The sequence below is a fragment of the Strix uralensis genome, chromosome 2 (assembly GCF_047716275.1).
Source record: "Strix uralensis isolate ZFMK-TIS-50842 chromosome 2, bStrUra1, whole genome shotgun sequence".
Taxonomy (NCBI): Eukaryota; Metazoa; Chordata; class Aves; order Strigiformes; family Strigidae; genus Strix; species Strix uralensis.
Genome location: NC_133973.1, coordinates 106,575,462 through 106,646,030, shown reverse-complemented (window position 1 = coordinate 106,646,030; position 70,569 = coordinate 106,575,462). Strand labels below are relative to the sequence as shown.

General features: G+C 41.1%; 3 protein-coding genes and 1 long non-coding RNA gene across 4 annotated transcripts in view; 2 read left to right on the top strand and 2 right to left on the bottom strand.

Moving 5' to 3' along the window:
- The first annotated feature begins 731 nt into the window (after positions 1-731).
- On the top strand, positions 732-11,303 carry MED4 (mediator complex subunit 4). The gene is made up of 7 exons (XM_074859661.1): positions 732-898; positions 3,219-3,285; positions 3,634-3,804; positions 4,173-4,230; positions 5,965-6,051; positions 7,605-7,736; positions 10,553-11,303. The coding sequence occupies exons 1-7, from the start codon at positions 807-809 to the stop codon at positions 10,723-10,725; spliced, it is 780 nt and encodes a 259-aa protein (XP_074715762.1). The 5' UTR covers positions 732-806; the 3' UTR covers positions 10,726-11,303.
- A 1,857-nt stretch (positions 11,304-13,160) lies between these two features.
- NUDT15 (nudix hydrolase 15) lies at positions 13,161-16,099 on the bottom strand. Its single transcript, XM_074859660.1, has 3 exons — positions 15,808-16,099; positions 15,487-15,677; positions 13,161-15,096 (listed from the first exon to the last, which is right to left on the bottom strand). The coding sequence occupies exons 1-3, from the start codon at positions 15,957-15,959 to the stop codon at positions 14,951-14,953; spliced, it is 489 nt and encodes a 162-aa protein (XP_074715761.1). The 5' UTR covers positions 15,960-16,099; the 3' UTR covers positions 13,161-14,950.
- Positions 16,100-29,140: 13,041 nt separating this feature from the next.
- SUCLA2 (succinate-CoA ligase ADP-forming subunit beta) lies at positions 29,141-53,372 on the top strand. The gene is made up of 11 exons (XM_074859659.1): positions 29,141-29,292; positions 31,275-31,458; positions 42,111-42,210; positions 42,406-42,568; positions 45,336-45,464; positions 45,919-46,057; positions 47,413-47,574; positions 47,656-47,798; positions 50,346-50,466; positions 50,777-50,865; positions 52,569-53,372. Exons 1-11 carry the CDS (start codon positions 29,206-29,208, stop codon positions 52,641-52,643), a joined length of 1,392 nt encoding a protein of 463 aa, XP_074715760.1. The 5' UTR covers positions 29,141-29,205; the 3' UTR covers positions 52,644-53,372.
- Positions 53,373-70,405: 17,033 nt separating this feature from the next.
- LOC141940232 (uncharacterized) overlaps positions 70,406-70,569 on the bottom strand; it is a 7,495-nt gene continuing 7,331 nt past the window's right edge. The window contains exon 2 of the long non-coding RNA XR_012627928.1: positions 70,406-70,569. This exon is cut by the window's right edge and continues 173 nt beyond it. This is a non-coding gene — a long non-coding RNA (uncharacterized LOC141940232).

Sequence of the window (70,569 nt, the reverse complement as noted above, 5' to 3'; positions counted from 1 at the left end):
GATTTGCATGTTACCTGCCCTGATCACCGTGTGCAGACCTCTGTAATGGATGCAGAGCTGCCTTTAGCCTCCACGGATAGATAGATAGGTCTGCACATGCATGTCAGGCAGGTCACTGCTAGCTCCTGTCACTTATGGGACATCCAGCCCAGGTAAAAGCTCTTGGCTCTGATTTAAAGCCCGAGTTTTACATTTGCAGTAGCAGACACTTAAACTTTCTTGAGCCATTAGTAAAGCACCATTTCATCCTCCACCTGATTAAAAGCACCCAAGGGATTTTTGGACGTCAGGACTCTCAAAAATTGAGTTAAAAAGACGTAGTTCAGTCGCAAGCCCTTTCTCTGCAGTTTTTCTGTGTCTTTAGTGTACATCTGAATTCCATTTAGAGGCTCTTCTGTGGAAATCCGGGGAGTGGAAACGCATTCAAAACAGCTCCAAGGGCAGATCCCTGTGTAACGACCCAGCTCCAGGGGAGGGCCTTTACAAACACGCATCTGGCCCCGGCGAGGCACATGTGCCCTCCTCGCCCCTCACCCCACAGCTCCCCGCGACGAGCGCCGCCCACCTCCCGCGCCCCCCCCCGCGCCTCACCGCACCCGCCCCCCCTCAGCCCCTTCCCGCCCCCTCGCGCGCCCTGCACGGGGGAGGGGCGGGGCCGGCCGGGCCTCCCTGCGCATGCGCCCTTCGCCGGGCGGCTGCAGCTGGCGCCTCCGCCGCCGGGGGCGCTGCCGCCCCCCCTTACCCCGCGCGCGCCTGGCGCCGCCGCCGGGAGGTGCGTCTCGCGCGGGTCCGCGCTCGGGATCGTGATGGCGGCGGCGGCGGCCGGGGGAGGTGGGGAGCGGAGCAGCACCCGGGACCGGCTCCTGGCGGCGCTGGAGGATCTCGAGCTCTTGGCCAGGTACCGCGCTCTGCGTCCGGTGACCGGATGGGAGGGCCCCAGGCGGCGGCGGGGCGCCGGGGGTGGGGTGAGGGTGCTCGGCGCTATGCGGGCGAGGAGCCTCCGACGGAGGCGGCGGGAGGAGCGGGTGTCCCGGGGGTTGGGCTGGGAGGGGATCGGCCTGACCCGGCCCGACCCGGCCCCTCGCTGGGCTGCGGGGCGGCAGGAGGGCCCGGCCCGGGGACACGCGTTTGTCGGCTCTCCTGCCGTCCCCGGGCCGGCTCCTGCGGGAGAGGGGTTGGTGCTCCGCCGGGGGGCTTGGTCCGGTTCTGCGCTCAGCCCCACGGCTCTCACCGGCGTCGGAAAGCATCGGCGACGCCTTATTTCCCATTTTCAGAGCAGAAGGCTTCCTTATTCCTCCAGTTGCCTGCCTTTCTTGGTTGACACCTTCATTTCCTGTGAAGTGCACGCACACCCCGGTTTTAGGCTCTTTATCATTCCCTAGAAATCATGTTCAAGTCACAAATTTGTAGATGGTATTGCATGACTTAAGTTGTTCTGGTCATTGCCTGTATTAGTGTTAAACTCGCTCAAAGTAGGCTCCAGAGCTCCTCTTTGGGGTGATATAAACGCTCACTTAGCCCATGCTCTTGAGGCTGGACTGATAGCCCTCGTCTGAGTTGTCCACCATGTTGTGGAGGCACAGCTGGCAGCGCAGTTAAACTGTTTCCTAATTATTTTTCTCCTTTTGAGCGGAACAGAAGCTTAGGGAAACTTTTTCAGGGGGAATAACCCATGCTGTCTGTGTGGCTGGCTCACACTGTATGATTACCACTGATAGGACAAGGAAAATATATTGGTCAGTTACTCTTTGTTTTTGGTTAGGTTTTATTTTCAGTTTTAGATTTTATTGTGACATACAGGTTGCTGGAGAACATGTGTTTTGGAAAAAAAGAAAAGACTTTAGATAAACTTCGTTTCTTTTTTTTTTTTTTTTTTTTAAATCTTGGAACTAATATTCTACCATAATGAATCCAGAGCAACCCTCAGCAGCATTTAGTGAATCTTCCTGTTGATCAGCAAAGTGTTGCAGCACCGTGGAGCTAGGCCTTTCACAGGCATGATACTGTTTGGTGGCAGGGACAAAATTAAGCAACACATCTAATCTGTAGCCTTTGTGTAGTTTTGAATCTGCCGTTTGTGCATTATCCCGCTAAGGCAGGACAGAATTACAACCTTCCATGACATCAGCCTTGATGGCGGTAGTTGACCTACTTACAACAGGTTTTGTTTGCTACTGCTCAGTGTTGGTCAGGTAGCATAAAGCTTTAGTGATAATGTCAAGTTTTTTTATTCTCTAATTGTTTTAAATCGTGTTCAGGAGTGACCAAGAGACATAGACCAAGATGCTATTTAGAGCTTTACTGGTGAGGGACTTCTTCAGACATTTTTGAAAAGTACCTGTTTTCATTTTAAGGTTCTGGCCCCACTGCTCTATTAGTCATACACCCCACTGAGCTGCCTGCACTGGACCAAGCAATGAATCGGTACTGTTCCAAGGGCAGTGCCTTCAGATAGACAATTACTCATGCATAGTGTTGAACTGCCATCCATAGTATTAGAAGCCAAACAAGTTTGCTGAATTGACAGAAAATGCTTTTCTGCATCGTGGTCTTGTTGCTTAGCGAGTCCCCTCTGAGGTTCTTTTCAGAATGGTGGCAAAGTAAATGGGTACCTGGAAGCGTGATCAAGATGTTTGTTTGAGAAGCACTTCTAACACCAGAATATTACTAGTTTTTTGGTATTTTTTGTGTTTGATATACAACTAATACACCATTGTGGAAGTACCTGTTGTAAAAGTAGTTTCACAACAAACTCTTCAGGTGTTTGAAAGCTTAGACTTAATTGCTCTAAACCCAAGTGTGAAACTTGCTCGATTGGGAAAAAATGGAGGAAAAGTAGAGAAGACAACTTTCATGCCCCCTTGCAGCAAACAAAGGCAGTAGAAGTAGGGTGTGAATGCCTTTCATTGTGCTGTTTTTTCTCTCAGCTTCTACTTCTGTCATGAGTAGTTTTGACAGGAACTGAGCATGTTTCAGGAGTACAAATACACATGAGCACTTCATGAGCTCAAAGAACAAAGAAGAAAATGTGCTCCAATCATGAGACTATTCACAGAATTACTCTTAGCTGAGAAATCCCTGCCAACACGGTACTATAAAACTAAAATACTCAAGTCCATGAATACTTTTGTAATGATATCGCTGACAGTTTTGGGATGACTTGATGTGATTTACAAATAATGCCCTAGAAAATCGTGCAAACACAGTTTTCCTTTCAGGGAACTGATTGAAATTTTGGCAATTTCGAGAAACCAGAAGCTCCCACAACCAGGAGAGGAGAGCCAGGTAAGCTGACCTTCTAAACTGTATTTCTTTGGGTAAGCACAATGCTTTACTTCTATTTTTTTTATTTCCTTTCATTTTTCTCCCTTTGTCCTTGCCTATACTCAAGCTAATGGTGATGATGAGGTTTTGGCCCCACTACAAAGGCATTCTTCGTCCTCATGTTTGTTTGTTTGCTCGCTCATTTGTTGTATGCTTCATAGGCTATTTTTGCAAACAGGAAGGAATTTTGTTTCATTTTTCATGCAAACAGAAATACTGCTGTGGATGTCGGTTGCTCTTTGCAGCACGATTGAGGGTGTGTCGTTACTCTAGCTAAACTAAAAGTTCTACAAAACTCTTGTTCAATAGATCCTGGAACTGCTGATCCAGAGAGATGCAGAATTTCAAGAGCTAATGAAGTTGGCAGTTGATCAGGGGAAAATCCATCATGAAATGCAGCTTTTAGAAAAGGTAGTAGAAAAGAGGGATAATGATATTCAGCAGCTGCAGAAACAACTAAAAGAAGCAGAGCACATACTGGTAAGTTCATAATGATGTGTTTGCTTTTGAGCATCTACTTGGGAAAAAGGTGGTTCTGGAGAAAGTTGTGTTAGTTTGAGAAGATTTAAATATTTAAAACTTTGTAAGAGCTTAGCAGTTTGGGTTCTTTTTTTTTTCAGTAGTCAAATACTATTTAGTTATCATGGTATTCAGTTTTGGCTTATAATGCTAATTTTCTTGCAGACCTACTTTATTTCTGTGTATTTTGAAAGTGTTCGCTGAATACTTTCTCTCTTTAAAATGCAATTAAATGCAAGGGTTTATTCACAGAGCAGACTTTATGTAGAAGCTTACAAATTAAAGATGCATTGAAGATTTGGTTTAGTCTGTTGTTTTTTTACAACTAGGCAACAGCTGTTTATCAAGCAAAGGAAAAGCTGAAGTCAATTGAAAAGGCAAGAAAAGGTGAGTATCCATGATTGTACACACTACGTACATGCAGTTGTAAAGGAAGTTGCTAGTGAGCTCAAGTTAAGGTGTTGTGTTTTTGTTTTTAATTCTACCATCACAGATTTTGGATGCTTTATGTGTAAACAAACTTCCATTTCATTATGAACCTACAGCCATTTCCTCAGAACGAAGGCAGGAATGAATTATTTTTTGTGGCAAACATCTTGATATTAAACTTAAATTCAAGTGTCTCAACACTCTTCTTGGACTGATAATAGTCTATCTCAGGCGTTGTCAACCTTTCCTTCACCACGGACCCCCTTTAAATACCTTTTGTGGCCGCAGACCACTAAGACTTAATTCAAGATTTAAAGCACTAGATGGCATCAAATATTTATTTCAGTGTTCTCATGAAGGGTCTTCAAATTTGGAGAGACGGGGAAATAAGTTAATCTGTTAATGCACACACTCCTATTATAATATCTTTATTGCAATGATTCCATATGAATTTAAAATAATAGCATCCACACTCTTCTTGCTCAAATGGCCCATTTTATGGTATTTGAATGTGCAAATTGCGAATTTGATGCCAATTTTTACATTAAAATTCGATGAAAAGTTTTTACAGTTCTTCTCACCCCTTCCTTGTTTGTCTGTGTTCAGTCACCATATATTTTTGTTTACGGGTCCAGGGCCACCACTTGGAGGAACAGCCTTCTAGCCCCGTTGTGGCCCTAAAGAGGTCCGTTGGGTTAAGAAAATGTCTTTAAGAGAAAAATTGCCTACTTAAAGTGGGTCTCACCAACCGTACTAGCACCTAATATACTAGCGTGTCAGGGCTGGTGGGGGGCGGGGCTTGAGTGTGAGAGGAGTATTGAGGGGAGGGGCTGTGGGAAAAGGAGGTGCAGTCCTTGCTGCGGGCCAGACCAAATGTTTCCGGGCTGGACGTTCCTCACCCCTGCTTTAAGCCTTCGCGGACCCCCTGTGATGACATCGTGGCCCCCCAGGGGTCCGTGGACCACAGGTTGAGAACCACTGGTCTATACAATTACCAAAGTGTCTCACCAAATTGCCTCAGTAGGTCTGCTGAGGAAAGAATGTTCCTGTACATGTGCATTGTGTTGGAAAAACTGACTAGCTGGTGATACTGGTTTGTGTTTGTAGCAATTCCTGCCACTCTGTGGCACTTACCATGCTAAACTGACTTTTTTGTGGGAGGCACTTTCTTGGTTTTTTTTTTTTTACAGTGTCTTTTATCATTTTGTTATACCTCTTTCATCTAAAAAATCAAGGATTTTCATAAATACATAAAATTAATAAATTCAGAAATACATAAAATATGTAAGAGGCACATATTTAGAAGGGCTTTTACATGTATGCAATTACTAAACAAACAAAAAAAATTCTTTACTGCTGAAAATTCCATAATAAAGCAAGTGCTGAAATTTTCTTACAAATTGTGCTTGTCAAGTACACTGCTTAAGAGATTGGTTTGTGTTTTTCACAAGGTTGAAGAACTGTTGACATTGAAGGTGTACTGAACTCATGGCTGTAAAATCAGTTCACTGTGAAGCTCATCCTTACATAATCTAAGAATCCTCTAAGTAGTCATTGCATTTGAAGCATGCTCTTAATGTTTGACAAAATTACATTCCCAATCTTTTAGATATTAGTGTCTATTTTTTTGAAATAATTGAATGAATGATGCAATCTCTTGAGAAGATAGTAGCTTCGTTTTCATTCTTCCAGGTGCCATTTCCTCTGAAGAAATAATTAAATATGCCCATAGGATCAGTGCTAGCAATGCTGTTTGTGCCCCTCTGACGTGGGTACCAGGTAACTATTATGTTTATGACAGTAGATTGTTTTTTAATAAAGCGTGGTCAGTATCTGGTCTTATAATGCTTTTATACAGTGAAAACCACTGAGGCTTATTAGAATAACATGTTTTCCACTGTTATAGCTAATGTTTTCAACAAAAATGGATATCCAAAGTCCTGTAGACTTTACGTATGTCTTCAAAAAGCTATGAAACTGCATGCTTCCATTAACTGACTGGCCTCCTCTGCTCTCCTTTGTTTGCTTCTTTTCCCTGAATGTTGGCCCCAATTATAAGTTAGAACTAAGTATGTTAAAGGCTTTTCAATGTGCTTGGTTGTGTTCTCTCTTGCCCCTTATAATATTCTTTTCAGAGCTTGTTAGTAAACAGTAGAGTCAGAAGCAGGGCTTTCGTTATGTCATGTCTCAGTTTTGGGAACTATTTTCCTTGTCCAAAAGGAGAATGTGTTTTTTCCAATTCTGCTTTTGCTGCTTAGCTGTGAAGTAGCATGGAGAGCAAAGATACCTTCTAAACGTGTTTTTTTTTGTTTTGTTGGGTTTTTAAATGTGCTTTTCTGCCAGGTTTGAATGAACAAAGTCTTAAGTGAAAGACACAGGGTTAGATTTTAACCAAAGAGGTGTGATGTTCATTGCTGATCCAAGCAAACAGAGTATGGGTGTTTTTTCTCAGGAAAGGCGCACGCTTGCAGGGCTATGGTTTTACTGGCATTAGGACACATGATGAGATGACTCCTGTGATGGGAGTGCTGGAATGGAAGAATACAGGCTCTTTAGAAAGGACAGGCAGGGGAGATGAGGAGGGGGTGTTACCCTCTATGTCAGTGACCAGCTGGAGTGCATGGAGCTCTGCCTGGGGATGGATGAGGAGCCATCCGAAATCTTATGGGTCAGGATTAAAGGGAGAGCAGGGACTGGTGACGTTATAGTGGGGGTCTGTTACAGGCCACCCAACCAGGAAGACCAAGCAGATGAGTCCCCCTCTATACAGATAGGAGCAGCCTCAAGTTCACAAGCCCTGGTCCTCATGGGGGACTTCAACCCCCCTAATATCTGTTGGAGGGACAACACAGCAGGGCATAAGCAATCCAGGAGGTTCCTGGAATGCACTGATGATAACTGCTTCTCCAAGTGATAGAGGAGCCAACAAGGAGAGGTGCTGGGCTGGACCTTGTTTTCAACAACAAGGAGGGGCTGGTGGAGAGTGTGAAGCTTAAGGGCAGCCTTGGCTGCAGTGACCAGGAAATGGTGGAGTTCAATACCCTTAGGGCAGTGAGGAGGATGCACAGCAAGCTCGCTACCCTGGACTTCAGGAGAGCAGGCTTCAGGGATCTGCTTGGCAGAGTAGCATGGGATAAAGTCCCAGAGGGAAGAGGTGTCCAAGAAAGCTGGTTAATATTCAAGGATCCATGGTAGGGGGTTGGAACTGGATGATCTTTAAGGTCCCTTCCAACCCAACCCATTCTATGAAACTAGGCACTGAAGAAAAAGTTAGTGTCTGCAAGACAATTGTTAAATATTTAAAAACATTCCTTTGCTTTTTTTCTTAAAAGGGGACCCACGTAGGCCATATCCTACAGATCTGGAAATGAGGAGCGGTCTCTTGGGTCAGATGAACAACCCATCCACCAATGGAGTTAATGGACACTTACCAGGGGATGCACTTGCAGCAGGCAGACTGCCAGGTAAGAGAAACTCATTTTTGATTTGCTTTTCTTTATTCCTTGTACAGTCATAGGAATTACACATTTCCCTTCGCAAAGGCAAGTCAGAGTTAAAATATTGAAAGTTATGGCTAATGTTGTTCCCTAACAGTGAAGATCTAGTAAATAGAGTTAACAATTAGAAATTGCATAATTTTATTTCATGCTAAATCATACTGCAGACACTACAACTAAGTCAATATAAACAAAACTCCTAGTTATCGGTAACTTCAATTCACTTACTTTAAATTGCTGTAAATTAAGTGATACCAAATCATATTAGAGGCATTTTCAGAGCAACCTTCTCTTAGCTGTGATGGCAAAGTATGGAATTATGAAAGCTGTACTTGGAAGAAAAGAGGTTTATTGTCATCCCCTACTTTAAGTCTACACTCTATATGGCAAGACTGTTTGCTTAGACATTCTGGATTGAAAAGGCATTGTGAAGGACAACTGATGAGGTCGTACCTTGAGTGTAGGAATTGACCTTAATGGCTTAGTGAAATGGCCACTTCCATGCTAAAATAGAATTTAGCACTGAATCAAGAATTCAGTGGTTCTGTACCTGTGCAGCATTAATCTACTACGGTTAGACTAAAATGGAAGAAATTCTTAGTTTGGATTCATAGATCTGTAACAGTTCTTACCTGTTAAGCCACTTGCAGGTGTTATGGAAAGCTTGTTTTCAAAAATTATACTGAATATATTAAAAAGCCCTGTATCACGACTCCATAGGAGAAATGGTAAGCTTGGATTTTGTGTCATCTGTCTAATCCTATTGTCACCTCTTAGGAAGTGACTTGAAGTTCTGCATCATCTTGCTTTCTAAACCTCTGGCCTTGGATAAAATGTGTCAGTGAGCTGAATAGGAGTGGGACCCTGACGTCTGCCCACAGCAACCCACCAGGGAAATGCTGAGGATGGGCCCATGTATCTTTTCTGTTTTTGAAATACGGTCAGGGGAGATACTAAGGTTGGGTCTTCCTCATGGAGTCTGAGCATTTATTTGCGTAAGTTTTGGTGGAGCCTGTTCTGGCTGGCTCCTCTGCCTTAGGGATGCAGACTTGCTGCTTTTACTTTTGAGTGCTGTCTCTGCAAGAAGTGAAAGCCCACTCTTCAGGACTTTTCCTTGAGAAGCTGGAAAATTTGGGATTTAAACTCCTTAAGTAAAGTTGTTAATTGAATCTGGGTCTCCTATGTCAGGGGAAATCCTCTAATTACTAGACTGTCAAGTAAGAAGGAAACATGAAAACTTCATTTAAAAGGAAGTAGAGGCTGCCCTGGCATTTTGTGTAGGGATCCCGAATCTTAGGTGTTTGGAGGCATGTCCTGAGAATGCTAATTATGGGATGTAGTCCTTTTAGAGACTTGTGCAGAGAATGGTCCAGTTGCTGAGCCCTTACGGAGTCTGCAGGCCCAGCCACTGGGCTGCTTCATAGCCTTAAAACTTTGGGGCTGCTTAGCACACACATTCCACCTGGTTTGATGGTGGACTGGTTCCACCAATGAATCATGGCCACAGGATGTAAAACACTGGCTTACATTCTCAGCTGGTTCAAATAAAGTTGGTTAACTTCACCACAGATGGGATGAGACCACCTGGTACTGTTGTTGGTCTTCCTAAAGCGAGCATAGAACTGACTGCATCTGCTGGTGGGTTGGATTTGTGCAGCTAGGTAATGCATCTGGTGTTAGGGGACTCTTGCAGTAGTTCCTAAGTGTAATCTCAGGTGTTTGCAGACTTAAAGATCAGAAGCTACTATGCGTGTGGAGTCTGCGTGCTTCTGAGGCAGTGCCTGAGTGAGAGTAAGTCTACCATATATGACTCCCTGCTTAGACAGTGCCCTCTCTTTCTGCACTCAGAGTCCCACATGGGTGGACTTTTGTTCACTCCTGACTCTGCCTAATTATTTTTAATTCTTGCTTTAAGTGAGAGATAGCTGGTTTCTTCTATAGGATCGACTTAGCTACAGCACCTGGTAATAAGTGGAGAACTGAAGCACAGCAGTAGAGGTGTAAATTAAAAGGAAGGGAGCAGAAATGGCATATAGATGTGTAGTGCAGCTTTGAAATGGGAGCCATTTTGAGGACAAGGAAGGGAGAGGCTAGGAAATATTGTGAGGGGAGGGTAGGTTGGTAGGGAGTACAGTATGGGATGCTTTGGAAGTAGCAGGAGAAGAAACTGAGAGCTGGGAGAAGTCAGAGGCAACTGAAGCTGGCCTGGCTGGGGCACAGTGGGGCATTCTCACCTCTTGAGTATCTCTGTCTGTGGCCCTGGTTTTGTAGTAGGATGCTCTTCTCCTTTGCACTTGATGCACTGTATTTGCTGTTGGAAATATGATAACCAAGGTGTTTCAGCCAAATTTGGGTAAAACCATTTACTCTGAATTTCTATGGTCTACCTTAAATACTTTTTTTGATCTAATTTTTTCATCTATTTTTGCGTACTGACAGAGGGTGACCATTTTCATTATTGCCAGTAGTTGTGAATGTTAAGTCAGTTCAAACTGTGCTTTAAAGGTGAAAAGCTCTGAATGAATATATACTGTTTTAAAGTGGACTGATGAGAGATCAAGAGCCACCTACATAAATGGGTCTCTTTGGTAGAGTAGGCTTTTACAGTGATAGAATGGCTCCATCATGAAATGTTTCCCAGCTGTTACTAAAGGGTTTCATCTGTCCAAAATTCAGGAAGATTTAAGATATGTTTTAATTTTAAATTGGAGTTCCAGTTGAGCTGTCTCGTTGAATTTCTCGATATACAAAGCTGATAGTTTGATTATGCCCCTTTTTTCCAGATGTGCTTGCTCCTCAGTATCCTTGGCAGTCAAGTGATATGTCAATGAACATGCTACCTCCTAATCATAGTAATGACTTCATGTTGGAGCCTCCAGGACACAATAAAGAGAATGAAGATGATGTAGAAGTTATGTCAACAGACTCCTCAAGCAGCAGCAGCGACTCAGACTAGGTACAGGAGGGACAGTATCCCTAGTAGACCTTTCCTGTGGTGAAGGTAGGTTGGATGCTGTTCATCACAAAATGCAATACCCTCTTGTTATGCTGGCAGCCCTGTGTAGGGAGAAGATAATAGCTGGCTCAGAAATAGGGTGACATTTAAAACCATGGACTTCAGAATTCTTTTTTTCATTAGATGTTCAAGTAAAATGACTGGGAGCTTGTTGCTGGAGGTGTCAGATTTCCAGTGATTATGTAAATGTGTGAATGTGTATGTTTGCAAGACATGCGCTCCTGTATATCTATATTTACTATACATTAGATGACAGAAGTTCCTGGGAAAAAAGGTGTAAGGGGAATCCCCTTGTATTGTTAGTAACTTTACTCTTTTGATGATAGCCTTTTCTATGGCACAGAAATGAGACATGAAATTTGTAATTTTAATATTTTTTTTGTTACTGCCTAAATCCATGTTCTTGATCATCTTTGTGTGTGCAGAGAACAAAAATATGGCAATAAGGTGTAAAAAGGTTGTAATTATTGTAATATATAATGAATGATTTGTCATAAATAAACTCAGCTTTGATGTAACTTTGTTTCGTTTTGCAAACTGAAATCCTAGGTGAGTTGTTCTGTATCTTCAATACTCAGCATGTTTTATCTCAGTATGTGGTAGAATTCTGATTGAGTTTCAGAAGTTTGTACTCCTTTTTCCCCTTTGCAAAATGCCAAGACAGTATTAGAAGCAGCTGAGGAGTCAGGAACTGAAAGTCTGTCCTTTTCAGCTGAGCTTTATCAGGTACACACATAACTGGGCAGACCCTGAGGCAGTGATGTAGAGTGCCCATTCACAAGATTTCACCAGTACTTTGGTTAAGCATGCTGGGATGCTGGAGACAACGTGCTTTGGGGCACGCTGCAGGTTCAGCTCCTTTCAGTTCAAAGTGCTCACAGATTCTTTATTCTTGTCACCTATAATTTTTTCATTTCTTCGAACCTGCTAATTTGCTTACTTCAGCAGTTGCATTTCCTGTCTCAGCTACCATGTTCTTTCATCTTCCCAAGGCACTTCCCTTGGCTTTCCTTTCCTTGTTCTGTTTTGCTTAAGGAGTCATTTTATGACAGTTACTTTTCTCTTTAGTTTTCTGATTTGATCAGAGGGTTACTTATGTGAACTGTTGCTCATGGCAGTTACAGGTTTCTGCACTGCAACAAGGCTTCCTGAGCACAGATCACAATTCTCTCCAGTTTTCCATTTTGTAGATTCCTCGCGAGAAGTTTCTGATAAATCAGGTCCTTCCTCATTTGGTCAGATAATCTTTCAAATATTGCTGTCAGTAACACTGCCACATATGACCAACATAAGTCCCATAAGGATGTAGAAATGAAAAGGACACATAATATAGGGCAGTGGTTTTTGTTGTAAAAGAGAAATGAGGAATTTGGTTTTGTCTCAGCTGTTGCTTTTGGAAGTATTTTCAGTTATTAAAATCTCACTTCTGTTTGGCAGTCTAAAGTTAACTCATATACATATATATTTTAACCTTTTACTCAGTATCAGCTTTTCCTCTTTGGTGTTTACCCCTCATGTCTTTACAAAGAACTGTATTTCCTCTTTAATTCATGGTAATCCCAATACACCTGGCCTCTCTCAGTTATCCTAGTTAACCTTGCCTATGCCTCTTCTAGTTCACACTTTTTTTTCTTAAACATGTCTGATTAGAATCATACACAGTATTGCAAAGTGCAGTTTCTTAATACTTTGTACCATGGAATTAGTATTTTCTTCCCTAAATGCCCCTCCCTTAATGCATTTTATGATATAGCCACAGGTCACTAGTCTCTTTTGTTTTCTCATTTATAAGGACATCGCTTTCTTGGAATGAAATACAGAGGTAATTTATAGTCATGGGAAGTGTAATGTACAGTCTACCCAAAACAGTCTACATGGCTATATCATGTGATTAACAAATATTGTGGAGGTAGGTGATTGTTTCCAGACATAAATAAGAGTGAACAGAGGCAATGACCACTTCTTTTTCTGGGTTGTGTGCTAGTGTTTTAAAGGATTAAATGCGACCAACGTGTACATGTAAAAGGTAAGAAGACAGCTCTGCCCACTGTTCACTTATGTAATAGATTTTCCTAATTAGCAAAAGTACCAAAAATCAAAGTATATATAACATTTAGTTGAAAGGACTGAGTCTTAGCAGCTTAAAAACTACTGAGAATCAAATTGGGGGGGGGGGGGGGGGGGGAAGGTATGAATGCATGATACACACAAAACAAGTTATTTAAATTAGGGATTGCTGATAGCAGCAATGCACTGCAGTCATCTAATCAGTGCACTTAGAAGGGATACAGAAACCCTGACATACGGAGGTACTGTTTGTCTCCTCATTTCAGTAACTACTTGTATATTTACAACAGATAGAATGAATATAACCATTAATGGTAACAAAATATTTATTGCACGACAAACCATTTTACAGTGACCTTGTTTTTCCTATCAGGAGCTAGATGCCTTTTAAAATTTAAAATTGAGCTAAATAATTTTTTTTTCTTTTTTCATTATTCTTTGGGACAGATGGGCAGGACATCTGTCAAATCTTCCTACAGCCTCTTTGTTGACAGCTGAATGGAATAATATTCAGTGTACATAAAGTTGCTTTCAGGAAGAAAATCTCTGCTTTTGAATAGAAAAAATACGCTTTCTACAAAGATACAGTAGTAGAGGCATTTTCAGTGATATTTTTCATTTCAAAACTGCTTTATAACATTACCTTCTTTCTTCACTTCAGAGAAGAATATCTGTCCTAAGGGAAGTTGCACATAGTTAATACTTCCAGTTCTCTAAGCAGGAGGCTTGCAGTCATCAGTAGCATCCTTACAGCTCGTATCACTCCGATTCTCTAGCAATAAGAGCCATCTCCATTTAAGAAAACATATATGCAAAGGAAGAGCTTTAAACCCTTCAAGCTTGTTTCTTTTAAGAACTGACAAGTCAATTCATAATTTCAGACAATTTTAATCTTTCAGTATTGTGCTTCTGTTTTACTTAAAAGAAATCAAAGGTATCTCAGAACATTTTGTACAAGGGGTATATCTAAAGGAAACAGACAAAAACTGTGTTTTTAAAGAACCCTGAAGTGGAAAAAACAAAAGAGTGAGTTATTTTTTAAGTCATGTCCTAAAATTAATTGCTGATGTCCTAATGACTACAGCTGGAAAAGATTCAGATCTGGTTACAGATTCTAGAAAAACGAAAAATATAAACTGACAGTTTTTGTGTATGTCTTTGTGTATTGTGATTTCATTCAGTCACATCAAACTGAAAACTAACAATTCTATCCAATCCCAGTAGCCATACAGAATGACACCCATCTGTGCTGTTTAATACTGACAACCAAAATTAATACTGACTAGCCAAAATGTATGACTGTCTGCTGTGAACTACACCTATGAGATTAGTTTGTACAATGTTATTTGTGTCAGCCTAGTAGAAGACCTCTCCATCAAACTATTAAGAATTTAGTAACATGATCAGGAATTAAGATCAACTGCAGATAAACACTTCTGCAGATAAATTCTAATGTAACTGAGGCTACAAACAGAACTCTAATGAAAGGGGGTGGCAAGAAGGGTCAGGGAATATTCATTCCCTACAACAAGCCACTGCAACCCTTTCATGTTTATAATACCCGGATTTTCAAGTATATACTACCGTCTGCAGGGGAACGAGGCACTGTCTGTAAAATGTCTTTTGTTCACGACAGTGTCTTAACTGAAGGTATAAGACAAAGCTAAGTTTAAAAATTGGTCCAACATTTATAATTACAGGAAAGCAGCATAATATATGAAGTAGTTTTACATAGAAACTAGGACAGTGGTTTAAACAAAACAGTTTCTCTTGGGCCTGATGCTACAACTGTTCCCAAGTGAGTAAGCTTATCTGACTAGTTGTGACCTCCAAAGGGCTATTCATCTATATAAAGACTAACCAGATCAAACACTGTGAGTCTTCTAGAAAATAAAACATTGTTAACCTCTAGAGCTAGAAATAGCTCTGGAATGAGAGACAACTGTTGTGTGAAATATGGTAAAAGCACTGAGACATTTGGCATCTTTTTGGCTTTGGGAAGGGTAATATTTTCATGTGAGCATGATAAATCCTTTTCTCTTTTACACCAAAAAAGCAGGTCTGTCCTTTAGTTTGTTATCTAATGTACAACTGGTTTTTACACTAGTTGGTGGCTTCCCGTGTACCCCTTTAGGTGATCGAGCTCTTCCGTAAAGGGATTGTAACCTTGCTCTCTTAAACAGCGTAAGGCCCAGAACAGTTGATCTGCTGGAGGAAATTCATCCCATTTAACCCATTCCCAACCTGTAGGAAAAAGAAAAAAATAAAGTCAGAGTGTAAAATGAATCGTGTAGCAATTCTGCCTCTTCAAATCCGGATGGACTACGCAGAAATTACCCCCACAAATTCAAGTTCTCTGCTGCATGCAGTTAAAGTTACACCTTTCCTCTCGTGAAGTTCTGCCCCTCCCGGGAACGCGTGTTCTCTCACAGCTGCAGAACTCGCGGGCCTGCAGCCGCGCCCCGACCTCATTATGTCAGAGCGTGTGGCGATAAAGGGAAGTACAAAACGCATTAAGCCCAAACGTACTCAAACGCGTATTTTGACACCAGGAGTAAGAGAACGGCCCGACCCGGGGCCTGCGGCTCCCGCCCGCCCCTGGCGCGCCCCCCGCGGCGCGCGCCCCTCTCTCACCCTCGTTCTTGTCGGGTTCGCGGTTGCACGGCTCCGCGCCCGGCTCCGCCTCGCCTTTCATGAGCACGGTGACGTAGTGGTAGCGCGCGGCGGCGCACACCGAGTTGACGGCGGAGGCGAAGCGCACGTTGCGCAGCCGCAGCGCCGCCTCCTCCAGCGTCTCCCGCGCGGCGCACTCCGCCAGGCTCTCCCTGCGGCGGGGGAAGGCACGGCCGCCTCAGGAGAGGGCAGGCCCGGCCCGGGGTGGGCAGGCGGCGTGAGCGGCCCCGGGGCGGGTCGTGTTGGGACAGGGGGGGGGGGGGGGGGGTTCGGGCCTCCTACCCGAACTCCAGGTGGCCTCCGGGGAGCTGGTAGGTGCCGGCCCCCAGCGGGCCTTTCCTCTTGCCCAGGAGGACGCAGCTGGGGTGCGCGGGGCTGGTGACCACCACCCCCACGCCGATGCCGGGCCGCGGCGGCCGCGCCGTCTCGCCCATGACAGCCGTGGGCGCTCGGGGAGGCTGCGCTCCGCCTCCGGTCCGGGGCGCTGCAGCGGGCGGGGGCGGCTCCTCCTGTCGGGCGGCGGCCGAATCCTGGGAGGCCGTTGCCCGGGGCAGGGAGGGTGTTGGGGTGCCCAAGATGCGCATGCGCGCCGCGGATGGTGGTGACGTCGCTTCGGGGTGGGGCCTGTGGCTGAGGGCCGAGGGCGGCTGGGACGGGGCGCAGCGGCCTGTTCTTTTGCCCGCCTCTCCCTACGCGAGCGGAACCACCGGGTAGACAACCACCGGCGGAGCGTTGAGCGCCGGACCCGGTGTTTGGCGAGTGCTCGGCGTGGCTGTCGGCGGTACGAGTGCAGCAGCTGCCACTTGTGAGGGAACAGAGAGCTTCCCGGGCAGGCTCGGCACGGGGAGAGACCGCCTGCGTGGCAAAATGACCTTCTGTTCTGTACTGCTGTTTGAGGGGCTCTTGGCTGCTGAATATGAAGGGACTTGTGGGGTCACTGGGAATTGAAAAACCATTTCACAGAATCACAGAATCATCTAGGTTGGAAAGGACCTTGAAGATCATCTAGTCCAACCATTAACCTAACACTGACAGTTCCCAACTACACCATATCCCTCAGCACTATGTCAGCCTGACTCTTAAACACCTCCAGGGATGGGGACTCCACCACCTCCCTGGGCAGCCCATTCCAACACCTAACAACCTGTTCTGTAAAGAAATACTTCCTAATATCCAGTCTAAACACTCCCTGGCACTATGTGAGGCCATTCCCTCTCGTCCTATCACTTATTACTTGGTTAAAGAGACTCATCCCCAGCTCTCTGCAACCTCCTTTCAGGTAGCTGTAGAGGGCGATGAGGTCTCCCCTCAGCCTCCTCCAGACTAAACAACCCCAGTTCCCTCAGCTGCTCCTCGTACGACATGTGCTCCAGACCCTTCACCAGCTTTGTTGCCCTTCTCTGGACACGCTCGAGTAATTCAATGTCCTTGTTGTAGTGAGGGGCCCAAAACTGAACACAGTAATCGAGGTGCGGCCTCACCAGTGCTGAGTACAGGGGTAAGATCACTTCCCTGTCCCTGCTGGCCACGCTATTTCTGATACAAGCCAGGATGCTATTGGCCGCCTTGGTCACCTGGGCACACTGTTGGCTCATGTTCAGCTGGCTGTCAATCAACACTCCCAGGTCCCTCTCTGACTGGCAGCTCTCCAGCCACTCCTCCCCAAGCCTGTAGCGCTGCTGGGGGTTGTTGTGGCCCAAGTGCAGCACCCGGCATTTGGCCTTATTGAAACTCCTACAGTTGGCCTTAGCCCATCGCTCCAGCCTGTCCAGGTCTCTCTGCAGAGCCTCCCTACCCTCGAGCAGATCAACACTCCCACCCAACTTGGTGTTGTCTGCAAACTTACTGAGGGTGCACTCGATCCCCTCGTCTAGATCATCAATAAAGATGTTAAACAGGAGAGGCCCCAAAACCGAGCCCTGGGGGACACCACTGGTGACCGGCCGCCAACCGGATTTAACTCCGTTCACCACAACTCTTTGGGCCCGGCCGTCCAGCCAGTTTTTTACCCAGCAAAGCATGTGCCCATCCAAGCCTCGAGCAGCCAGTTTTGCCAGGAGAATGCTGTGGGAAACGGTGTCAAAGGCCTTACTAAAGTCAAGGTAAACAACACCCACAGCCTTTCCCTTATCCAATAAGCAGGTCGCCCTGTCGTAGAAGGAGATCAGGTTTGTCAAGCAGGACCTGCCTTTCATAAACCCATGCTGACTGGGCCTGATCATGTGGTTGTCCCTCACGTGTTGTATGATGGTACTCAGGATGAGCTGCTCCATCAGCTTCCCGGGCACCAAAGTCAAGCTGACAGGCCTGTAATTTCCCGGATCATCCTTCCGACCCTTCTTATAGATGGGCGTCACATTGGCCAGTTTCCAATCTGTCGGGACCTCTCCGGTCAGCCAGGACTGCTGGTAAATGATGGAAAGCAGCTTGGCGAGCACCCCAGCCAGCTCCTTCAGCACCCTCGGGTGTATCCTGTCTGGTCCCATAGACTTGTGTGTGTCTATGTGATGCAGTAGGTCACTGACTGTCTCCTCCTGGAATGCGGGGGGGTCGTTCTCCCAGTCTCTGTCCTCTGGCTGAGGAGGCTGGATTCCCTCAATACAACTAGTCTTGTTATTAAAGACTGAGGCAAAGAAGGCATTAACCACCTCAGCCTTCTCCTCATCACTTGTTACCATGTTTCCTCCTGCGTCTAGCAGGGGATTCAGACTCTCCTTGGTCTTTCTTTTGCTACTGACATACTTACAGAAACGTTTCTTGTTGTCCTTGATTGCTGAAGCCAGATTAATTTCCATCTGGGCTTTAGACCACCTGATTTCCACCCTGCATAGCCTCACAGCATCTTTGTAATCACTGTGAGTGGCTAGCCCCTTCCCTTTCTGCAAGGGAGGGGCACCTAAAAACAAAGATACAACTTCAGTTTCTTGGAGGTCAGGGTGCCAGTTGGTTTCTGACTGCAGATTTGTTCAGAACTTAAAAAGTGGCCCTTTTTAGGTTAGTCCACAGTTTCTGCTGGGTGAAGAGTCTGACTGGAGAGTCACTTTGAAATTATTAAAAAAGAAACTACACACTTAGCTAAGCAGAGCTCCAGAGGCAGAATAACAGTTCCTGACTAATAAATAAAAATTTCTGCTAGCGTTTACCTTCATTTTCACATTTTTAAAATTACAGACAATAAGATGCAAACTTTCATATTCCCTACAAACAACTGTAAAGTTTTTCAGATTTTTCCTTTTCCTGGCCTATTTCTCACAAGACAGACACGAAGTATTGCTCCTTCACAGGACTTTCAAATTGCTTTTTGTAAGGTTTTAAAATACTTGTGTACAGATGTTTATATTTAGTTATGAAGGTTACAGGGCCAAACTTGCTGAAGATTAATCATTACTTTTTGATTAGTTTTCTGAAGTTTAATTGCCTGAACTGTCTCAGTCCAGTGTTTGCATGAAGGAAATGTCAGGAGCATTCAGCTGGGTGTGCCAGAAGCAAGGCTGCCCTTTGACAGTAGTTGGCTGTGCTGTTTAGCTGTAATGTCAGTCCACACCTTGAATTACTGTCATTAGTAAATAAAAAAATAATAATCTTGGGCAAATTACCAAACTAACTGACTTTATGTAAACCAAGCTCATTCATTTGTATCTGTCCTCCAGTACAGCTGAAGTATCCTAATCTCCAGATTAAACATCACTCAGTATGTCACTGCTGTATTTACATTTTAAGATGACAGTGATCTTACAAAAGTCTTTACAAAGATGACTCCTCACCAACTAAGCTCGTTCTGGTCCAACGTATTAAAACACCACAAGGCTGTGTGTCTGAACAATGAAAGCGTTCTACTTTCTGTGTAGGCCATTTTCCTGTACCGTATACCAAACAGCAGTTGCAGACAAGTCTGAGGGTGGCCCACTGTCATTATACTTGTATCTTTTTAAATACAAACAATATTCATACAGTCATTATGCTTGTTAGAATGGTAGCAAGATACAATTTCTTAGAAAAATTATATAGAGTATCAAAACATTCATATTCCTTACGAACAACTGTAGTATTTGTCAGTAGGCTAAGCATTTCGCTCTCCCATGCTGTTGATCACAACAAGGATGTGAAGTATAATTCTTTTAAAGGAGTTCAAAATAGCTATTTTTGGGGTAAGGTTTTGAAATCTGCTTTTATACAGATATTTGTATTTAATTGTTTCCATTTTTTCATCTTATGTTTGTGGTCATTAAAGAATACTGCATGAAAACAAACACATTTTGTTGACTGACCCTGTTCTAAGGGGTTTTGCTTTAGGATTTATTTAGGACATGGGCATGCACTCAGGTTTTGCATAGATTATGAGGTAAATACAGACCAGTATTTCTGAGTTTGATTGTGAACAGACATACACTGAAGAAAAGATGAGAATAAGCCAAGAATGAGAAAGTAAAAATGCATCTGCTGCTATAGTAGTATATTGAAAAGCTTGCAAGGTTATGATTTATATGCTCTTGTAAACTTGTTTATTAATATTTCATCTGACAAAGTACTTCTGTGAGATAGAACAGTGTATTTAAACCAGCATGCATCCAGGCTGCTATTAAAGGAGAGGCACCTACTTTTCGGGCCCAAGCAGTTGTTCTTCATGCTCGTGCTGTTATTGAAAGGGCTGTGCAGTGAGCTGGATGATGACCAGTGAACTGATCTGACTCCAAAAAAAAAATTTTCTTTCATGAATTTGTTTTCTAGCATGCTGTGGACAGTACAGGGAGGGGATGGGAAGAGTTAGATCAGACTGAACGTAGCACGATGCCAAACCTAACTCAGCAAACTGGGAAAAACTGCTTTTTTCAGCAGGATGGCTTCTCTAATATCACTCAGGTACATGAGAGTGAATTGGCACAAGGGAGACAGCGAGTGTGAGCAGCTGGGAACAAGAATGATGGGATTGACCGTATTCGTGATGGACCAGATTTATGTCAGATTAAAATGACTACATAGCCGTTCCTTAAGAAGAACACACAGAAAAAACAGGTCAGAAATGCGCACAGTGTACAAAAGCTGCTTGAAAAGCAGCTACACAACCAGAAAACACCATCTTTCTGAGAATCTCATGCACATGGTTCCCTGGCTGTGGAATTTACGACATACTCACGTTCGCTTAGCAGAAGCATGAACTGGAAGATGGAAGGATTATGTTTAAATACCTTGCATTGCAAAGCTGGCATTCAGAAGCTGGGTGGAATGTGACAGCAGTGCATGGCATCTAAATCCTGCCAGCAGGCTGAAACGTCAGCTTGGAAGATGTATGGATTTTCCCTCACTTGCATTCAAGCAGCTGGTTGTTATCCTGAACCCTAATACTGAAAATTTAACATTGTTAACTCTTTCCTCACTTGTGTTTTAGCAGAAATATTTCTGTGACACCTCATGCTTCCATTAAATCGCCACGTCTCTTACTATAAATCACCCCTTGCTGTAATGTTACTGCTTCATAGAAATTAGTACCAGAAATTAGGCCATGTATGATATGTTGTTTTTATGTTGAAATGTAAACAAGCTCTGATCATATGTACATAATAAAATCCTGCAATACTTTTTTTTTTTTAAGTGAATCAATAATATTCTATTGCAATTTTAGTTGGATGGAAAGCACATTTCTACCATTATGTATTACTGTGCAGAGAGCTGAGCTTCACCTAAACAAGCAGTGTCAGAACTCCTCTGGTCTGGGAGCTGAAGTGTGTCTCCTGGAGACGGGCTGTGCTCCGCTAGAGCAGAGTGTTAAGGTGAGAGTGACAGAGCACTAGAGGAGGTTGCTTGGAGAGGCTGTGGAACTTCCATGCTTGGAGAGACTGAAAATCTGGCTGGACAAAGCCCAGACTGACCTGCTGGAAGCTGGCCCTGCTCTGAGCAAGGGCTGGCATGAGGGGTTGGAGCAGATGGCCTTCAGAGATCCCTTCTAACCTAAACTGTTCTATGATTCTGTTCTGGCAGTGGGAAGATTTCTGCTTACAAACTCATGTACTCAGTATGTGCAAAAATACAGATACTTGTGTAGGAGTCTGGGCTGCGCTGGGAGAAAGTTAGTGCAGACAGAAGAATGCAAGGACGAAGACAAGGCCAGCAAAATAAGGCTGGCAAAAACACACAAGATAGCAGATAAGTGAGAAACACCTGTGGTCAGCAAAAGCACACAAGTCTGAGCAAAACAGGGTATGAGATAAGGGAGTTTTGGCAAGTTTTGGGCTTTACGTGCTAATTGCAATTAACCAATGCAAATGCTTGTAGAGGCGCGTGAACAGCGCGTGTAGATGACCTGTAGCCTATTAGAAGATAGATGAGTGCATGTACGGAACTTAGTAGGATATAAATGTAACCAGGATTGGAATAAAAAAACATGGACGACCTGATCATCACATTGGTGTTGCGTCGTTTCTGTTCCCGCACGGAGAAATAAGGACCCCGGCTAATGGTGACCCCAATATACTTGTTAAAAGGTCTGCACCTTTTGATTTAAATAATGATTTTACTTTTTCATTTCATAGAAGCAAGTAGCTCCTAACTCTGACATGAGCAGCTACACTAATTTGAAGACCATCTCCTTAAAGCCATGAAGGGATGACAAAGCTTATATGATCAGAGAGGCCTGGATCTCTTAAGTCCTTTGGGATCTCCTGGGACGTACAGTGCTACAGAAATATGAACATGTGTGGATGATTTTTATTCCTCGTGGAGATCCCAGGTATAGTTGAAGTTGCTTAGCAGTTTCTAATTCCTTGGGTTTAGTTTTTGCAACTTTACTAACCTAAACCATAAATATTAATCCCATAAATTTCTAGCATGTCATTTTTGTGTATCAACGTTTGAAGGTAATTTCTGCAAAGCCAATTCAGTTATTTCTAGGAGATAAATTGGGGAAATGTAATTTGGGTTTGAGAGCAAAAAAGCCTTTCAGGAGGAAAAAGATGCTTAGTGGTCAAAGGATGAAAATCTATTAAAGTTAGTGTGAGTAAATCCACATGCAATTTGTGCACAGAGCTTTTCAAAGGCTTGCTGTTACTACCTGAGTATTCAATCTCACATGGCATATTCCAGTGCCTTCATCTTAAATTTACCCAGTTACTTTTCCTTGAGATGCTGTCGGTTAGAACTGGGAGGTGGTTTTGCCTCACAGCTGAGAAATAAGGACTATCTGCCCTTGTCATGTTCAGTATCAGCAAGTGAGTTAAGTCACCAGAAGTGAGTTTTCAGGCAAAAACTGCTCACATCGTTAATAAAGCCGAGACATGATCTAATGAGCTGTCATCTGCTGCCCCTCAGATGCAGTGGTGGCAAGAGAGTATCTAGTCTCCATGTTTCTGGGTGAAAATCCTGGCATTTTTGCCAGAGTCGGATGCTGCACGCTCTTCTTTAAGACAGGAGCTCTTGTCCCCTTTCACTGCCGGGCTGTTTTATTGATACTCAGCTTTAGTTTAGTCATATACCAGAGTCTTTCCCAAGGATGGCCGGTCTGCTTTATGCAGCTGTGGTTCTGCGTTGATCAGGTAAATATAGCTAGAGCACCACTCTAATTATGTCACTTTTAACACTAGGAAAGGTGGTAATTAGAAGAGATTGATCTACAGCTTCCTCCTATGGGATAGTATAATTCCATGATTGATATTTTTCCTTTTTTTCTCCTCAAGCTTGCTATCTTAAAAACATATAAAATTGCACTAAGGAGACACATTATATTAATAAGGGCACAAAGCTTTACACTTGAAAGTGACAATGCAAATTTTACCTACACTTTTAATTTGTTGGGTTTTTTTTTACATGGCAGTCCAAATGTAAAGAGTAGCTGCCTTAGACAAAACAAGGAGAGAAGACAAATGGGCTTTATTTGGGTTAACTTTTCCATTTAGATTCAGTCACTAAATTGTCCTTATTCAACAGGAATAAATGCTGCCATGCTTATAAGTAGTCTTACATGAAGTTGGGAACCTGTATCTTTTACTAGGATATTGTGCAATAAGTGCTTTGGAGATTTTAGATAAAACAGGATTGTCTAGTAGCATCTGGTTCTACAACAGTAAAACAGACTTTGCTCTTTGCTCTCTCTTAACTTAAGAGAACTCAGATCCTTGCAAGATACGTCTGAATATTGTATATATTTCTATCATTACTTGCGTAAAACATCACAGAGTAACTGACAGGAGTTATTTCCTATTCAATAGCTTGTCATGCAATTTGTTAAGTCGAGATGCACTACCCTGTGTAAAAATGTGTTGTCTTTTGATCCCTAAATCGATGCTTTTTTTCCTCTCTTCTACACGTGGCAAACAGCTCTTGTGATCTTTAGATTTTTGACAATACATCTATTCTGGTTTAGTTTGCCTTCTTATAACTTGAGATTTTTTCACTTAAATTTCCTTGATATTAGTTCTTTCCAATTGCAAATATGCTTTCATACTGATAATATTAATTGCTTGTCAAATAATTTTTCTTTTCAGTTTATAACAGATTTGAAATTTTGTATGTCTCCATCTAGAATTTCCTGAAGTCCACAAAATGCATTTTAATAGTAATAAAGAAAAATGAAAGAAGATGGGTGAGAAAACAGTTTTTGCTCCAACTCTTTAAAAAAAAAACCAAAACACTAAGAAGTAATACCTTCCATTTTTAGTACTTGTGCACGTCCCCCGTGATAATGTCTTGCACCGATTCTTACTTGCAAATAGACAGTTTACTTTAGCATGAACAATAAGCTGTTGAACACATAACGTGTTGAATGTTGACTCTGACATATGTACCTCTGATCTGATTTCCTAAGCTTAGCTAGGATTCAGAACTAAAGATGTAGTCAGTGCATTACGATGATAAAGACAAGCTTCATGGTTCAGTGCTGCAATATTTATCCAAATTTCACTGCAGGAGAAGAAATGAACTCAATCTGCCTGCCTGAACTTATTTGGAAGTGCAGGAAAAAGACGGGTTGACATGGCAGGGTCAGTGGTTAGGTCCCATGTGGCTTGACTTCCTTTCCAGGCTTTGCCACGGCTGTCCAATAGTATACTGCTAGAGAACTTTGTTAGGAAATCTGTGGATAAAAAGCAGGCAAGAGTTCATAGTATTCCCCAGTGTGCCACTGGCCTCTCTGTCAGGGTAATTAGTGATTTGATGGAGTGACCAACAATGAAGCTATGGAGAATACTGAGTAAAGAAAAGAAATAAAGATTGCTCACCTGCAGATGAAATACTGGAATTTCCACAAGTGATCCTTCTACTTAAGAGCTTCCAAATAACAGAAGGGAAATTTTGAAGAAGTTAGCCTCCTTTACCTTTGCGAATGCCCTGACCCTACCTTTTTTATAAAATTATGGTCTGCATCATTCTCCGCAATCCTGGCTTCACATCAAACTCCAAACAATGTTTTTTCATTACATTTTTGTATCAGAATTTATGCAAACTATGAGATTTTCTACATGACACAGTTCCTTATCATAGAACAGAAAATCCTTGCTTTTAATATTGTACTTCAGAAAGGGCCTAGCTGAGCAAAAAAAGAAGTTTGATTCCTATAACCTTCACTGGCTGTCATGAACTCCTGTACTTTTTCAATACCAAAATATTCTTTTTTATATCAATGACGGAATTATCATTCATATCTGGCTCAATGAAGAGTACTGTTTGTCATCAAGATGTGCTGTCAGCCCAAAAGTGGTCAGTGTCTTCACAACAATTCATAGACAATAATGGTGTGCATATGCAAGAGCAATAGGACAAATTAGAGCCGCACTGTGGTGAGAAATTTCTACTGTCTTCATTGCCTGTTAATTATTTCTTTGCTCTGCTGTGTACAGACAAGACTGAGTCATCAGAATGAGTGTAGGCGGCGAGACAATTATGTTTTATTTGTAGCTCTGCCATTAACGTTTTAAATGACCTTGGGCAACTCATAGGCTGTCAAAGTGGATTGTGCTCCAGCTTCTATGAAACTTCTGGCCGTATTCAATCCCAGGGCAGACTGAGACAGAAGAATATGAAAGTGTCCATTAGCTCAGGACAAAAATCCATCTAGGACAGTATCTGGTGGTCTAGAGTGGATGTCTGGAATATAGTAGGCAAGAAAGCATGACAGAGCTTTTGACTACTCTTCTACAGCCATCTGTGGCTCAGTGACTTCTCAAGGCAGAGGTGGCTTCTGTGTATTTACTAACCCTCTTCTTGTTTCTCTTCTTTAAACCTACCAAGACTCCACCTGAGCCCATGTAAACTTCTGTCATTTGCAGCATCCATGCCAAGGTTCTCCACAGCTTAGCTATGGGAAAAATCACTTTTGCAAACAAAATCTTTTGCTTACATTGAACCTTTCACCTACCAGCCTTCCCTAGTGTTTCCCAGTTCTTGTATTGGGAGAGACAGTGAGCTGGTGCTTAATGTTCTTACTGTACCCTGTAGAAAACTGCCCCCATCCAGACCTGAGACTGTGTACATTAAATGCTTGTTCCAAGGACAAGTGAAGATGTCAGAATCCTTGCAGGAGAGACACTGGAGCACCTTCAGGGAAGGACTCTGGATTGCCTTTTCTGCATGACAGTCATTGGAATTACCTGCTCATATTGCAAATGGGTGCAGTGAATAGTTCCATGTTATTAGATGCTCCTGAAAGTCCCCTTAGCAACCTGCAGTTTATCCAGAGTCAGCCATGATGGTGCTCCTGCAGACAAGCAATGCAGAAAGAATTCATTGGCTGCAAGACGTGCTATGTAAAGCAATGTAGACACCACTGAAGTATTATTCTCACTTTGTTTCAAGTTAGATTTTTTTGCTCTGACCTTGGCTAGTCCAGCAGCGAAACCAGTTTACTCACCTACCATACTGAAAAAGTGGGCTCCTCCCTCCTGTCCTCAACTAAAATTGTTCTGGAAAGCTCAGTGAGGTTTTCTCCACAGGTACTGGGATGCTTTTTAAGCCCATGCTAAATCTCTTCTTTTGTTCTTGAAAATTTTCTACCCTCTAAACTCATGGCCTTAGCAGAGGCTTTGGCTTTCTCATTCAGATATCCTTGGCAAGATTCTCTGTCCTAATGTTTTTCAACTTAAATAGCAACCAATGGAGCTTATAAGGTCTGGGAAACAAATCAGATTGTACCATTGTCACTAGGTAGATGTGGTAAATCCATAATAAAGCACATTCATATCTATTTCATAATGCCAGAGCCTTCTGGGATGCTTTATTTGGCCTCAAAGAGCTGTCTGTCTGTTAAAACATCTTTGCTCCTTCTACCTCCTTTGCAATGTACCTTTTCCCTCCTTCTCTATAGCTTTAAATACAGCTTCAGAGAAGGTCTCAATCCTGTGTTAAAAAGCTTATTTTGAATTTAGCAAGAAATCTCACCATTTTAAACTTCGAATAGGAAGGAACCTATATATAGAATTTTCTGGAGATTTAGGAAAACATCTGTATATCTATCAGAATCCTACAGTGCATTCCCCTTTCCTTGCAAAATGTCTGCGAGTGTAGGTCAGGTATTGAACTAGGCTGAGCCTATGCAAAAACGAGTTAGTCTAACTGGACTCACTAGGAATTTGCCTGGCTATAGCCAAGACTGTTATCTTTTCCTGTTTCTCTAAGAAAGTGAAGAAAAGGTGAATGTGTAATTTCCAAGAACTGATGTTTTTTAAGGTCTGAATTGCGGTAACTCCCGACCACCTTGTACTGACAGTCTGAGCCGGATGGTGGCACTGGCGATCAGGCAGAAAGCAGACAGAAATTGATGAGTTTTTACAGTGCATTCCAGTTAGACCCATTCTCACATCTGACAATCAGACAATGCAACATCCAAATAATTAAAGCTCTCCATACAGCTCTGTATCAGACTACAGACAATGGCAGCAGCTGCCACAATCTTTCTAGAAGTCCTTCAATATTGCAAGACCATGCAACATTTCTTCTTTCGATGTATAAGGTAAAAACCTTCTTCATCTTAAAACTGGAAGAAGTCACCTGTACTGAGAAGACGATACAATAGTAGTTGTACTCTGAACATCTTACATGTCTTTGCTAAGGCCCAGAGAGATTTGTCCAACTTTCTTGCAGTAGCAAGAAACTAAGTCAGGATTTAAGTCTGCTTTCCTGACCTGCAGCCAGTACTCGTCTCTGAACAGTAGCTTTGGGCTTTCAAGATTAAGGTTTTGCCAAGCTTCATTACATTGTCTTTGTAAACTTTGTTGCATACCCTTTCTTCCCCTTTCCAGGGGTGAGGTCATTTCGGAGAGTCTCCCGGTGTTATGAGAGTTCCTGAACTCTGCATGTGGAAATGACATACCCGTGATGGAGCCACAGGCAGGCAGGCCTGGTGATTAGCGAAGAGCCACTGTGTGCACAGAGGAGAGAAAGAGCACAAAGTTTAAGTGCCTTTTTCCCCATCCCCTTTTGGCAGAAGCAAGTCTTTTATCAGCTCTGGTGGAAAATTTTGGATGGTCTACCAAAATTTTGCAGCTGCTTACAGGTTCAGTGACATGTACTCCTACCTTGCATGTCTGAACATAAGAGGTGCAGAGCTAAGCGCTTTGCTGAGCTTACTGCAGTGCTAACAAGTGACAGGAACACTAGGACAGCAGAAGACCAGAACCAAAACATCTGAACCATGGTTTCTCTGTCTTTTGCAATACTCATCCAAGGAGAAGCTATGACAGTGCACTTTCAGTTTCAGAAAAAAAACATGCAACTTGCCTGGTTATTGGATAATTGCAGTTACAAAACTCAGGAGAATCACAGCTCTGGCATGGCTTTCCTTCAAATCAGATCTAGCTTTGACATTCATGATGTATGGAAATAACTGCATTTTTCCTTATTATTGGTAGAGGACATTTCTCATTCTGGTTTCCCAAGCCACTACTCTTTTCCTAATTACTTTTTCTTTTAAAGGAAAAAGCTGCAACTTCTTGGGAGTCACAAGGTCTGTTAACTGGTTTCTGCAGAGATGTCTGTCCCCCGCTTAGATTTGCTAGTGATGTGACTCAAGGCCACCATGGTAAATGTACACATACTAAATTGCAAAGGCAGAGATGCAGCTTTGAGCTGTGCGAGGCAGAAACGGTTTTTGTCATGGGCAGAGAGGCCTGGTATGGGGGGAGTGAAGATGGGCTGCAAAGCAAGTACCTAGAAATATTGGGTCTTCAGTTCAGTTCAGTTCAGTTCAGTTCAGTTCAGTTCAATAATGGATGTGTTTGAGTTGTTGCATGAAGACACCCTGAAATACGAAAAAAAAAAATTCCTCAGAGTAAAAATATTGACAAATTTTCCATTTTGAAGTGGACCCAGGGCAGGAATGGCAGAATGGTGTTGGGGCCCTCCTCCTCTCTGACACATACGGCGCCAGCCGTGGCCGACGTGGGTGGAACGGTTGTGGGTGGATTACAGCCCTTTTTAGAATCCCTGTTGGAAAATAACCTTTTTTCAAAACAAAACCGTTGGAAAATGAGAGGCTGGGAAGGCGGTTGGGGCCTGCCCCCCTCAGTCCGTCCCGGCAGGGGGCAGCAGGGCCGCCCGGGCATGGGCGGGGCCCTGAGAGACCATCGAGTCGCCGCGGGGTGTTGTCATTGCGGGAGGGAGTGGCGTGAGCGCTTCCTGCCCCACCCCGTTCCCTCTGCCCCGGCGCGGTGGTAGCGCATGCGCGCTGGGAGGGGCACCTGAGGGCGAAGGGGCTCAGCCATGGCGGCCTCCATGATCTGCAGCCGGGTGTCGGCCGGGCTGAGGGGCAACGGCCTCCGCGCCGCACTGGGCACCGCCACGGCGAAGGTAGCGGCCGCTCGGGAGCGGGGGTGGGGCGGAGTGGGCAGGGCCGGGCCAGGCCCGGGCCTGCGGGGGTCGGGGTCGCTCCCTGCGAAGCGACGGCGGGAGGAGCGGCCGTCTCATCCCACTCCCGCCACCGTCCTGCCCTGCGCTGCCCTGTCGCGGCGGCGGGGCTGGCAGCCGTGTGCTCGCCTTTGGCGTACGTCCCCCCGCAGCTGCTCTTCTTGCTTGTGGCGGGTCTTCCCGGCGCGGTTCCCTTTTCCTTTCTTTCTAAACCACTTTCCCTTAACTTGCTTGGAAATCCCAATGTTTACATCTCCGCCGTCACCTTACTCATACGAGGGGTCGGGCCGTGCCAGTAAACTCGTCTTCCAGCTCGCATCTCCCCAGTCTCTGCTCTTGTTTCCTGGGAATGTCTTTTCGGGGTACGGTCTTGTTTTTGGCTGCAGAGCCCCTGGAAAGCAGTGCAAACAAAAGAGCTAGGGAGTCTGAAGTGTGTAACCCTCCTTGCGCCTGTCTTCTTCCCCATAAGGAGGAAGGTCGCTTTGAGTTCCCCTCTCGTGTTACGCACGGCCTCCCAGGGCCCGGCTGGGCAGTCAGTGCCAGAAAGGGCAGCAGCGGCAGTCAGCACCTCTCACTTGGTTTTCATGCCAAGGAAAGGGCCTGCTGTTTGCAGAAGGAATCCTGTGGAGGTTAAATAGGCCCTGTCGATTCACTGGCTTGAAATGCTGTAGCAAAGCTCCTGTGTTGTCTGCATGCTTACTTTATTTTGAAACCTTAAAAATCCAGTCTATTAAAACTTCCTAATACAGACTGATTTTTGTGGTACTTGTGCCAATAGTACATACAAAAAAAAAAAAAAAAAGCAAAATTTTGCGTGTATCTAAGTTTGTTTTGTAGTCTTTTTAGCTTGAATCTTTCGGAGCTAATCTGTTCATGGATCAGCTGAGCTCAGTAGGTTTGTTGTTTTGTGTGTATATAAAATTAAGGTCCTCTTCCTATATGGTGAAATATGAGAAATGCAGCAAACATTTTTTTACTTTTGTTGTTGATAATTTTCTTGTTACGAGATACAGTTACTTTGCAAGGTACACTTTGGAGATCCATGTGGTCTTAAAGTCCATGAGTTCTTTTTAAAAAGGCATTGCTTATATGTACCACTTTGGATGTGTTATGATCAAAATCAGTTTCTCCCTGAATTACTTTATACAAAATATCTCTCGGAAATTTGTGGAGTTCTGTACATCACTTTTGCAAATGAAATTATGACTCATTCCATAATGGAACTTCCTGGATTGAATATTAGGCATATTAAATTTTACTTGGCATTTGAAATGTTAAAGTTATTTCGCACCTTTGGCAACCCTCTGATTCAGTGTAGATGTTTGAAATGGGTCATAGCTAGTTTTTTTCTGTTTCACGATAGTCATATGAAGGCTGAATAGTCTGTTCTGTAGCAAATTAAATTCACTACATACAACCACTGAAGGTGGTGTAAGTTAGTTTCTGCTGCCCCTTCTTTCCAGGGCTTAGTTCTTCATTTGGCAGACAGAAGCAATCTGTCAAAACTTGAACAAACCTATTCTGTGTGCTTTTTTCAGTTCTCTTATGCTTCCAAAATTCCTCAAGGTTCTTTTCCCTACAAATATATTCCTTAAAGTACTTAAATGCTAACTAAATACCGTAGGGTGTTTTAACCCTGCCAGTCCTTGTCAGTGCTAGCAGCTTCACCATCTCTTTCCCACTGCCCCACTAAAACCTCACAAAACCCAATACCAGACCTGACATGAATGACTAATGTGGAAGGGTAATGTACAGTAAGTATAGAACTAAGTGTTTGAGTGTTTGCATTGGTACACTAAACAGTTTTCTTGTTCAATAGGTAGACTTTTTTAAACCTAAGCAAAGAGGGCAGTTTTTCACAACACAGTCATGTTCTTGGTTCTTTTTGTTTTCTTTTACTTTTTTTTTTTCTTCTTTTCCTTCAGGTACTTGGTGGAAGTCCAGGAATACTCAGTAATCATGGATTTCAGGTGCAACAACAGCAACAGAGGTGGCTGTCGCTACATGAATACATGAGCATGGGACTGTTGCAGGAGGCTGGCATTTCTGTTCCACACGGACTAGTTGCCAAGACACCAGATGAAGCTTACAAAATAGCAAAAGAAATAGGTATAATATTAAAGAGAACATAAACAATATAGGCATGGGATTGATACAAGTGTAACTACTTTTTCTGTCTTTCCTGGTAAGACATTTCTTAGAGTTCTGAATATACCTTCTCTTTAAGAGAGCGTTTCCTGTGAAGCAACTTTCTTACAGATCTGAGTATTTACTTTGAAGCTGACATTTTCTTAATCTGAAGTTTTCTAATGCTTAAGATTGCTCAGTGCACAAGCACACAGTGAAATCAGTTGAGTGACCTAGTTTTAAAGACACTCTCGGTTGTGTTTTGAGACTTGTTTATGAAGCTGAAATGTGTCCCTGAAATTCCACTGGGGAGGGACTTGATCCTACTTCCCTTAAGGGCTGTGAACATGTATTTTGAGCACCATCACTCCTATATCCCAAATGCTGCTGATGCTTTTCCTGTAACTTGTGAGTCTTGTTTAGAAAGAATGGGGCAGGTATAAATTGTATTAGCCTAGACTAATAGAACTACCTAAACTTCTTTGAGATGAGTAATAGACTCTATTTTGTGCAAATCCTGGATTTCTTTTTGCTCTCAAGCAAGGTTAGAGGAAATCTTGTGTGAAGAGCTTCAGTGGTGGTGGCAGGTAAGGCTTCTGTAGTCCAAGATCTCATATAGTACAGAAGATGCAAAGCATACATACCTTTAGGCTGCAGAAGAGTAAAATCCTATTCCTTTGTGAATGTGCTGTTCTGGCAGAATGCAGCTACTTCATGCAAGAGGGGACAACTTTGATGGCTTGTAGTTTTATGCTAAATTCCTGGCTTATTGATGAAAAAGCTTCCCATCTCCTTTGCCTGGTGCTTAAATACTTTAGAGTTGAGCTTTAATTTTGGACTTGACTCTGCCTATTAAATTGTCACTTTACCTGCTATGTGTCTTAGTAAAATTCTTTGTTTTAATTTGGATGTAATATAGAAGTCAGCTTCTATTGTTTGAGGCATTAATACTGTTGTGGGTTTTGTTTTTTAGTTTAAAGCTTCTTCCCCCCTGGAAAAAATGTAATAGGCTTGTCACACAGTTTTAGTGAAGGACATTGCTTGTTGTATTCCACTTTCATATGCAAATGCCTAAATCTCTTTTCACCTCCAAGTGGATAACATTTGTAGTGATTCTTTGGGTTACAGGTTTTGTTAGATTCAGTTTCAGGTGTAGATTTACTGCAAGAAATGAGATCTGAAAAAGAAGGTAATCTTTTTTCTAGAGCAAGTTATGCTGCTTTGTAACATAGAAAGGAATTGGAAAGCTGCTTTTCCTTCATATCTGACGCCCCAGAAATTCAGGTGTTATCTGCTTGCCTTCTTTGTCTTGCTCTCATCAGAGTAAATGATGCAAAATTATAACTTCATTACTATGAAAGAGAGATGTTAAAATACTTCTGGTCTGAGAATGGTTTAAAATTCAGACCCTAGCCTTCTGTTAAGAGTGAGCTTGTAGCATGATCTAAACGTCACAAATTGGGCATACCCCTTTGCTTACGTTAATGTCTGCACAGACCTCCTGCTAGTGGCAAATGAGACAACCTTTGCCTGTGACTCTTTAATGGATGGCAGGGAAACTCACTGATCAGGATTCCTTTGGTTTGTTCCTTGTTCAGAGAGGAGGACTATAGCCAAGTAGGTATGTCTGACTGCTGTATAGCTCTGTCTCGTCTGTGTGATGCCATAGGTCTGCCCTTTTATCTGGAGTATGTGACCCTGTGCAACTTCTTGGTGGTCAGAAAAATGAAGTGTATGAGTTAGCATCCTTTAGTAAGCTAGAATAAAGGAACTCAGGGCTTCTGGTTGTCAGCCATATTGTTTAAGTTGGTGTGTATTTGATGCTGTGGCTTTCTTTGGTACTTGAGATGGGGAAGGGAAGACTTCCCAAAAGGAGAACACACTGAAGGAGCTTGAGATTTTTAGGCATTGCTCAAACCCTCCCCAGAACTCATTCTGCATGGTGACAGATTATCCTTTGCTCCAGTGTTTTGGATTTCTTTGTTATTGTGGCCATTTCCCCACTAGTTTTCATTTAGTATGTACTTAAACCAAACCAAACAAACCGAATCTCTAGCAGAATGGAAAAAATCTCACTTTTTTTTTGTGTCCACCTGCTCATTGTTTGTTTTTGTTGTGTAAGAGTTGCTGCGGGTAGATATGAGATTATCTTTTGCTTCTTTTTATGTGTTAAACTGTTTTTTCAAATGTTTGTCTAAACCATTACATAGATAGTTGGTAATACTGCTTGCTCTGTCTCCCTAGTGCTGATCCACATACTCCTGATAACCTTTAGTCGGAAACCTGCTCTCTGTAAACTTGAGCTTGGCATTGGATTTCTTTCCTTTTGCGAATACCTCACTTCAGTTAGAAATGGGTAACTTTTTATCCCAATGTATAACAAACGGAACCTTCTCATTAACAGAGATTATCATAGTTTAGCTGTGGCTGTAGCTAAATCAGTGTAACCCTGTTCTATGAACAAAGCCAAAGCTTAACTGTACTGAGGGTTATTATCACTGTGAGGTAACTAGCGTGTGGTAGAATCAAGCTGAGGCATATAAATGTTGCAGTTTGTCTTAGAGCCTAGTTAGAAGAGTGCACTAAATATTCTTCAAATAACAAAACCAATGACATTTGTTGGAATTTCATTTGAAGTTATGCTTGAGGTCTGAAGTTAGATGAAACAGTCCAGAAAAAAGAAAGATTGCTTCCTCTCCACCCCTGCAGTCTTTCCTGTACTAAATATTTTTTTTGCCAAAGTGTCCTAAAGAGAGCAAATTGGTTATCTATATGTGAAGTAATTTTGAAATGTATGTGAAGTAAAATACAGTATTTAAGCTTGGATTGTTTTCTTCCCTATAGCATTTTGCTATTTTTAAAAGAAACTGTGATGAAATCAGATGCTGTGAGCAACTTTTGAGCAATGATGACAGATCGCTTATGGTTTGAATCTTAAGGAAATAAAACTTAACTTTTTTTGCTGTTTTTTGAAAATATTTCTGCTGCAGCTATCAGATTTCTTAAAATGTTTTCAACTTTGATTTCTGTTCTAGCTGGATTCTGCAAATTATTATTGTTTTGCGTTTTTAAAAAACATTTTTTTTCTGTTGTCATGGGAAGCTTGGCCATTGTAATTTCTACAACATTGGTTTGCATACAGCTTTTTCTTTTTCATATTTGGCTGTTTAGAGTCATCATTGGAATTTGTTGCTTATCACAAGCAGCTTTTCCCTATAAAAAGCCCTCCATCTCATTTCAAGTAAATGGTTATCACATACTGGTTCATGAAACTATTATTCTTTTAAAATTACTCTTGAGCAATTCAGTCCCTAGGAGTAGGTTTAGACCTCCTGTATATGTCACTGCTCACTCACTTTTTCTCCAGTAGTTCAGTGTCTCCATTCAAGACCTCCAGATCTCATTTGTGCCACTAGAAGAATGCATTCTACTCAGAGCTGAGAAGACTTGTATCTGATGAAGTCTTTAAAACTTCATTGATTTAAAAAAAAAAAAGTATTTGCAGTTATTTGTGGGGTTTGCAGTATGTGGCTTTTCATATGTTACATGAGCGTCTCACTTAAATTTTAAAGAAGTGAGCTGAGTAAATTCTGTTCCAGAGCGTTGATAAGAGGCTGCAGTATGTCTTAATGATTGCCTCTGAGTTTATGGTTTTCTCTCAGCCTATGCATGCATTCCAGCTAGCACTGCGACCAGTGCTGATTTAGAAGCTGATAAGCATTTGTTGTCAAGAACATGACTAATAAACCTAAAGACTATTTCTTGAAGAATAGATGCTTCATCAGTGTGATAGCAGATAGCTCAGCAGAACATGCTCCTTGAAATGTATAGTACTGCTGGCTCTTAAGACAGCGCCTATGAAAGTGTATGGAACTTAAGGTTTGATGCTTCTTGACGCCTTCCTCTGTTCACAGTTGTGTGGAAGGCACTGACATATTGTATGCCTGTAGAAAAGCCTACTTTTCTCTTATAGCATGTATTTCTATTCATGACAATTTGAGAGGTAAGACTTCTAAAGGGATTAGTGTCTTGAAGCAGCTTTTGTGTTCTGGTAGTTTTGTAGGATTTTAAGATAGTGAATCCCATGGCTTTATGCTCATGGCAGACTGTCAAATTTTAGTAAAATAAAAAGCTGTACAGAATAGGAAGTGTTGCGAAACTGAGTGCATAACATTTCACCTTTCTACACCAGAGTTCTTGAAAGGAGACTGAAAGCTGCTACTTTTGCTATTGCAGTTTAAGAGATCTAGTCCATCCCCTTATCAGTGTGGTTTATAAGGTATGATCTTTTTTGTTATGCTTTCTGCAGAATGACTCAAGTAATTGGCTTGGCTGTATTCCTGCAGACAGTTTCATGATTAATAGATGTTTCTTTTCAGAAATTTTAAGTTCTTTCCAATGTTGTTGTTTTTTTCTCTGTCTATTGCTTAAACATACAACCTGTATCTGTTAATAAAAAAAAAAGTAATGCGTAAACCTGGGTAGATTTATAAATAGATTTATTCATCTCAGGCTTGATTTAGTCAGAAACTGAAGTTTAGTACACTGTGTGCAATGATTTTCTTAGGTAAGGTACTAGCTTTTTCTTTATTAGCTCTTCAAAAGAATAGGTATTCCAGGCACTGTGGCACAAAACCACCTGGGGTGGTTTTCTCCTTAGTGTATACCACACCTTCCTTGGTAGTTTGTGATTAAGCTATTTTTCTTTGTTCTAGCAAATTTTTGCATAAATCCCCCAGGTGTTAAAAAAAACCCTGTTGGAGTGGTCAGGGTTAAGTATCAAAACTTCTAGATAATCGGCAGTAGTAGTCTAGAAACCAGACATCTACTTGAAATCTGACAAACACTACTTTTTTGGCATCTGAAGCTTACACTTCAACCTTTGCTTTCTTCTGTAGTATTTCACTCCTTTGAAGTTCTAATATCCAAGCATGCTGTTGATAATAATTTACTAATTCAAATAACTCACCTAATCAGTAGATTCCAGTTTTGATTGCTGTATTTTAATTGCTTAACTTAAGCTATTGCCAAAACCAAACCTGTCTTGTGAGTTGATGAAAAACGTGATGCAGTTGATTAATGTCAGGAAGTATTTGTGTAGAAAATAGTATTTTGTAATAGCAAAACATCTTGTTTCCTCTCCTGACTGGTATGGTCCTTTCAGTGTAAGTATGAAGATTCCTGGCATGTAATGATTTCAGTAGTCATACTTTTGATTTGCGTGCAGTGATTCTTTTAACACTCAAAAGTTTTAAATGCTGAAAAAATGTAATTTTGAAGTTAAATTCTAAATAACTATACTTATACTCTCTGCATTTTGTTAATACTCTGAAGAGATTCTCTGCCTGTGTAGACAGTTAGGGTCAGCATACGCCTTATGTTGAGACTTCTGTTGATAATGGAGTTAGTTACAAGCCCATCTTTTCCCTCCCTGATTCCAGTAAATACAACTATATTGTTTAAACTTAGAGTTTTTATTATATCTGTGCAACAACAAAAGAAAAAAGGTTTGTATTCTAAATGGAGAAATATTCTTCCTGGAAAAACTTCTAATTACAGAGTAATTGAGGCAAAAGTTATGGGTCTCTGTCTCTCCCAGGGTCAGTTTGCAGTTGAAAGGTAGTTGAGAGAGCTTTATTGGCGCTTGAGTTATTAACCTATCACTGCCTTTTACTATTGTTTGTTTTGTCAGGACATGTTAGGCTTGCATAGTTATCATGAAGGTGTTTATAATATGTGGAAAACAGTATTGATGGTGCAGTCAATATTGGACAGAGAAGTGGCAATTAAAGTCATCTGACAAAAGTCAGAATGGAAACTTTTAATATAGTTCAGAATGCAACATTTTAATAAAGCTTGCCCTAATCATCAGACTTTCTATTGGCACAGAAAACTTCAGAGATACAACAGAACAAGCCATCTTGCCTCTTAAATTTCTCATAAGATTCTATTTTACGTAGATCAGTGCATGCATGCAGGGAGAAAGAGACCTTTCTACCAGTTTGAAAGCTTAGGTTATGGAATCCAAAATTATTCCTTCCAATAAATAAATACCAGTATTGCTAGAAATGAAGATTGTGCTGTTTCCTGGCTGTATTGCTCTTTCACTGTGTAGTTAATAAACCACTGTTGAAGGTGAAACCTGTAGTGTTAGTACTGTGTAGATTTTTGTTGTCCTGAACAGATAGATGCTAACTCAGTGTTCTCCTGATTTCAGGCACCTGTTCTCATTGGTATCTACTCTTAGTTTTCTAAGCATTTCCTCGTTCTTTTCAGGCTGTTTTACTTACATATGCTTTTCGTGCTAACTGCCATTAATATGGAAATACAGCTTGTAACAAATGCTTGTTCCCGGTTTTGTGCATTGGTCTGTAGCTTGCTTCCTGAGACATCAGCTGTACTGAGAGTTTGTTGGTTTGTTCTAGTGCCCTGTGCTAAGGCTTTACAATTTGCTACTGCTGCTGAAAGCAGATGTCCTGCTTACTTCAGTGTCCCTGTGCGTGTGCTTGTCACAGAGTGCACAGGCTTGCAGAAGTACTGTCTGCTGAATTAGCTTTTGCCTTCGGCAGAGTCACTCTTCTGATACGCTTTAAGGTGTGGTTGTGCCAATGCTCATGCTGGCACAAGAAGGGAGGCTGGAGTGAAAAACTGAGGACAGGAGGCAGGATAGGACTGCTGCTGTTGGTGTAGTGTTGGCTGACATAAACGGCCCTAACTTTGTAAGTGGATACCTGCTCTAGGGCAGAAACTGCTATTTTTCATTGAAACAAAAGCCTAGCAGTATTTCAAAGCAGCGTAAGCAAAACAGAAGGGCACAACTGTTGATACTGAGTAGAAAACTATGTTAGCTGCTGGTTTCCAAATTTTTTTCTTGGGTTACTCTGTATCAGCAGTTCTCTGCTGTGTCAGTGCTGCAGCTGTAACACCGCAGATGAGGTGTGTGACCAAACACTTCTGTCCTCTAGTTTTAGGATCACTTTAAATGCGAACTGTAGGAAAAAATGTTTACTGAAGAATAAACTTTCTGCATGAGTTAAGTTAAGGTTGTCTTGGGACATGTTATCTTAAATTTTGTTTCAGGTACATCTGTGCAGCTTAATTGCTTGTAAACATAGCTGGTCAAACAATCCTTGAAGTGTTATGAGTTTATGCAATCAAGCAGCTAGTTTGTTTGCAATGCTGCAGGAAAACAAATTATAAGTTATTAATATACTGATCATTTAATGCCACAGTTGTTGCATTTTGTTGCGTAAGGGATAGTCCAATGACAACTTTGTTATGGCCAAAACTGATTGTGAAAAGTTTAAAGTTGTTTCTCACACACTTTTTTCTGGATGTCTTTATATGTTGTCAAGGCGTAATCATGCATAATAATTAAATTCTTAAGAAATATCTTATGGGATCAGGGCAGTGGTGCATCCAGCCCAATAATCTGCCTCTCATGGTGGCAAAAGAACATGCTGTTTACGGAGATTGTTAGCCTGGCTGTTTTCTGCAGTCTGTACACCTCATTTACCTCCAGCATTCATAAATGTTGTCTTAGGAATACCAGAGGGAACATCTCTGCCCAGTTCCCTTTGAATCTTCTATTGTCCCCTCATGTCTCCTGACAGGCTTCACTGTCTTCTTTGTAAAGAAGTGTGCTTTTTTTCTTGCGCCTTTTTAAAACTGACTTCACTTGGTAGGTGGCGTTTGGTTTTGGCTGGTGTAGAGCAGGAAGCGGAATGTATGATGTATGTGTAGTTGTGTGTTCTTGCTCTGTCCCTCACCAGGTGTGGGTAAAGACTGTAATCATGTTCTTGCTTTGTGCTCCTTTGATTTAAGGAAGTGACAAGCTCTTTTAGTCCTTTTTGTAACGGAAGCTCTTAATTTCAGTGATCATCCTAGTAACCAGTCTTTCCTATTGAAAATTGCTTTTCTGATCATGCCCAGAACTAACGTAAAGTTCCACCTGAGATCTGACCAGAGCTTTAGCTGGCATCTGGTTCTGACTTGTTCAGATTCTGACCTTTGTTGCTAGGAGGAGTAATTGCTATGAAGAAGGTGCCTGTGGGTGAACTTCATGGCTTTCCTGAAAAATTCTCTTTAGAAGCATCTTAGTGGACTTAGTGTAGGAGGTGTAAAGTAAGGTGGAGAGATTGGACCCTCTCTTCTGAACTTCCTAGTCGACTGTAAGTTAAATCTCTTAGTCTTGCTTCCTAAGTATATCAGTTCTGAATCTTTGTCAGGTACAAAACTTCTGTAGAAAGCTCAAAATAGTAAAATACTACTGTGAATATTTTAAATCTTAAATATTTGAGTCACTTCAGATCCTTGTGAAGGAGCCCAGGTGAATCCTCTGTGAGCAAGGGAGTAAGTGTGGGATTTGGTGTGTGTTTTTTTTTTTTTAATCTCTTTACAGAAAATAAAGTATTTTCCTCTCTCTTTTATACTAACGCTAAGAATTTATGCTCCTCCAAATTTTGTTTTTGTATGTATGCACAAGGTAAATTGTTTTTGAATGGATAGAACTTTATTTTTAAGCTCACACATTTGAGTATGTGGCTTCATTTATCCATGAAGCTACCATTCATAATCTTACTCATAGAGGAGGCTTAGTGTTTCCTAAAGTGAGCTTTGTACTTAAAGTAATTGCGTAAAAGTTAAGTCTTTTGTGTGGCTTCTATAAAGCTTGTTAACTTACTTGATTGCCAGTACTTAGTACTGAGTTAAATATTAGATAATAGACTACAGTAAATCAACGTATACTTGTATGCTTATAAACTTCATGCTTCTTGTGCCAAAGAACTTCATACCAGTTCGAATTCAGAGATGTGTTGTTAGTAGACAGTCAAAAAGTAAAATCTACAAGTAGCTACCTGGGATAGTAACCTGAGTATTCCTTTTGCTTATAGCCACCTAGCTTGTGATATTATGCAAGTTTAATTTTAGCTGGTGTGCTGGTTTTGACTGTGGTAATTTTCTTCATAGTAGCTAGTATGGGACTATGTTTTGGATTTGTGCTGGAAACGGTGTTGGTAATTCAGGGATGGTTTAGTTACTGCCGAGCAGCGCTTACACAGCATCAAGGCCTTTTCTGCCTTTCACACCACCCCACCAGAGAGCAGGCTGGGGGTGCACAAGACATTGGGAGGGAACACAGCTGGGACAGCTGACCCCAACTGACCAAAGGGATATTCCATACCATATGGTGTCATGCTCCACATGTAAATCTGGGGAAGAAGAAGGAAGGGGGGGACGTTTGGAGTGATGGCACTTGTCTTCCCAAGTCACCATTACGTGTGATGGAGCCCTTCTTTCCTGGAGATGGCTGAACACCTGCCTGCTGGTGGGAAGTGGTGAATCAATCCCTTGTTTTGCTTTGCTTGTTCACGTGGCTTTTGCTTTACATATTAAACTCTCTTTATCTCAACCCAGAAGTTTTCTTTCCTTTATCCTTCTGATTCCCTCCCCCTTCCCACTGCAGGGGGTGAGTGAGTGAGTGGCTGTGTGGTGCTTAGTTGCTGGCTGGGGTTAAGCCATGACATCTGACCAGGCAAGATGCAGGTGGAAAAAGGAATTAATGCAACTTTTTTGTGTCTGCTGTAATCTTTTTCAGTATGCATAGTGGCTAGTTTTGCTCTAGTACTCTAATTTTTCTCAGGCTTTTCCATGGTTGTCTTTTCACATCCAAGAGAACAACAAGTTCTTTCTTTGCTCCGAAGGACCAGAGTGTCTCAGCTAATGGTGGTATGAGAAAAAACGGGATGTGCCACACCAGTGTGAATGGGGCAGCTCTTAACATCTTGCAGTCTATCTGCTCTCTGCAGTGTATTTAATGTAATCGAACTTGAATAATAACTCAGGGCTTTGCTTTTCTTCCTGTATCCCCTTAAATGATCTGATGAGCTTTTTTCTCTGCTTTTTGTCTTTCAATGACACTTTGGAATATCCCAGTTGATTTTGATTATATTCTCATACTTTACTTTTTAAACCCAAATGCAGAGTCTCCCCTACCTAGAAGAATATTTTGTGAAGGATTTTTAAACAGTTAAAGACAACTAAAGGTCTTACTCTGCCTACTCTGGGAAAAATAGTGGATTTGCTTAGGCCTCTGACTTCTGCAAAGCACTTGAGCTTATGCGTCAGTGCTCTGCTGAATGGAAGCCATAGTGGACCTGCGAGTTGACTTAAGTGCCATAGTTATGTATCATTGCTGAGAAGATAGTGGTTATGGATATAGGGTATTTGTACTTGACTGAGCAAAATCTTGGATTATGGCGTGTCAAATAGTTTCATCTTGTTAATAGTCTGTGAGATACTAACCATTTCTTACTGGGTACTTAATCATTTGTGATTCAAACACATGTTAAAGATATATTGGGACACTCAAAGTATCAACACTTTTGGATACTAACTCACCAAGGTTTGTTCACAGAACAGCCTAAAGCTGCAATTTGTGGGTGGTTTGAGACTCTTGGAATAACCTATGTGAGTTACAATACAGTCTTCGATTCATATATTTGTGTTTTAAATTGGGGTGGGGGTGGGTGTGGAGAAGGGGGAATAAAATGAAAACAGCCTTTATGATTCTATCTGGGGCAGTTTGTTTTAATAGTCACAGATGACAAATTTTGGGTTTTCTTTCATTCTAGGTTCAAAGGATCTTGTGGTAAAAGCACAGGTTTTAGCTGGTGGTAGAGGAAAAGGAACATTTGAAGGTGGCCTCAAAGGAGGAGTGAAAATAGTTTTTTCGTAAGTTGTTTCTAAATTATCCAACCAAGTGGAAGAACTTCAACGTTTCACATTATGAATTGAACCTATTGCTTAGTTTAAAATCAGTGTTTTAATTATTAACCTTAAAATAACAAAAATCAGATTTTTTTTCTTGGTGCTACTTCTGTTTTTCCAGCAGTTTCTTTGTCACATTCTGAGCTTCTTTTATTCTAGTCCAGAAGAAGCAAAAGATATCTCCTCCAAAATGATTGGAAAGAAGTTGTTTACCAAGCAGACAGGAGAAAAGGGCAGGATATGCAATCAAGTATTTATCTGTGAGCGCAGATATCCCAGGAGAGAATACTATTTTGCAATAACAATGGAAAGGTCTTTTCAAGTGAGTAATGTTAGAAATAGAAGTAAACTATTTAACTTGCTATAGCTGAATGTAAAAAAAACCCCAACAAACTAAAACCAAAACTGTTTACTGATCACTTGCTTTTGAAAATCAGAAATGTATATGAGCTAAATTTTGTTTCCTAGTATCTCTGACTATGTGATTACCTTAGTGTTTAAATGCTTTAAAAAAGCAATGCTACAATATAAATTTAAGGAATAATAATAAAGTATTGGGAGCCCCAACTGAAGTTCAGAGTCATGGCTGAAGGGGAGATGGGCGAAATGAGTGGGTTATTTTCGTTTTGGTTTTAGTTTGCACTTATCTACCAGATGTTTATACTAGAGTTTAGTTTAAAAATACAGCTCTATGTGTGCATGTACATGAACACACTACTTAAAAGTGTCAGGAACAAGACAAGTGAAAGTCTTTTTGAAGAGCCAGTGGTCCTGGATAAATCAAACATCCTTTTTTTCCCAATGTGTGGAGGTTCCTAGAGATGCAGAGGTGTGTATCTCAATTTTGAGAGTGCTGGTAGCTTTGTTATGCCAGTACTAGTCAGGAACTAGTAAGAAGATTTAGGCCTAGAGATCTGTCTTCAGAGCATTCAGGAAGATGAAAACCATAGTCTCTCCTGCTTGTATGTTCTGTATGTGTGGGTATATAGTTTTTAGGCTACAATTCAAACTGAAATGTGTCAGTGTATTTAGTGACAGACTAGTGTTCCATTACGGAACATAGACCATTAATTGCTAAATAACTTCAACAAAACTGGGGTAAAGCAGGTTTTGGAACTTTATTTTCTGAAGCTCAACAAAAAACTGAGTTTGATCTATCCAACAAAAAACTGAGTTTGGTCTATCCAGATGCTTAAGAGTTTGCAGAGACACTGATCTTGGTAATTAGGGAAGCATCTCTGACAGGAGTATGAAATAATTTTCTGTGGAGGAATGAGGAAACTAGTCTTAATCTTCTATTTTTCTGTTGCAAAATTAGGAGTTAAATACTGTATTTGTTCCTTTCTCTTCTTCTATAGTGTTCTTTCTGATAGGAAAGTATCAGTTATGTTAGGTTTTAGTACAATTAAGTGACTTGGGCACTTACACTCTGTTGTACTCTATAATAGAGCAGGGAAGATTCAAATGTACAGTATGTACCCCAGATTTACCACAAGGTGGCATTAGAATACTGTAAATGCCTGGATTTTATAATCTTAAAATTGTGTAAGCAATAAGCAAGCATCCTTATGGAATTAAAATTTACTGTAACTGATTTAAGCAAATTAGATAAAGAAGGGAAACATATTTTCCTGACTTGTTCTTGCTCTCGTATGAAAAAAAATCTTATTAGTGTATATTGAGCATAACAGTGTGGATTATTGTCTTTTGATAGGTATGTGCTTCATTTTTACTGCTGACTTTAAGTCATGTTTTTAGATGTGCTTGTAATTGCTGTAACTTGACTAGGATGCTTTAAGATGAGGAAATTCAAAAGAATGAAGTGTGAAGGTTGAATAGCACACAGTTTGTGTTCCTGAGGGTGTTGCAAACCTCTTCCTTTAAAGAGGGGAAAAAAGCCTGTGAAATAGTCAGTTGAAAGTGGAATTTGATGTCTTGGGTGTTAGTCACCAATAGGGGCAAAACTTCTAATGTTTTAAACAAAATTGTTCACTTTGGTCAGTTCTGTGGATTGATGAGTTATTTTTATAATGTTTGTATTTTCCTGGCTCTTCATGATATGAAAATTCAGAAATGTTCATTGTGTTGAACCTTGCTATTGGATGTAGGATAGTTCACCATCCATATGTTTCCGTTTGGATGGATGGTGGTGGGAGGGGAGTGGTGGGGTTAAGCACGTTCTCTGAACCAGTGTCACTTTCTGTAATTAATTGTTAACAGTTATAAGGCTGCTTAAGATGTGTGCTGATATGAGATGCTGCCGTAGTACACCAGCTGTCATAATCCATGCGCAGGTGGTGATAAGGGAAGGTAGGTTGAGATGATAAAGTGAGTATGTCTACTGTAAACTGGAGGACTGTGCCCATAGGGAGAAATTTTTAGGTTCCATGGTAGTGAGTCCTTGATGCTTTTGTTGGTTTAGATAGCTTTTTAAAAAAATCTCTGCTGCAAATGTTATCAATTCTGTTTTTTTCATTTCTTTTATTATTGAATAATTGAGTGCTGTTTTGTCGGAACTCCATGCCTGACTTTCAGTGATGGCTATAGTTACTGAGTTTTGTCATCCTACTGAACAGGAGTAGAACAGTTTCCAGTAATTTGTCACTAGGTTCTGCAGACCTAGGTTTGTCCTTGGAGTTGGAGCATGGCAGAATGAATAAATGAGTGCCTGGCATTCAGTATGTGTTTGTATCAGGGTGAGCAGAGAAGGGGGAGATGAGAAGGCTGTTCTTTTTCTAGTGACACCTAGAAGGTAAAATGCATATGATTGAATTGAATCTTTCTATCAAAATTTAAAACTAGTATGTCTATGTTAATTGCTCTGTTGCTACAGTGTATACAAAGGGAATTTTTCCTTGTTAAAAGAAATTGGACTCAACATAGACCTTTAAATTTGGAAGGTATTATTAAAAGGTTTTATGTAGATAGGTAGTAACGTTCTGCTCAGAGCATACAAGTAAAATGCCCAAATAAAAAAATTTCCAGCTAACAACAAGGTTTTATTTCTGTGAGGTATCTTATAGGAAGAACTAAGTTTCAATTGTGTGGTATAAAATTACTTATGCTTTTTTTTTTTCTTTTTCTTCTAGGGTCCTGTGCTGATAGGCAGTTCTCAGGGTGGTGTTAATATTGAAGACGTTGCTGCAGAGAATCCTGATGCGATAATTAAGGAACCCATTGATATAGTAGAAGGCATAAAAAAGGAGCAAGCTGTTAGGGTAATTGTTAATGTGGAAAAGTACACATTAGCGAGGATGGGAGGGTTGCTTCTAAATTTTGTAAAGTGTGCATGCATTCAACCTGCTGAGTTGTCTTAAACCCTTTTGATATTTTGAAACAGATTTGAACTAGATATTTAAGTATTTTCAGGTGATAGTCAATGTAAATCCTACTCTGCATGTCAGTGCTTTACCTAGCTTTTATATAGCTTTGTAAAGGCATATGATGACGGCTTTTTACTAGCTGTTTTTTAGGATAAGTGCAGTGGTTTTTGTATTGAAAACAATCTTTTCAAACCCAAGAATTACTTTTTTTTCTCCAGAAAGGCAGGAGAGGTTCTACATCTTCAAATTCAATTGACACAGAAATAATAGCTAAACCAGGACATTCCTAATTTGTAATTAAATCAAACCCTGAACATCAGTTAACTGATAACTGATCTTTTACTTTCAGCTTGCCCAAAAAATGGGATTTCCTCCTAATCTAGTGGATGAAGCAGCTGAAAATATGATCAAATTATATAATCTCTTTCTGAAATACGATGCTACCATGATAGAAATAAATCCTATGGTGGAAGATGCATCAGGAGTTGGTAATGTTTTTTTTTTCATATTCTTCATGTAACAGCTTGACATTTTTGTAAATCTTAGTTGCTTCGTATTGCTAAAACTTCAGCTGTTTACAGCAAGAGGACTTAGCATTAAGATGGTATGTTGAAAAATTAATTTAATAAAACATAAATTTGCGAATCTAAGCATAGTAGATACCTGCTTTTAATTGCTAAGTAGGATCTTAAGTTTAAATAGCTTCCTTTTTGCAATTTTTTTATTAATTTAAAAAGAATACATCTTCCGCACTTGAGTGTTTGGCTACCCAGAGTAAGGCATTCCTAGAAATTGGGTCTTCTCAAAATTCATGAATTGAAACTTGAGCCATCTTGTGTTTTCAAAGTTGATACTGAAAAGATAACCAGAATAGTAGCACCTTTGAAAACTAACCATTCTGCAGCTGGATATGCTAAAAACCTGATAAACATCAAGGTATCACTTAAACACCTATAGTCTTTCAATACATCAAACTCAATCAGTCACTCTGATGCCTGAGTAGTAAAAGCAGGAGATTTCTCAATCTCAGTCAATTCGCCTCCCTCCAAAAAATCGATCTGTGGAGAATATTTGTACTTGAATTCCGGTACAAGAGTTTTAAATTTAAACATTAGTGTAGCTACTTCATCAAAGCTTACAATTACAATCATTGTTTGTTTGGGTTTTTTTTAAATAATACTGCTTAAATGAACAGTATGGAGCAGTCTCTCCCATCTGTTTCTCGTGCCTTGTCATTTTTATATTCTCTGTTTTGATGAAGATGTAGAAATGAAGGCTTACATTTGTACAGACAGAAACTTGGTTCTGATGTAAAGAATACTCTAGGTTTTCCATGTCAGCTGCTATATCTAAGTGAAACTTACTTTTGTGTGCATTCTTCTGATGCCTTTTTTTTCCAACTCACATGTTTTTTCATTGCGTTTGTGTGCTTACGTACATGCACACGCACACTATATATTTCATCTAAAAGCAAAGTAGTAAGAGGGAGTAAAAAAACCCCAAACAGAGACCTTCTCTAGGGATTAATTACCTGCTCATTACTGAAGTGTAATTTGCCCAGATTTCTCAAGCAGTTTATTGTAAGATTCTTTGTTTTTAGAGTGTCTCAAGAAATACAGTTACCTTCACTTTTGGTGCAGTTAAAGGGTCTTAACTGATTGGGTCAACTGGAGGGACTCTTGTATTTACATGCAGTGTTAAGTGTGTCTTTTCAGCTGAACTTTTAAGTTTGGACTGCATGAGCTAGCTGCCAAGTTTGACTTAACATACTTTTAACATATTCATGTAGCGGCTGAGGTATTATTCTAGTATTAAATGATGGTTTGGTTTTTTCTCCTTTCAGTGATGTGTATGGATGCAAAGATAAACTTTGACAGTAATTCAGCCTATCGTCAGAAGAAGATCTTTGATATGCAGGATTGGACACAGGAAGATGAAAGAGACAGGGATGCTGCAAAAGCAGATCTCAACTATATAGGATTGGATGGAAACATAGGCTGCTTAGGTGTGTTCTATTTAATGAATTTTAAATGACCTAATGGATTTATAAACTGAATTCCTAAATGTTATCTTTATTCTCATATAGTCAATGGTGCTGGTTTAGCTATGGCCACAATGGATATAATTAAACTTCACGGCGGAACTCCAGCAAACTTCCTTGATGTTGGTGGTGGTGCTACAGTGCAGCAAGTGACAGAAGCCTTTAAGCTTATTACCTCTGATAAAAAGGTGAGGGAAGAGCTGTCATCTCAAGGTCCTACACAGTGGTAAAACAGGCTATGATTTGAAAGACAATGCTTAGTGCATGTTCTCCAGAAAACATGTTTTTATAAGCATAGAATTTAAAAAGGGAAGAAAATGGAGATGTTAGCTTAATCTTGGTGCAGATGAAGAAGGTCTGAAAACCTATTGAATTTTTTTCACCTTTTTAAAAATAAGTTCTTTGGCTGTGTACTGAGTAGGCAGTTGTGTGTCTTCTGGTGCAAGTTACAGCTGTATTTGAATACTTCCAGAAATCTTGGAGTCAGAAACTCCCCCTGCCTGCTGTTTAAACAGAAACTGTATTCAGATGGGTTTCCTTTTTTTTCCAGTTTTCTTTCCTTTTGGGCCCGTTTTTCCAGCTGGGTCTGTTTTGTGCATAGAGTTGTAGTGATAAATATTCACAGTACTGTGCACAAACAAATTTCTAAGCTACTAATTATATGTAATGTAAGATAAAATAACTTTGTAATGGGCTTGGAAGGGCATTTCGATCATCCTATCAAAAGTTTATTAAAAGTGTTTGAATATTATTAAAATAATAAATTGGTTGAAATTAGAGGAAGAGCTTTACTACCCTGGAAAAACAATGTGAGGACTGGATTGATGGTCTACATAGAGGTGCTTATCCCAGTGGGAACTCGATAGTGGTTTGGGACTTTTTAAAAAGAAGGAAAAATATGAAAAAGTTAACCAAAAAAGGTTGGGAGTGATTGCCAGACCTGGTAATGGTATGCTAGTTTTGCACCAGAATTTCGTGCACCACTTGCTCATCTTTGGAAGGGCCAGAAACAAATAGTGAGTGATGTTACAGAGGAGCTTAGTCTCTTCCCCATTGGAAAGATTTTTGTGAACAAATGCAGGGTCTGACACACTCTCCCAGAGTGTTACATAGAATCATTTAGGTTGGAAAAGACCTTTAAGATCATTGAATCCAACAGTAAACCTAACACTGCCAAGTCCACCACTGAACCATGTCTACACATCTTTTAAATACCTTCAGGTGACTCGACCACTTCCCTGGGCAGCCTGTTCCAATGCTTGATAACCCTTTCGGTGAAGAAATTTTTCCTAATATCCAATCTAAACCTCCCATGGTGCAACTTGAGGCCATATACTTTCATCATATCATTTGTTACTTGGGAAAAGAGACTGGCAGCCACCTCACAGAGAGTGGCAAAGTCTCCCCTGAGCCGCCTTTTCTCCAGATTAAGCAACCCCATTTCCCTCAGCCTCTCCTCATAAGACTTGTTCTTTCAGCAAACTGAGGGAAAAGTGAGGGACACAGGCACAGAGCACCTGAACTACAGAGAGAAGAGGAGAAGAAACAATGAAGAATCTGGGGGTTGTTGATTTGGGACAGGTTCTTGCAGTGCCAATTCTCTGCTTATGGATGGACAGAGGGTGTCCAAAAAGACTTAATATATATTTCCCTTTCTGCCTGCCTTCAGCTGTTCCCTATTTTATGAAAAAGCGATGACTATAGCTGAGATTCCTGGTGCTGAAAGTCAAACAGCAGTACAGCCCACTGGTGTCATGGCTGGTGCTCCGGGTTCAGTTCAGGGGTTGTTTGGAACAGCCTTCTGGGGTGCCAGTCTAAGTTGCTTCTACCCATTAGTAGAAGGAGCAAGAACAACGTCACACAGGTGAGGTAGTCTAATTGCAAGATAATCAGAACCAAGCTACTGTTTGTTAACCAGTGGCACATTAAGCTTATTCTGTCCTCCAAGGCTGTCTACCCATTTTTGCTCCTACTTTATTCCATCTTTCATCATTGACTATGATCTTTTTACTCCTCCTTTCCACCACTTGAGTAGGAGAAGACTTTCCCTTAACCTCAGGCTTAGTCCTCCTGAATAAAACATATTTCAGATAGCTTACATCTAAGCTTGCTAGCTTTGAAGTAAACTGTGTAAACAGTGTCTTGTGTATGAGTCTTGTAAATTTTCTGTGTTCTTTACCATGGATTCTTCAGTATGTGGAGATACTAGTGTGGGAGGTGCCTCTGCTGGAGTAATGTTAGACATGGAAAGATAAACAATTGACAGATTGTTACATGACTTTACTGAAGTTTTATCTGATGATTTGTTTGAGGAAAATTAATACAGCTCTCTTTATTAATCATGTGCAGAATATTCTGAAGTAATGTACAGTGTTGAATTTGTACAGAAAATGGGTGTGTGTCTTTTTAAGTAGCTACACAGAATACATGCTGTGAATAAGAGAAACGGCTATTGTCTGCAACTCATGCTGGACTGAAGGACAATGTGGAAGTTTTCCAGGGCAGGCATTTTTGCAGTTGGGTTTTTCTGAAGTAACTGTTTTGCTGTATGTGACTTCATAGAACTGTACTTTTGTTGCTGATGTTCTCTAGAACAGAAATATTCTGTATCCTTTGCAGAGTCCCTTATTACGCTTCCAGAGCTTGCATTTTCCTTAGACTGAAAGGCTGAGCGGTGCTTTTATTTGATGTGGCTCTGGCCATTTTTAACATGAATATTGTCATTAATTCTGTAGGTACTGGCTATCCTGGTAAATATTTTTGGTGGCATTATGCGATGTGATGTGATAGCACAAGGCATTGTTATGGCAGTAAAGGATTTGGACCTAAAAATACCTATTGTGGTACGGTTGCAAGGTGAGTGTGCTTCAGTATGTGTTAAATATATTTCTGTCCATAGTGACAAATGTTCTTGACCTTATATATTGTGTACCAAGTTGGCTGTAAGCTGAAGACTGTGGAAAAATAAGGCAAACCTGGAATTCAGAAAGTGAGTGTTGTCAAGTTAATAAAAAGAGATTTCCTGCTTTTATAACTACTAAAATTGTTGTCTTCTAGATTTATTCACTTAACTTACTTTTGAAACAGGCTTCCTAGAAAATATGAGAATACTCTGGTAGTAGTAGTCTCCTGTTAAATAAGAATGGCATTTTATCTGTTTCTTAAGGTACACGAGTTGATGATGCCAAAGCTTTAATAACAGCTAGTGGCCTCAAAATCCTTGCGTGTGATGACTTGGATGAAGCTGCAAAAATGGTAAGATAGCTTTTTATGAATATTTGTTTCAGAACATAGCACCCATTGCAGAATATTGAAAAGTTGAAACTCCATTCAGTCAACTAAAGGTAGTTTAGGATAAGTCACAGTGCCAGTTATTATCAGGGCCTGAAGCAAATGTTTTACAAGTTAGTAAGTAATATTTTGTAAGGAGAGGAACTATACAGTCAGAAGCTATTATACCCCAGAAATTTCTGTGTTTGGGACTTTTTTCCCTTTTTCCCTCTCTCTGAAAAGCAGGTTAAAAAATAGGTTTAAAACAAAAAAATAAATCAAGTAAATGACCAGATCAGTCACTCTCCTTGGTAGGGGAATGGCTAAGAGTTTAGCTTTAGTAGCTGGAAGAAAATACTTAAATTAAGGTAGCTGAAAAATGAAATGTAACGCTTCCTTTGATATACCACTATATTTCAGTGTATATAATTAAAACTGAATATAGTTGATCATCCTGTTGCCTCATAAGGTAATTGGATATTCAGATATTCAGTCAGGTTGTTTGTGATTATTATTTTTTTTTCTGGTGTGTTATGTTTTGCTTTGTTTCCTGGGGTTGAAGCTCTAGAAGCAGCTGTAGATTGCTTGGATGAAGAACTTACTTAGCTTCAAAGTATGACCCTCTGTTTTAAGGAATAGTATTAAGGCTTGCTGGCTGATCAAGCTTTGGTTAGGTCAATGGAAATCTTCCCTAGCAGTACGTATGGGTCTTTAAGCTATACTGCATCTACATAATGCATCTTCTAAAGCTGCTGCTGAATCTGAAGTTCTCAGCTGAATCATGGAGCCATGCAAATGGAGTTAAAATTAGTTTTGTAATCTTAAATTATCTGCCTCTGTAGAAGCACTTTTGAAAGGGTTACAGGTTTTTTTGTATGTTGCCCATAGGTAATTCCTTAAACATGTTTATGTAGAATGATGCCATGAGTGGTATAAACAAATGGATGAGGGTAGATCAGAGTACTAAGCTGAGTATTCAAAGCAGTGGTTATAACCAGTGATGTTAAAAGTATTTTTTTTTCTACCTAAATATTCAACAGATGTCTGTAAATTAATCTAGCTAACTAGTATTTTAGCTGCTTTTGAAGTTAGGTAATGTGGATGAGAAAAGGATACTACAAATGTGTAGCAACGGTGAAGATAAAAAGTTTTGATCTGAAAAAAATTAGAAGGCATCTGGTGGATTTTGTATCACGGGGAAACTTACAGTTCTGAATCTTTTTTTTCCAAAATAGCCACTTAGTTATAATATTTGATTCTAAGCAGGAAATAATTCATAGAGGTTTTGAGCTATTATGCAAGAGAAGTTGAGGCTTCAAAAGAAGATCCAGAAATGCTTGCAACAAAACTCGGGGGAGAAATAGCTTCTAGGTATATAGAATCTCTTGTGAGTGGGTACCCCAACACCTCCCAAGAAAACAAGGTGCCACATAAAGTTATCAAGATATTTGGTTGTAAATGAGAACCAGACATCGTGTAACCGTGTGAGATGTTTTGTAAAAGACTTGACTGATCTTTCATTTAAAAGTGATTAAGAAGCACTGGACTAAGTAATAATCCCACCCTGCCCCTACCCCCCCTTAAGATGTTGCTGATGATTCTCTGGCATTACTTTGTTTAAAAAAATTGGTCCAGCTCACTCAAATTAGGATTGTTTTGAAATTAAGTCTTTATTTTCTGTTTTTCAGGTGGTGAAACTGTCAGAAATAGTAAGCTTAGCAAAGCAAGCTCAGGTGGATGTTAAATTTCAGTTGCCAATTTGAGGAATGTCATGCTGGTGTCTAACATGTTCTCCGAAATACTGTGTTCTGTGGGATATTTTTCATTTTTTTGTGTGGAGGTTTTGATTGTTAGACAGGCGCACAAACTGAAGTACCTGGTCTTTAATGTTAACATTCAGAATGGTCAGAGTTCTTGTAAAAGCGTGTATTGCTGATATTTAGTCCTTAGTTGTTGTTCTCAAGCCTCCAGCTTCTGCTGCAGAATGTCACTTGCAGTATACTTCTGCATTGTCCAAAGTAAAGCTTCTGGTTGAAAAATAATTATTCTGAATGAATTCTGAAGTTATACTTTACTTGTAAATTTGTATTAGCCTTTGTTAAAAGTAAATATGACTAGATTATCTAGTTGTCCATGTGGAGAAATGTATTGAAACGGTATTTTATATTGGAGACAGTTGTACTTAGCAGTATAATGGACATGAGCGAACCAATCATTATTTATGAATAGTGCATTTGAACTTGATCAGAAACATTTTTAGAAGTGCTTCACTGAAGTGGCTGGTAACTCTTCTGGACAACGTGTTTAATCACTACAAAATATACTGTAGCACTTAGATTTTCACGATTTCCGGTCCTTACAAAAAAAGCATCATGTAGTTTTATATATGAACAAGCATTTATCAAACTTCAAGGAGACAGACTACATAGAGAATTAAAATGTCTATTGTACATTGCTAATAAAATTGTACATTAATAAAATGTCTCCCAAAACTTCTGCTGTGTTTTCTTTATATGTCACCATTCTGATAAATTGCATATACTGATGGATTAAACCATAATTTAAGATGGCAAGCTAAAAGCTTTTTAGGATTATGTCTACAATAGCACATATGTTAATTTTTTTCCTCCTTGAATTGCATTGCGTGGTTAAAAACACATGAACTCATGCTGTGTTGAAAAGGTTGGACAGATACCATGCATGTAACAGCTTACTGAAGTGGCCGTAACTGAACTCTGCACAAACAAATATGCAGGAAAATGTTGCTTTTGGGGAAAATGTTGCTTCTACTAACAAATCTTGTATTAACTGTTAATTTTTGTCATCTTACAATGCTGTTGATTTTGGCATTACATAGAACTTGGAACTTGGATGATGATCCATTTACCACTTAGTTTCCAAATGATGTTAAGTTTCTATGACTCATTTTTTGTTGTAGTTTGTAGGGGTGTTTTTGTTTAAAATGCTATTTTCTTGGCTAATGATAGTGTAGTTTTTATCATGAAGTAATGAAGACTTGTCTGTAGTGGGATTTCAAAATGGGAAATCATATAATCATGAACTAAGGACTTAAAAGGATTATGTGCAATGTGGGGAAACTTACAGTCAATCATATGCGGTTTTGAGGTGGGTAAGGTGATAAATGCAGAAACTTTAAACTAGCATGGTATCTTTCATAGTTTTTTGGCAGTACTAAACAAAATCAGCAGAAATTAAACTCACTCTGAATTTAAACTGGATTCTTTTTGATCCTAGTTGGTCTCACAACTGACTGCTGTGTGCTGTTGATCCAGCATGCAAAATTGGGCTTCTGGATATCCTTGGAACTGCTTTTATTCAGAGGCCTTGAATGGATTTGCAAAGATAACTAGTTTGAACAGATTTGTTAAGCATTGAATAATTTAGAGAATATAATTCATTTCTAGCATGTGGGTTTGCATCTAGCCTTATTTTTTTACTTTTAAAATCTGTGTGGAATGATAATGTTCCAGGTTCATAAGGAGATCAATTTTTTTTTAAACATACCAGGCTAATTCTTTCTAAATCAGAGCAAGGAACAATGAGACAACAGTGACTTGATGTTGCCAAAACTGACAGATGGAAATAGTCTTTTAGTACAAATACTGGACTAGAATGGAGGCAAAACTACATCCTGCTGTTAGTCCAGAATTTCCTTATACCCTGTTTGAACTGTTAAATGTAGTTGAGTAGGGGAGAGGGAGCCAAGAGAAAGTAATTTCCATCTTTGAGAGGAATGTAAAATACTGACATTCTCAGTTAACATATTCACAAGTAATAGACTTGACAGAAAGCAGTGTTTTGCCATTACGGTAATTCTAAAGTCCATAGTATTCCTTTCACAAAGGATGAGGAATAGGAGTGGCATAGGAAGGTGGCTGCATATAATTTCCTGACCAGAGTGTTCAGAGTGTACCAAATCACTCTTGATGGTAAAATAACCATCTGTAGAGTGGAAGGTAGTTGTTTTAAGTTACTTCAGCAATGCTTATGGCTTTGTAATGCAAATAGTTACTAATTGGAAAAAAGTGGAATTTCCCTTTGGAAACAGCAGTGTGTAAGGGGTTGGATATAGTGTCACAGACAGGATGGGAGGCTTGGGAGGAGTGTGAACAGTGATATGAAGGGCTGTGACCAGGATGGCATATAAGTGGTATATATAGGTGCCAGGCGTGCCCCTTTCCAGAGATACAGGTCTGGAACATTATTTCTTGTTATTTCACTTGATGAAGAAAACAGAGTTAGTGATTGACTGATTTGTGTTGAGTATCTGGAAACTAGGTAGGGACATGAAAATTGCTTTAATTAAGAAGGTACTGGAATGCTACGGGACCTTTTAATTATGTGTGTGTCTTAATCGTTCTTCAGACTGTTTTGCCTAAATCAAAGTATGTTGCAACCAAGGAATGTTAATCCATTTAGTGTGTAGTCGATAATTTAAAGGCCCAAAGCTGATGTAGGAACTAACTGAATCTACTTAAAACCTTGTAAACAACCTCCTTACCCATACTGTATTGTGATATTAATAATCAAAGATTACTAAAATTAGTCTGTACAGCCAAAAGCAAAATTTGTCACAAAGTAAACAAAACATGAAAAATGTGTAAACTTCTCTACAGTTAAGAGCTTCAAAGGAACAGGAATTTTAATGACAGTAAAAGGAGTTTGTATTAGACAACTTGCTGCCTTTTGATTCAGTTGTTATCAGTGCAGAGTTTTGTAACTGTTTTGAGATATCATAAAAGCAGATGCCTTTTTGTAAGAATCGTCCTAATTACTACCAACCTTGAAATTCAGGTATTAGCTGTTCTCATGTTCCACAGCTACCTCGAGTGTTAAGACTTGGGGGATGTTGTGACCAATGTGCTTGAAGACAGTTCTGGCGGATATTAAGGGTGAATGTTATTCCATAAGTATTCAAAAAGATTAAGTCTTTTTTTTTAATGCGTTATCTACTGAACCAGTTTCTATTTAATGTATTTAACCACTTTGTACTGTGATACTTCAGTGAAATAATTGTCCATGGAAAAACAGACAATAGGATTCTAAGTAGTAGTAATATAGATACTGTTGGTGGACATACTCAAGATTTGTTTAAAACAATTCTTATGCTAGAATTCCAGTGTTGGACAGTTGGAAAGAAAAGCAAAAAATGAAGCTTTGAAGGAGCTGGGAATAAAGCTGTATTTCAAATTACTAATAAGTCTAATGCATTTAATGTGGGGAAGGCCTGTATAGTAACCCCCTGAAGAACACCCTGCATCAAGGAGAACAACTCCAGTTTCATGAAGGTGAAACTGCTAAGCTCAAGTAGCTAGCTTCTTACCTTGTGCAGATGAAAGAGTAGCCCTGGATTTAATGGAGGCTTCGTTGCAAGATAATAGTACTATTTTAAAACAAATATTTAAATTCAACTATCAAGCTGATATGAACAAAAGAGAAGGTCGATGCAGGATGTGCCTGAAGCAGTAGCTCACCTTTGAGCTGTGCAGGGACTGTAAGCAGAAGGTAGTGAATTGCCACTGTTTTGTAGTGGGGAACCCATACCTCAGCATACCAAGGCTTGCTTCTAAATCATTATGTCAGTCTGCCTGATTAACCTCTTTGCCTGACAGAGACTATCACTGCAGGTGGTATCTTTAATATCTGCTGTATCACAATCATGGGAAGCTGCAGTGTAAGAAAACTTCTGTACTGGCCAATGTTTTGTGAAAGGTGTGTGGTAAGGTTTTCATCTTGTGAGGGGAGCTAGGGAAGAGAAAGAAGTGCAGCTTAGCAAACAGAGACTGGGGCCAAGGGAAAGGAGGAGACATCAACTGTCTCTTCTTCCCAGCAAGTTACCTGTCAGTCAGTTGAAGTACCAAGCACCCGAGGAAGAGGAGAAGAGTTTATTACTAGATTTAACTTAAACCCTTGCCATTCCAGCCAGTCTGGATAGATATCGGCAGCCTTGTTGTGTACTTGCTGCAGAGCTTTAAATATGAACTTGTAAATACCACTGAAATTCAATACCTGCTGTTCTACATGATAGGGACTGACAGCATGGGTCAGATAAAATGTTCACCTAGTTAGGGGATGCCTGGGAAAGGTACTAGATCTGGATAAGCAAATATACTCTCCCAGTCAGCAGCGATTTGGGGTTTGGAGTATTGTTACTCAGAGGTAGACACAATTGAGGCAAAACTACTCAAAACTGGCAGTGGCTAAGCCCTGGAGTTCCTATCCTGCAGCTGAGCTTTAGCACATCAGGTGTGTTTATTTTCATTTGAGGCAAATAGCTGAAATACCCTGCAAACTAAACTATGGGTTTTTTTAGTCAATTGAAATAATTAGTTCTGTAAGATGTAATGTCATAATTAAGCAATCCTTAAAATGTAATGAAAGAATTTCTTCAAGTGTATGTTAAAGTGCAAGAAACCTAATGAAGGGCTATACACACAGGTGTTCAACTGCTTTGTTTGTGGGTTTTTTTCTTCTCCAATTTACAACCACTGGCAACATATTCCCATAAGAAGGGAATGATGGGGCAGTCAGGTGTGTTTTCCCATGAAGAACGGGGAACAAAGGAGTAAAGTCACTCAGGTATGGTGGATGGTATGAGGCCAGTAAACATTTTTGCTCACAAAAAAAATAAATCTAAAAGACAGACCTTACTGAGAATTGATTTCTTAACAAAGTGGGGTTTTTTTACCTGATTCCAAATTTCATATGTTAAAATACAAGAAACTCTACAGATGTCTACAGAGACAGAGGGAACGATGTGTGAGCAATAGATACACAGCAGTGGGGATAGTTTATTCCTAATACAGAGTTGTGGTCTTTTGTGTCTGCAGGGTTTCACAGGCAGTAATTAGCTCCTTGGCTCTAGGAAAGCAGAAATTCAAATTGTTTGGGGTTTGTTTTTTTTGTTTACCCTCTCTCTCACTTTCTTCTGAACTGGTATCATGCTCTGGACTAAATGATCTTGTTTGGTCTTCATCTACACTGAAGTTCAAAAACACTGTGAGGGGGCTTTATCAGTGTTCCTGTTTCCTACAGTTTCTGTCTCCTGCTGTAGCTTCTGCTGCTGCTTGAAATCTTCACCAGTCTGTTCCTTTGCAATGATGGCTGATTTCTGCAAATGTCGAGGGGCAACATGTGGAGGAAAATGAGAGAGATCTGAAAGGGTACAGCTTGAATAAAAGACTTCGTTGCAAATAACATGAAACTACTATTTGTTTTTTTTTTATACTTCACCCAGATTGAGAGAGCATGCCAGTAGTTTTATATATATGCCTGTGTATATATGTGCATTTGTGTCTATGCATGTGTGTGTATAAATATATTGAAAGTGATATTAATATATATGAATTTGGGAACAGTGTTTATCAGTTCACTGTGGTACAAAGTACACTGTATTAATGGTAAGTGTTCTCGTTCGTGGCCCAAGAAAAGATGTATTGGGGGAAAGAGCCAATATTGCCTCTTGTTTTGAGCATCACCTGGGAGAGGTGATGTACTGTTGTTGCACTATGCATTTCTCTGCTACTACTAACTTTGTTACCCCTTAAAGTGCAGCTTGCAAAAGGTGTGGGTCAGCAGAGCTGTCAGTAGCTTTGGGAGCAAGCTGTGCACGCAGCACTTAGGAAGTTTAGGCTGTTGAGAGAATGAGTTGTGTTCATTGAAAAATAGCACCATACCTGAGGGACAAAACCAGGACCTGGGACTCAGTCCTATGAGCTCACAGTAAGAAAGCTCTTTCCTCTTCTTTTTTCCACACTTTTGACCTTTCCTGCGCTAGGCAATGTAAAATCTTTTCACTAAAAGAGCCATACCAGGTATTGGATGTGAGCTGATCTTATTGGCTTGGCTGGGTCTGCTCACTTGGCTGAGCAGGTGGGCAGCATTCATGGTCCTTGCAAAGTTGGCGACTGATGGAAGACCCAAAACTGCTTCCTGGCCAGCAATCTTCAGCAATTTTCAGTCTTCCACTTGCTGCTTTCCCCTTTTCTCTGAACTAATCATCTGACTTGTTCAGGGGAATAGCAAGTATGCTTCTAATGTTTTGCTTATATTCACTTTTAATTTACCGTGATCCCAAAGGTAAGCAAGCTGCAGTGTTTCTATTTATGATCCTAAACAGCTTGCGGTATTGTCCTTACACTAGAACGGACAAAAAGAGAAGAAAAGAAGCTAAATCTAGTGAAACTTGCAGCTATGAGTTACTGGATGGTGCTCTCATTGCTGTCACAAGACTAATGTACCCTTCACTCTCCTGGTCTCCCCAGCATGTCCTCAACCTGTCATTGCCATGGCAGGTCTATTGCAGTTTGGAGCAGCCCCATGACTGGTGTCTGCAGTGATCAGACATGATTACCTCTGACACCTGCCATTTCCTTTCCTCTAAGAGCAATTGTGGTCATGACCCCCTATTAGACAGGGTCCTTGAAACACCAAATCACACAATTCCAAAGAAAATGGATTTCACAGAATCACAGAATTTAAAGCAGCTCCTGTCCTTGGTGTTCTTGGAAGGAAAATAATGCCAGTTAAGCACAGCGCTCTGTCAGACAGTCTCCCTGACAGCTTGATACTACCCTTCTTTAAAAAAGGAAAACAAGAAAAACCTCTCTATCCATGCCTCCTCCCCAAAATAACCAACAACCCCAAAACCCAAACTTTTCAACCATGTATTACTGTTTTCTGGTGTTAGTTCCTTGCACCTAGAGCAGCTTAACTGCATGTTCTGTGTGTTTAAAGCGGACTACTCTCTTTCACTTGTTCTTTGACTTCTCCACTGCTTCTTGGCAGCTTGCCTATACCCATCCACTGTGTTGCTTTGATGTTTGATTGTTTTTTCCACCACAGCTCTCTGTCAAGCAATGCTTTCATAAACTGCCTCTAGTACAAGTAATGCCATAACCCCACTTTCCTAACCAATGCATCATTTGCTGGTTAGGGAATCCTTGTATACCTATCCTTAGGTAGTACCTAATTTATTGTTGTTTTATGCAAAAGGTTTTTTAATCTAAAATTGCTGTTACCAAGATGTACTGGGCTGTGATGGAGTTAACATTCTTCAGAGCAGCCCATATAGTGCTGTGCTTTGGATTTCTGTTTAAAAGAGTGTTGATAACACACTGTTTTGACAATTGCTGGGCAGTGCTTGCACAGTGTCAAGGCTCTCCCCGTTTGTCACTCTGCATCCCCTAGCGAGTAGGCTGGGAGGGGACACAGCTGGGACAGCTGACCCCAACTGACCAAAGGGGTATCCCAGACCATATGACATCATGCTTAGCAATAACATCAGGGATTTTGCTTTCCAAACTGACTTGGTCCAAGACTGTAAGGGCATCAGTCTGCTTGTGGGTGGTTGTAAGCGACTGTCTTTGCATCACTTACTAAACTGTCTCTATGTTGACCCATGAGTCATCTTGCTTCTGGTCTTCCTGTTCTTTCCCCTATCCTGCTGGGGACAGGGACAGTGAGCAAGCAGCTGTGTGGATGCTTGTGGAACTTTTTGTCTGCTAGACAAAAGTTCTGCCTACTTGTTTTGAAGTCATAGACTGAATGATTCAAGGGAAAATGATCACCTAACTTCCCTGACCTAGGGCTTGGCACAGACAGGGCCTTTGAGATCTGAATTGCTTATTTTTATAGCAACTGACCCACACTTGAATATGACCTGCCCATCTCAGTGTGTGTCTTGAGTTTTGCAAACCTAGATGGTGTGGTGTCAAGGAGTGTTTTCTCTCTCCTTTTTCATATGCTTGACCTCACCATCACATACTAATTTCTTTGATATCTTTGTGATGAAGTTACTTGGGTGTCCTAGTTGCAATCACAACTCTGTATTACTTAAGCATAACACACAGGTGAGAATGCATGGTTCTTGCCCAGTTCTTTCCAGTTCAACTGGAATAAAGGGGGAAGAAAAGATACATATCCCACAGAGTGATGGGGACAACAGTAGGAACGAGGTGCCTTCTTCCTAGCCCCTTCCTTTTAGCTATTTCTGCTCTCTTCAGCTTTCATTGCAGATGACTCTTCTTTCATATTTAACATTCATCTTCACAAGCCAAGGCATCTCTCAGCCACCCTACATTTGTTTATCAACCTCCTCCTTGTCCTTTTTTTTAAAAGTAAAGCTAAAACCATCTCACTCACCTTTGGTTCTGATGTGCTGTCTCAACCAAAATCCCACCTGGTCTCCCTTGCTGGTGGGTAACTGCTCTAAGTAGTTGTGATGTGTATCCTCTTTACAGAAGACACGCCATTGAAGAGCTGCTGCCTCCGTCAGTCCAGGGCCTTGTGAGGCAGCGCCATTAAACAAATGCTTTCCCAGCTCAGGGGAAACCTGGATCTGCCTTAATGGCATGTGAATGGCAGCGAAACATGCTGGAAAATAAGCACTCATGGCTTTTGATAGCCTTGGATGACTTGTGTCAAACCATCCACTTTCCTTCCATAGCAGAGTAATGGGTCTTGTAGATAAAAGAAAAGCTGTAGATACCATGTTGCTCAAGTTTTGTGAGGCTTCTGGTACTGTCCAATGTCATATTTTCTTATGCAAGCTGGAGAGCTTGGTTTGATGAAACCATTAGCAGCCAGGCAGGCCAACAGTCAAGAAATAGCAGTTCACTGCAGCGTGGAAGGACCCAGGGAGCAAGACCATACTGGGATCTGTACTGGGTCTGACTCTAGCTGGTGTTTTCCTTAATAACATTGGTGATGGGAGAATATGCTCATTAAATGTATAGATGGCATAAAGCTAGGAGAGGCTGCATGTGCATTTGAAGAGAAGAACAAAATTCAAAATTAATTTACAGGGTGAAATTTGAGAGACAAAAAGTGAAGTGTTTCACCTGGACTGTGGTAACAAACACCAGGGAACCAGTAGCCAGACAGCAGTTGCAGAAAAAGAGGAAAGGGAGATAGCTAGGGTGTATTATTGTGGAAGAGGAATACATTTTCAAGGGATGAATAAAGAGAAAGATTGCTGTACTCGATATCTTCAATGGAGTAACACAGGCAGTTTTCAGCATGTCTGGAAAGATAGAGCTCAGTTGGAGAGAGTGAAGAGGAGGCCAGTATGACTGGCCCGAGGTATGGAAAACCTGACCTTGGAGGAGAGGCAGAAAAACACTGAAGCTGTTTAGGTTAGAGAAAAGATGGCTGAGGGTAGACAAAGTTTACAAAAGGTTGTTAGAAAGAGGGTTAAGGAATAATCTGCTCTCCATGTTTGTGGCAGATAGGATGAGGAGCACCAGGCTTAAACAGTAATCTCTGGTTGTGGTTAGACACTAGGAAGGGCTTTTAATGGTAAGGACTGCAAAGCACTGGGACAGCTTGGCTGGGATGCTGTTGTGTCTTCCCTGCAGAGGCCTTTAGGAACAGGGTAGAGGGGGTGGATTAGACCTTGCCAAATTCCCTTCAGCCCCGTTTTTCTGTGTTTAACTGCAGTGAGAAACCGTTGCCTTGCTGGTGGTGGTGAGGCAGTCCCTCACCATTCCTTAGCTCCCTTCTTTATGGGACATAGGGAATGTTCTTAGCTGTGGGGGTGTATTTGTTCCCACCCTCCAGACAAAGCCTGTAGCACAGGTGCATCTTCATGCTCCTGGGGCTGAGCAGCTCGTGAAAAGCCTCCTGGTGAAACTGCACTTATTGATTCCTGGACTAGCTTTGTTTTCCAGGACTAGCTTTGTTTTCCAGGACTGGTGTTGCTGAAGACAGCTTGACTTCCGTGGTTGTGTCTGTGCTCATAATTAAAAGTCAGGAATAGGTTCTCATTGACCCTTCTTTGGGCTGCCTTCCTCCAAGGCAGATATGTCTTAGAGAAAGCTGGTTAGAGCAGTCCAAAACAGAAAGGCAGTGATCTAAAAAATAATCAGGGTGAGCAATGAGGAGTCTCAGCTTGATCTGGTTTAGCAGAACAGACATGCATTAGATCTTGCTTCTCCCCTGAAGCACATCCCTTCTTGTTCGAAATGCTTCCTTGTTCCTAGCTGGCAGGGAAGTCCATTGCCTCCCTCAAATTTTCAGCCTCTTTGACAGCAGATATTAAATTCCTTCAATTCCCCTGAGACTGTTGCTCTCAAAAACCCAGTCTGCAGTCCCCAATTACAGAGGATTTAAAGGGAGAGAGAACCATTGTGATGTAAAAAGAAAATAATGCAGAAAAAATGGAGAAGAGCAGTCTGGAACTACAGCTGGATGACCCCTGGGTTTAACCGCATCATATTTGGGTTGCATTATCCAAATGTTTTACTGAGAGTCTCTCCTGCTTTCCTAGCTCATGTTGCTCTGCTGTCCTTCACTGTGGGAAGCTGTGACTTTGTCAGAGGGCAGCTGGCTCTGCCGTAGGACTCTGCCTCTGCCGTCAGCTCTCTCTGGCCATGTACCCCCCTGGACAGCACGGCTGCTGGGCTCAGGTTTCCCTCATTCAAGTAGCGCACCTGGCAGCAGAGCATGGGCATGTTGCATGCACGCAACAGCAAGGGCAGGAAGAGCATGACATCATTTTCTATTAGCTAACAGTCCAAAAGCTGAGAGGTTTGCCTCCCCTTTTATACAATTTATATTGCATTGCTCTGTATTATCTGTTTGCTGTCTCATTGGTTTGCATACTTCACACAGGTGAACGTGGCTTCCTACACGTCTACCCATTTACATTGCTCTGAAAAGTACAAGTTGGTTGGAAGTATCCTGGTTTTACTAGTCCCTGCCTTCAATTACACATTTTCATTGGTATTTTTAGTGTTAGCACAGCTTCTCATACCAGATCTGTAGTCTTCTGCATTTAAGGATTCTCACCAGTTGACATGCACACTTGAGGGAGTTAAATCAGCCCAAACCTGCTGGAGTGGTGTTGACTTTGTGTTTAACCTTCAGAAGTACCTTGCCCATTAGATTAACATGCAGACACAACTTTATTTGAGGCTCTTGTCTATTTTCAGAGTTCATTTTCCTCTGCCTTCATGACCTCTTCATGTCTTTTTTTAATTTGGACAAGTCCATACTTGACTGTTCTGAGGAATTTTGCCCATTTCAAGAGGGGTGGGAGATGCAGGACTTGGTGGTGGCTGGTTAGTAGGGACTCAGCCAAGTCTGGAACTTTCTAGCTGCTTCAGGCAATACACCCTGCCCTAAGCATGAGCTAACACTAAGTGTATGGCAATGGTTCCTTGGAATAAGTAGAACTGTCTTGGTTTTCATTTGGATGTAGCCTGGAAAGTTAACGAAGTATTTGGCAGATAGAAACCAGGCTGCAGAGAACAGTTTTGACGGTCCCAGCCTGCATCTTGTAGGAGGTCCGTGCCATGGAGCCACTTCTGTTGGCAGCACCAGCCTGCTGGGAAGGTGGCCGTCCTGCAGGTCCTAGGTGCCAGGGTCCCACACCTCCTGCAGGCCAGGGTGAAGTGGCCGAGCAGCATTGTGGCTGCGTGCCGCTCTCCTGGGCACCTTCAGGAATTAGAAGTTCACCCTGAAGGAGTGGAGTAGGCTGCGAAGAGAGAGTCTTTGGCCCCAAGACTAGAGTTGAGATGAGATGATGCTGAGTGACTCAACATAATGCTGCCCAGAAGAATTTTAATCTCTTAGCAAATGTAAGTGTTCAAACTGTTTAAGGCCAGAAGCAGTAAAGTTTTGACACTTGCCGCCTTCTTTGCATCTTTTTGTCTTGTTCAAATATTTGAAACCCTGACTGAATTAAAGACTGAGCTTCTGGTCACATTCCAGGGTCAGATTTTTGTCAGAAACTGCCTTTTCTTAGTATTATACATTTGTCTCATGCATAGAGACGTTCACATGCACATGCTGAACAAATAGACTATCTTTGGGAGCGATAATGAAAATAAATCAAATGCCCCAAGTTCATGCAGCCACTAGGCAGCAACTGAAAAAGCAGAGACATATCTTGTCCCCTTGTTTGTGGTATTTGAACAGCACTCAAGTGCAGCACACAGCTGTGGCTACTCCAGGAAAACTCCCCTACAGCACACCTAAACCTCTGTGGCCACATACACACCAGTCAATGAAATGCATAGGGGAACTCTTTCTGGCTCTGAGACTGACTGGTGTGGAATTGCCTGTTCCCATGCTGTTATACCCTCTTACCCCTCCAAAATGGAGAGGACACAGTTGAGAAATCACTCTGGAGCAGACATTGCCTTCTGCAGTGAAACAGCGAAATGACTAGCTCAGAGAACAAGGGGACAGCAGTGTGTATTGCTTATCTCAACTTTAGCAAGGCTTTCGATGCTGTCTCCCATAATATTCTCATAGAGAAAGGGATGAAGTGCAGGCTAGGTAAGTTGATAGTGAGGTAGATTCAAAATTGCCTGAACAGCTGGGCACAAGAATTTTTGATTAGCGGCACAAAGTCCAGCTGGAGGCTAGTCACTAGTGGTACACCCAAAAGGCCTGTACTGAGGCCAATGCTGTTTAACATCTTTGTTGATGACCTGGATGACAGAGTGCACCCTTAGCAAGTTTGCTGATGACACAAACCTGGGAGGAGCAGATGATAAATGAGATGGTTGTGCTGCCATCCAGAGGGTCACCAGCAGTTCTAGGGAGCTGATCCTTCTTCTCTGTTCAGCACTGGTGAGGCACATCTGGAATGCTTGGTCCAGTGCTGGGGTCCCCAGTACAGGAGAGATGTGGACTTACTATAGTGAGTCCAGTGCAGGGCCATGAAGATGATGAAGGGACTGGAGCATATCTCATTTAAGGAAAGGTTTAGAGAGCTGGGACTGTTCATTCTGGAGAAGAGAAGGCTCAGGGGATCTTATCCATGTGGATGAATGTCTGATGGGAGGAGTAAAGAAGATGGAACCAGGCTCTTCTCATTGGTGCCTAGAGACAGGACAAGAGGCAATGGGCACGAAGTGAAACACAGCAAATTCTGTTTAAAGTCTCTTTAAATTCTGTTTAAATTCTCTTTACAGTGCAGATGGTCAAACACTGGCACAGGTTGCCCAGAGAGGTTGTGGAGTCTCCAGTCTTGAAAGTATTCAAAACCTGCCAGGACATGGCCCTGAGCAACCTCTAGGATTGTTGGGTAAAAGAAGTCTTTGTGAAAAAGAGTTATTGGCATGCTAGTAAATTCAGCTTGAAATGAAGAATACTTTTCCAATGAGACAAATGGCTTTTTTTTAGCAGTACTGATTATTTGTCCTATCTATTTTACCAGTATTTCGTACTGGACAAAGAAAGTTTAGCTTGAAGTGTGGGATACTTACACCACTGATGTCTGTAATGTCACTTTTCACAGAATGAAAGCTTCCAAAATGAGACACAGAAAAATTATTTACAATGAAACAATTATTTAAAACATATTCTTAAGGGTTTTTTGCCTACTTAGGGAACTACTCACTTTCTCCAAACTTCCAGATTCTTGGATGAGCATTTTCCCCATTTTTATTGCACTTAAACAGAAGGAAGGGAAAGTCTGCAGCTTGGCTGGTAAATGCTCTCCTGGGCTATGTTTTTCATTCATATTCCAGCTGCTGGGTCATAAGGAGCAGCTGGAATTGCAGAACAGACAGAGGGATTCCCAAGGGAGGTGGCAGCCCTACTTTTCCATCAGATGAGGGACTGAATGGGGCACTTGAGGGAGCTATTCACCTTCCCAAGGAAGCGGTGAGGAGAAGGAATATCCACCAGCCTCTAGAAAAAGAAACTAAATGAAAAGAATGCTTTTTAAAAGAAGTGACAATCATTTGTTTTAAGGAAAAACAGTGCTATTATAACTGCAAATAGAATCATTTGAAATACATAAAGCAGAGCTGTGCTATGGGTAGATCTTCTCTTGCTTATGCTGGAGTTAATACTGGAGTGAGCCTAAATGTTATTGAGGTAAAATATACTCATTATAGATTTTGAAAGTCTGCTTTCAAGATGTGAGGACTTTTTGCACAGAACTGTAGTGCATATAGCTACCTATACCTGCAAGTAGATGCTGTACTGGGAGGAGAAAGGGATAAAAAATTAATTTCAGTGGCAGGAGGACAGTGTCTGGTTCTCTTGATAATCAGAAGGGAAAACTGAGCTTGTTCAAGAGGAGCAGCAGCCTCACTCTAGGTTTTCCAAAGGTGCCTGAGATCTCCCAAGTCAGGCCCCTGTCCTAATTCTGTGCTTAAGAGGAGCCTGTCTCTACTGATGATATGAGAGACTGTCAGTATTAGGCTTTATGCCTCTTTGATTTCAGAAGCTACGGGTGCCTGGCAGCTTATTTGGGTAGCTAAGTACCTTTAATAGACAGACCCTTTGCTCTTCATTGGTTTTGCTGTGAATGCCACCCAATTACTGAAGAAATGTCTGGTACTTACTGGGAGTGGGGAACACCAAATACCAGGAACAGAGGTAAGCCCTGCAGATATCTAGCCAGATGGAGATGTAACATGGTGGCCCTGGATGCCTGGGAGAGACCTCAGGGGTTTTGCATGAACGCCCTCAAAATGCCAGTCTCTCCACTGGTGGAAAGTGAATGAAATCCCCTAAAAGTCAAGCCAGATTCTAGTTAAAGCAAACAAAAATAGCTAGTTAATGGACCTAAACTAGAGGAAGTCTGTCATACAGATTTATAAAGATATGTTAGGAAAACAAAAGAAAATTACATTTAGCTGATTTACTCTAAGATCATGTTTTCTCCTACTCTGCACTTGGCCATGCTTGCTTGCCCAGCTCACACTTTGCATTCTGAGACTGATTAAATATGCTACTATTTAAACCCTTCTTTGAGGTCTTCAGTGGGATCCCCTTTGGATTTAAATCTTCCCTGGGTTCCTCCTTCAACCCCACTTTTGATGGATCTTTAACCCATGGTGAAGGTCGTGCCTTCTCCATATGGGAAGCACTCATACTCCTGCGGCAGATCAGGTGTTCTCTTAGGTTCTCGATGAGATCATGACAAATCATTAATCCACAAAGAGCTGAAAGTTTTTTCTCTCCCTGAGAAGGCAAGGTGGAAATAGCAAGGTGAAACATCTCTAAGCTCTCAACCTTATGTTTCCTATTACTGTACAAGATGTCAGTCATACCTGATACAAGAAGTTAATGTGAGTGGTTTATTACTAGTTTCCTGCTGAGACCAGGCATGTTGGTACTCTCTTGCCTCATGGATGTAGCAACCAACTGGGGGTAAGTGACTTCTTGCCAGGCCATCTCTGTCTCAGAAGAATATATAACATGACAGAGGGGGACTGTCATGGCTTTTCTCCTTCCCAGTGCAGCCTCAGTCTTTGAAGTACCTGGGAGATAGGGACCCACCATCCTACTGCAGATGGGGACCAAGCATCTTTGTTGTGATGCTGGAAGGATGAAGGCTGGGAATCAAAACCCACCCAGGCAGATGTGCATGAGGATGCTGGAATTGTGCTCCACTGGCCTGGAAAATGAGGGCAAAAAGGTTGGTTCCTCAAAGAGCCAAATGTGCTGTTTTTTAAACAAAAGTAATTTCTTGGCTGTCAGTGACAGCTCCTATTTAGGAGGATCCTGTTTTATAGCTGCAAATGAAAAGAGCTGCTTGGCAGCTGGCCAGCAGCACAGCTACTTAATTTACCAATGAAAACTTTGAGGAAATGGGGAAAGTTTGCTAGAAAGCAGGTCTGCTGTACAGCAGACTGTGTTTCTTCTTTATGCAACTGAAAAACGAAGAAAAATTTGAAGGATCACAGAAATATATTTTGTGTTCCCAGATTTACTGAACTGTACAAAATCTAGCTGCTAGAGTAACTAGAATATGCGGAGCAACTCTGCATTACCTTTGTCCCTCTTCTCCTAAGTGCCTTTGTCCATGACTGACAGCCATGAGGACCACCTTGGACCTCCTTGGCTTTAAGGCAGTCAGGCTCTTGCCCTTTGTGTAAGGGTAGACTGGTTCTAGCCTGCTACATCTGGAGCCCTGCCAAATAAATATATAGATAAAAGGTAATTTCCTGAATGTCTCCTCTTGGGATGCATCTCACTGCCTGGAGAGCGAGTGAAAAATCTTCCCCATTGCTGAGAGCTCAGAGGCCACACCAGGGGGACACTCACATCCAAGCAACCAGGAAGAGACCATTTTATTAATGATGGTCCTTGTTGCTAGAGCATGCTTTCTTCTGGAGATTCTCCTCATAAAAACCACCCTTCATGCTGCCTGCTGACACCTGTCAGCTTTATGGACTTTGCAATGAGTCAGCCACCGAATTGGGCTTAGAAATGTAAATTTGCATTGGAACAATAATCATTATGTGACCCCATTGACATACATCTCAGCTGGCAACCCTCCTTAAGCATAGGCTCATGGGGCACTCCATATCCTCCCAACCTACCTCAGCTTACCCCAGCTGGTGGAAGAAATAAATTCTGTGGTTTTTTTTTTTACCTCCCAGCATTAGCATTGCATGTTGTTTAATTACTGTTGATTTTGGAAGACCCAGGTACCAAAGTTTGTGCTCCACTTTCCTTCACAGTCAGCTGTGCCTTATGTCCCCAATAACTCCAGTTGCCTCCTCTCCACCCACACCTATACCCAGTGATTTCTCTAAAACTTCTGCAATGCCTTTTGACATTTCTAGCCTGAGATTCTGCAGCAGAAGGAAAATTAAAATTTAGGGCAATATTAAGTTAATTAAACTTACCATCAAATTAATAACACAAGGAGTACTGTGCAGACTACATTATTCATTTTTCATGTTTTGTTCAGTAAAAACTCCATTTTTAATGCGCTTAGCATTACTGGAGAATTTCTACCCTGCTATGCTAGAGTTTCACAGCACATAGCGTTTCTGGGGTTCTGTATGTAAAGTCAATGTAATTTTCACTCAAGCGGTAAAACATGCAAAATTAATTAAAAAAAATGAGAAATCTCTGGTTTCTGGGAAAGAAAAAATCAGTCAAACATGGGGGACAAAATTCCTATATGGTTAAATGAATTAATTTTAATTCATCACCTTTCCTATTTTCTCGTTTCCTAGAACTCCTGCTATTCTCCTCAGCACCAGTTTTGTCCATAGACAAAGTGACAGTTCACCTCTTTAAGGTTTTTCTAAGGGTCTCGGTGCTGAAACCTTGCTGCACCATTGTGGCACATCCCACTATTATCTATACAGCTCTGCTCCTGACTACACTGCACAAAGTCATTATTTATTAATAATGCAATGAAATACTACATGGTATAAGGTTAGGACTGTGAGGTTGTGTGCTCCTTAGGACTGTGATTTTTTCTTTAAGCGCAGCCAAGTAATAGCTAAATGACATGGTTCAAAGAACTATGGATCTTCCATTCCAAGGGGACTGTGGATTATGCGCTGAAAGAACTAGCGCAAAATGAAATTATGGGCACAATAACCCAATGCATGCTTTGGAAAGAGGCAGTGGGAATGTAACTTCCCTTGGAGAAAGGAAGGAAATTAATGAAAACTGAAAACATGGCATAGAGACAGCATTATTAAGAAATAAGGCATAAGTAAGGAATCATTAGGAAATGTGCAGCTATGGCTGCAACACAGCACAAGGGAGAAAGGGAGATCAAATGAACATATTAGGTGCTTCCTTGCTTAATTGCTACATTTATTAAAGGTTATTGTTACAGGAATGGGTAGACCTTCAAGGAAAAGCTGCTGCTGGATGAGAGTGTTGAGTTTCACTTTAGTGTTCAAACTTAGTGCCTTTCCTGGTGCAACGTGCAGAGATACAATCAAATTA

Coding starts and splice junctions, on each gene's coding strand:
- SUCLA2 (XM_074859659.1), top strand. CDS start 29,206: ATGGCGGCCTCCATGATCTGCAGCCGGGTGTCGGCCGGGCTGAGGGGC. Junction 31,459..42,110: donor CAAAATAGCAAAAGAAATAG/GTATAATATTAA, acceptor CTTTCATTCTAG/GTTCAAAGGATCTTGTGGTA. Junction 50,866..52,568: donor TGGATGAAGCTGCAAAAATG/GTAAGATAGCTT, acceptor TCTGTTTTTCAG/GTGGTGAAACTGTCAGAAAT.
- MED4 (XM_074859661.1), top strand. CDS start 807: ATGGCGGCGGCGGCGGCCGGGGGAGGTGGGGAGCGGAGCAGCACCCGG. Junction 4,231..5,964: donor AATTGAAAAGGCAAGAAAAG/GTGAGTATCCAT, acceptor TCATTCTTCCAG/GTGCCATTTCCTCTGAAGAA. Junction 7,737..10,552: donor TGCAGCAGGCAGACTGCCAG/GTAAGAGAAACT, acceptor CCTTTTTTCCAG/ATGTGCTTGCTCCTCAGTAT.
- NUDT15 (XM_074859660.1), bottom strand. CDS start 15,959: ATGGGCGAGACGGCGCGGCCGCCGCGGCCCGGCATCGGCGTGGGGGTG. Junction 15,678..15,807: donor GGAGGCCACCTGGAGTTCGG/GTAGGAGGCCCG, acceptor CCCCCGCCGCAG/GGAGAGCCTGGCGGAGTGCG. Junction 15,097..15,486: donor CGAACCCGACAAGAACGAGG/GTGAGAGAGGGG, acceptor TTTTTCCTACAG/GTTGGGAATGGGTTAAATGG.